We start from the raw sequence: 71166 nt of genomic DNA, 5'->3' as shown, positions 1-71166 counted from the left end.
ACAGTTGTTTCCACCGTTTGAAATGTTTAAGATGCCCCCTTTCAGACCCTTTGACCTGTCCCTGAATATAGTTATACTAAGAATGGCTGAGCCTACAATATATTTAGCACTAGGTGAGAGGAAGCAAGGTGGGGGTCAGGGATGGGCAGAGACCCTGCCAACTCAAAGATTAGTGAAACCCTTAGATCCTCAACGTTGAAGGCCAAGATCTTAATTTTGTCAGTTCACCTGCAACTGAGCAGGATCTGGCAGACTGATTCACATTAACCAGCCTACAATAGCCCAACACCTCAACCCTGCCAGGGGACATGGCTTTCCAAGATTGAAATGTTCTCAATCTCTTCCTGCTATCAAACTACCTGGAAATTGCTTTAGTAGGTAGAAGGTTTCTTGGTGTAGTGATTTTAAAATATATCCACAATTTATCTGACAATCCTCTACTAAAAAGGTAGCATTAATTCCACTCCTGTTGAGTGTGGGCTGGACTTAATAACTCACTTTTTTTTTTTTTAAGGAGGCTCCACACCCAGCATAGAGCCAAAGTGGGGCCTGAACTCGTCCCTGAGATCAAGACCTGAGCTGAGAGGCGCCTGGGTGCCTCAGTCGTTGGGCGTCTGCTTTTGGCTTGGGACGTGATCCCGGGGTCCTGGGATCGAACCCCACATCGGGCTCACTGCTCAGTGGGAAGCCTGCTTCTCCCTCTCCCACTCCCCCTGCTTGTGTTCCCTCTCTCGCTGTGTGTCTCTCTCTGTCAAATAAATAAAATCTTTAAAAAAAATAGGGGTTTCCTTTTCCACATAAAAAGGGAACAAGGGAAATTGGCATTTTATGTCTCACACTAGGAGGCACACACACACACACACACACACACACACACACACACACACACACACACACACAAAACAGAGATCATGGGTCCCCAGAGGAAGGGCTGGAGTGCTGTGGCTGGGAGAAAGTGAGTGGGAGATGGGGAGCGGATGACAGGAAGGTGGGTGGACCAGGGTGGTGGTCGGTAAAGGGACATGGACAGAGGGACACACACACACACACACACACACACACACACACACACACACACACACACACAGCTTTCCCCAGGCCTCACCCAGTTTTGCTGAAGGAGAATTTTGAGAAGAGGTTAGAGTTCATCTTTGTTGGGGAGTGATACTTATTCCCTTCTCCTCATGTTTTCCTGAAAATACAACTATTTTCTTTTTTTAATATTTTATTTATTTATTTATTTGAGAGAGACAGAGATAGCAAGAGAGAGCATGAGCAAGCGGGAAGGAGGGGATGAAGCAGACGCCCCCCCCCCCCGCGCTGATCATTGAGGTGGATTCGGGGCTCGATCCCAGGACACTGGGATCATGACCTCAGCCAAAGGCAGGCGCTCAATCAACTGAGCCACCGAGTCGCCCCACAACTTTTTTTTTCTTAGAGAGGGAGAGCGGGAGGGAGGGGCAGAGGGAGACTGGGAAAGAGAGAATCTTAAGGAGGCTCTGCACCCAGGGCGAAGCCCAAAGCAGGGCTTGATGTCACAACCCCGGGATCATGACCTGAGCTGAAATCAAGAGTCAGATGCTTGGGGTGCCTGGGTGGTTCAGTTGTTAAGCGTCTGCCTTCGGCTCGGGTCGTGATCCCAGGGTCCTGGGATCAAGCCCCATGTCGGGCTCCCTGCTCAGCGGGAAGCCTGCTTCTCCCTCTCCCACTCCCCCTGCTTGTGTTCCCTCTTTTGCTGTGTCTCTCTGTCAAATAAATAAATAAATAAAATCTTAAAAAAAAAGTCAGATGCTTGACTGACTGAGCCATCCAGGAGCCCCTGAAAATGCAACTATTAACAACACTACCAGCCTCTCTCCACCTGGGACACAGGACATTTGATTTACCTGATGGGTGGTCTTGTAAGAAAGAACTAGGCACATGTGGCTCTGTCCTCTCTCCTCTTTGGGAGCAAGCCCATCAATGGGACCTGGTGTTCCAGTCTGGCCCTATAGTGAGAAGGGCTGCCTTTTACCCCTGTGCCAATGATCTCTGGATTCGTGTGATTCAAGGGTAGAAAGGTAGCAAGTCCATTTTGTCTCCCAAATAAGCCATGTTCTCCAACAAGCTTTTTTTTTCTTCCAAATTTTTATTTAAATTCTAGTTAATTAACATATAGTGTAATATCAGTTTCAGGAGTAGAACTTAGTGATTCATCACTTACATATAACATCCACTGCTCATCACAACAAGTGCCCTCCTTAATACCCATTACCCATTTACCCCATCCCCCACCCACCTCCCTCCATCAATCCTCAGTTCATTCTCTATCATTAAGAGTCCCTTATGGGGATTCCTGGGTGGCTCAGCTGGTTAAGCGGCTGCCTTCCCCTCAGGTCATGATCCCAGGGTCCTGAGATCGAGTCCCACATCAGGCTCCCTGCTCAGCAGGGAGTCTGCTTCTACCTCTGCCACTCCCCCTGCTTGAGCTCTCTCTCTCTCTCTCTGATTAAAAAAAAAATACTAATAAGCTGAAATAAAATCTGGTTCTTTAAAAAAGAAAAAAGAGTCCCTTATGGTGGGACATCTAGCTGGCTCAGTTGGTTGAGCGTCTGCCTTCAATTCAGGTCATGATCCCAGAGTCCTGGGATCGAGTCCCGCATCAGGTTCCTTGCTCAGCCAGTAGCCTGCTTCTCCCTCTCCCTCTGCTGCTCCCCCTGCTTGTGCTCTCTCTCTGACAAATAAATAAAATCTTTTAAAAAAAAAAAGAGTCTCTTACGGTTTGCCTCCCCCTCTCTCCTCTTTCTTTTTCCCTTCCCACATGTTCATCGGTTTTGTTTCCTAAATTCCACATATGAGTGAAATCATATGGTATTTGTCTTTCTCTGACTGACTTATTTCGCTTAGCATAATACCCTCTAGCTCCATCCACGTCACTGCAAATGGTGAGATTTCACTCTTTTTGATGGCTGAGTAATATTCCATTTAAAAATAAATATATATATATATATATATACACACACATATATATGATACCTATACACACACACACACACACACATATGTATACCTCACATCTTCTTTATCCATTCATCCATCGGTGGACATTTGGGCTCTCCTCATAGTTTGGCTATTGTGGACATTGCTGCTATAAACATTGAGGTGCATGTACCCCTTCAAATCGGTATTTTTGTATCCTTTGGGTAAATACCTAGTAGTGCAATTGCCAGGTCATAGGGTAGCTCTATTTTTAACTTTTTGAGGAACCTCCATACTGTTTTCCAGAGTGGCTTGCAGGTTCCTCAAAAAGTGTCAATGTTTATTTTTTTTTAAGATTTTATTTATTTATTTGACAGAGAGAGACACAGCGAGAGAGGGAACACAAGCAGGGGGAATGGGAGAGGGAGAAGCAGGCTTCCCGCCAAGCAGGGAGCCCGATGTGGGGCTCGATCCCAGGACCCTGGGATCATGACCTGAGCCGAAGGCAGACGCTTAACAACTGAGCCACCCAGGCGCCCCAAAAAGTGTCAATGTTTAATGTAAAAAGGGTTCCCCTTTCTCCGCATTCTCACTAACACCTGTTGTTTCCTGTTACAACAAGTTTTTAACAGTAATAAATCTGATATTTATTCCATCTGTCCCATGTCTATTTTTCAACGGAGTCAGATTTAAGCAAGAAAGCAAGGAGCATTTATGGACTTATCCTTAGAGCCTCCGTCCCCACTGGCTCCAGACTAGCAACCCCTACTTGCCTTCCCAAACCCTAGCGATTAGCAGAATAACTGGCCCCCTGTGTGGTAGGGAGGCTGCAGCGGTCCCCGGCCAGCTCCTGGCCGCTCCAGACCTCTGAGGCAAAGAATGACATCTTTTGCACCACAGTTAGAGCTCTGACTTGAGACCCGGACAACAGGGACACAGGAAGTTGAGACAGTTCACGGCATGCTGTAAATTACTGATGCTATCTCCTATCTTGAAAGCAAGTTTTTCGAGTAGGAAAGAAGGTCAGTGCTACAGACACTAGACGACAATGACAGGAGCAAAGCAAAGGCTCGAAGAGGGACCCGCGGGCTTGAAGCTTCAGCACCTCACAGGGCTTCCTGCTCAGATTCACTCCTTCACGTTCTCTAGCCCACCAGTCTCCCCTGCTCAGAAAAAATCAGACAGCGGGTGTGGCAATGTCAATCGTGGGCTAAGGGTGGCAGGACCTTCAGTATGGCTGAGCCTCTGGAAGAAGAGGCACTTTCAAGGACTTGTCTGAGCTTCCCTGGTACTGTGCTGCAGCTGGGGGTGGGAGTCCTGGTCAGCAGCTGGTAACCCAGTCCCATTTGGATTATGTGACCCTAATTTGTAAGCAGGTAACATTGACAGAAAAACTTTAAACCTCCCGGGCTAAGGTACTGTGTCATTGGTCCCAGGCTAAGGTACTGTGTCACTGAGCCCACCTCCAGATCTTTGCCCTCCTGACCCCTGGTTGCAGGGGTGGAAGGGCGACTTTCTGACATCTTGTCCCAGCTGTAGAAGAAAATGAAGAACGCAGGGAGCCACTGATGAATTCTCCTCACAGCCCCGTGCTCCTGCTCAGACACTCCTTCTCCCCAGAACTGCCAATGTGTCATGCTTTCCTCTTGTTCCCTTCCTGGGTCCACCTCTCCCCCACTTCCTCACCACCTGCTCCAGGGAACTGCAGGCCACGTGTGAGGGTTTAGCTGTCCTGAATACCGAGCTGGGTCATGCTCCAAGACCAGGCAGTGAGGAGAGGGCTCCTCAAAGATGCAGGAAATGAGCTGGCAGCTCGGCCTGGCACACCCGGCCTGGTTCTCCCTGCCACACCTATGCTCTGTCCAACATGTCCATGCAAAACACAGGTGGATTTCTGAGTGCGGGGAAGGAGAAGGGCTGAATGAAAGAAAGGGGAAGCTGGAGAGGAAGAGAAAAGAGAAAAGAAACAGGCAATCAACTGATCAAGGAAATGCTGAAAACCCTACACAGAGACAAGTGAAGAAAAAGGAAGAAAACAACAACAGAGGCTCCTAAATATCTTGGAAGCATGTGATGTCCAAATGAAGCCCTGGGCTGGGTTCTGAGCAGGCTCAGGGGTCCACCTCTCCCTGCTCAAAGCCTGTGGCCCCTCCTCTGCCCTGACTCCCTGATACCTGCCCTTCCTGGGGTTTTTTTCCCCCCTTTTTCTTTTTGCTAGTCAGGTGAAGCAGTGGGAGTAGAGAAGGAACAAAGAAATCTGTAACTGGCTCTGATCAATTAATTATGAAACCACTGCACTCAGACCAGCCTCTCTTGAGCATTTTCAGCTCCTCAGACCTTCCCCGGACTGGGTACCCAGGCTGCACTGTACTTCTGGGTCAGGGCAGTGCCAGGATCCTCCAAATATAGCTCCTTGTCCGTTCCCTCTCTTGCAGAGCCCTAAGGGGAACGTTGATCAACTGCAGCCCAGCCCTCATACCCTCCTACCACTGAGTCCCAGGGAGCCTCTCAGGGGAACCAGTGGGGCCCCAGCCTTCCAGCTCCATCCAGGCTGCCTAGCACACAGGGATGGACCCTTGCTCCTGCGGGGGCCCCCCCGAGCCCTCACAAGGAGGGAAGGGGATTCAGGGGCGATGGGGTGGGGAGGAGTCTGACTGCCCTCCGGAGTCCAGCCTCTAGGGTAGGCTGAGCAAATGAAGGAGCTGCCCCCCACAAGCCATGACTCAGTGCGATCCCCATCTGATTGCTGCCCCCGCATCTCCAGCCCTGCACAGGTCATGGACTATCCAGACTGGTTGGTCCTCATTGGTAAAAGGTAGGAATGAAACAGTCCTATGGTAAGAATCACACCTAAATCATATTAAGACTCTAAGTCTGAGGTGCCTGGCTGGCTCAGTCAGTACTGCATGTGACTCTTGATCTTGGGGTCATGAGTTTGAGCTCCACATTGGGTGTAGAGATTACCTCAAAGAAAAAAAAAACTCTAATTCTAACTACCAATTTACAGGAAATATGCAGGCCAGAGGAACATGTTAAAGAATAGTCCTGGGCTCACTTCCTTCCATGGACATAACTAGATAACACCTGTAGCATCATAAATAACCCAGAAAGCAATACGAAGACTGGCAGAATATACTCCCCACAGCAGAGAAGGCACATCAAAGAGGTTTAGAAGGGTGGAGACATGGTCAGGAGCTAAATGGACCCAGGGACCATCTGCAGGAGGGAAGAACACAACAGGCACAGAAGGGAGAGGAGCAGATCCCCAAGGCAGGCATCCCAGGCACAGGGGACCTGCATGGGGAACATGAATCTACATAACATTGGGCTTTGAAAACCAGTGAAGCCCAAACACTCAGGGGAGCTTAACACCTGAACACTAAAACTCAGTGGGTTTGGCTCTGGAAGAGCCAGGAGGCTAGAACCCTTACCCTTAAGAGACAGTACAACAAACAGCTCCACTGAGAGGCAGCATAGAAGCAGCAGTTTGAAAAATGCCCGGCATTTATGGGAAGATATATTTACTAATCTCAGAGTGTGTGCTAGAGGAGCATGGAACATTGGGAGACCTCTCCAAGAACAAAGGAGCAGGCGGGCACCATTTCCTTCCACTGCCTCAGCCTAGACACAGGCACTCCTGTGGGAACCAGGGCAGGGCCAACATTCTCTACCTAACTTGCTAACCATGTGCCCTGCCCCTGTGCTCTTCTGCAGACCTGTCCCCTCAACCTAGCCTAGGCAGGAGTTTTCCTCAGCAGCTGCAGGTCCCCTCAGCAGCTGACTGGTTAGGACCTCATTGACATCCCTGCATTCTCCTGCAGAATTGTCCCCTCTAGTATACCCTTGGCAGGAGTCCATCCAAAGCTGCACCATAAGCATGGCAGTGTGCAAGCAGCCCCGACAGGGGCCAGCACCACCCCAAAATGTCCACTACCTGAGGGAGGGGGAAGAAAACCACACACATCAGTTTGCAGCCCCAGCAGGGGGCTAGGGGCAGACATCTGGTCTGACTGCAGGCCATGCTCACCAATGAAATCTTCTCAGAGGACAACACAGAGGGAATACCAGCAGCCCTGGCAAATGCCTGGTCTGACTCAACTCAAGCTCAAGGTGGCCCCAGACTGGCCCACTAACAACACAGGGACCAAACCCTGACCACAACAGGCAAACAGAGCCATTGCAGATGACTGGACTAAAGGCAAAAGTAGCTCAGCCACAACAGCAGGGTGCACACAACACATGTAGGAGACACCCCTGCAGTGCCAGGTTCTGAACAGGGGACACTGCACCACAGGGCACTATAGGACCTCTTCAAAGCCACTACTTCCTTTTTTTTTTTAAGACTTTATTTATTTATTTGTCAGAGAGAGAGAGAGCACAAGCAGGGAGAGTGGCAGGCAGGGAGAAGCAGGCTTCCTGCTGAGCATGGAGCCTGATGCAGGACTTGATCCCAGGACCCTGAGATCATGACCCGAGTGGAAGGCAGATGCTTAACTGACTGAGCCACCCAGGCGTCCCAAGGCCACTGCTTCCAAGAGCAGGAGACATAGCTGACTTTCCTAACACATACAAACAGACAAAGAGTTAGATAAAATGAGGAAACAGAGGAATATGTCCCAAAGGAAAGAACAAGACAAAAATCACAGCAAGAGAGCTAAATGAAACGTAGATAAGTAATATGCTTGATAGAGGATTTAGAGTAATGGTCATAAAGATATTCCCTAGACTTCTCAAAATATTCCAAAAAATAGAAGAGGATTTATTCTATGATGCCAGCATTATCCTGATACCAAAATCGGGTAGAGACACTACAAAAAAAGAAGAAAAAGAAAGAAAGAAAGAAAGAAAGAAAGAAAGAAAGAAAGAAAGAAAGAAAGAAAGAAAGAAAGAAAGAAAGAAAGAAAGAAAAAGAAAAGGAATGAACTACAGGCCAATATCCCTGATGAATATAGATGCAAAACTCCTCAACAAAATACTAGCAAATTGAATCCAACAATACATTAAAAAAGTTGTTTACCACAATTGAGTGGGATTTGTTCTTGAGATACAAAGGTGGTTTGATGTTTGCAAGTCCATCAGTGTGATACATCATGTCAATAAGAGAAAGGATAAAAAAATACGACATTTCAAGAGATGCAGAAAATGCATTTGACAAAGTACAACATCCATTCATGCTAAAAACCCTCAACAAAGTAGGCTTAGAGGGACCATATCTCAACATAATAAAAGCCATATATGAAAAGCCCACAGTGAACATCATTCTCAATGTGAAAACATGAGAGATTTTCCCCCAAGATCAGGAACAAGACAAGGATGTCCACTTACCACTTTCTTTTTTTTTTTTTTTTAAAGATTTTATTTATTTATTTGAGAGAGAGAGAATGAGAGATAGAGAGCACGAGAGGGAAGAGGGTCAGAGGGAGAAGCAGACTCCCCGCTGAGCAGGGAGCCCGATGCGGGACTCGATCCCGGGACTCCAGGATCATGACCTGAGCCGAAGGCAGTCGCTTAACCAACTGAGCCACCCAGGCGCCCCACTTACCACTTTCATTCAACATAGTACTAGAAGTCCTAGCTACAGCAATAAGACAACAAAAAGAAATAAAAAGCATCCAAATAGTTAAGAAAAAAATAAAACATTCACTATATGAGATGATATGATACTATAAAGACTCCACTAAGGGGCGCCTGGGTGGCTCAGTCAGTCGAACGTCTGCCTTCAGCTCAGGTCATGATCCCAGGGTCCTGGGATCGAGCCCCACATTAGCGGGGAGCCTGCTTCTTCCTCTTCGTATCCCTTTCCCTCTGCCTGCCACTCCACCTGCTTATGCTTTCTCTGTGTCAAATAAATAAACAAACAAAATCTTAAAAAAAAAAAGACTCCACCAAAAAATTACTAGAACTGAAATAAGAATTTTGTAAAGTTTCAGGATACAAAATCAACATACAGAAATCTATTGCATTTTTTTAAGATTTATTTATTTATTTTAGAGAAAGAGAGAGAGCACAGGGTTGGGGGGGTAGGGTAGAGGGAGAGGGAGAAAGAATCTTAAGCAGACTTGAAGCTGAGCACAGAGCCTGACACAAGGCCTGATCCATGACACTAAGATCAAACCCTAAGCTGAAACCAAGGGTCAGTCACTCAACTGACGGCGCCACCCAGGTGCCACCGAGGCACCCCAACATTGCATTTCTATACACTAATAATGAAGCAGCAGAAAGAGAAATTAACAAAACAATCCCATTTGCAATTGTACCAAAAATAATGAAATACCTAGGAATCAACTTAACCAAAGAGGTGAAAGGTCTATACCCTGAAAAGTATAAAACATTGATGAAAGAAATTCAAAACAACATAAACAGAAAGACACTCCATGCTCATTGACTGGAAGAACAAATATTGTTAAAATGTCCATACTACCTAAAGCAATCTACAGATTTAATGCAATCCCTATTAAAACACCAACATTGGGGGGCGCCTGGGTGGCTCAGTTGGTTAAGCAACTGCCTTCGGCTCGGGTCATGATCCTGGAGTCCCGGGATCGAGTCCCACATCGGGCTCCCTGCTCGGCAGAGAGTCTGCTTCTCCCTCTGACCCTCTCCCCTCTCATGCTCTCTCTCTATCTCATTCTCTCTCTCAAATAAATAAATAAAAAATCTTTAAAAAAAAAAAAAACACCAACATTGGGGCGCCTGGGTGGCTCAGTCGTTAAGCTTCTGCCTTCGGCTCAGGTCATGATCCTGGGGTCCTGGGATTGAGCCCCGCATCCAACTCCCTGCTCAGCAGAAAGCCTACTTCTCCCTCTTCCATTCCCCCTGCTTATGTTCCCTCTCTTGCTGTGTGTCTCTCTGTCAAATAAATAAATAAAATATTTAAAAAAAAACCAACATCATTCTTCATACAACTAGAACAAATAAACCTAAAATTTGTATGGAGCCACAAGAGACCGCAAATAGCTAAAGCAATCTTGAAAAAGAACAAAACTGGAAGTATCACAATCTCAGATTTCAAGATATACTACAAAGCTGTAGTAATCAAAGCAGTATGGTACTTGCACAAAATTAGACACATAGATCAATGGAACAGAATAGAGAGCCCAGACATAAGCCCACAATTATATGGTCAATTAATCTTCGATAAAGCAAGAAAGAATATCCAATGGGAAAAAGAAAATCTCTCCTACAAATGGTGTTGGGGAAACTGGACATCAAAAAGCAAAAGAATGAAACTGGACTATTTTCTTACACCATACACAAAAATCAACTCAAAGTGGATTAAAGACCTAAATGTGAGATCTGAAACCATAAAAATCCTAGAAGAAAGCATAGGCAGTCATTTCTTTGACATTAGCAGTAGCAACATTTTTCTAGATAGGTCTCCTGAGGCAAGAGAAACAAAAGCAAAAATAAACTATTTGGGGGCGCCTGGGTGACTCAGTCATTAAGCATCTGCCTTGGGCTCAGGTCATGATCCCAGGGTCCTGGGTTTGAGTCCCACATCAGGCTCTCCGCTAGGCGGGAAGCCTGCTTCTCCCTCTGCCTGCTGCTCCCCCTGCTTGTGCTCTCTCTCTCACTATCTCACTCTCTCTGTGTCAAACAAATAAATAAAATCTTAAAAAAAAAAAAACAGTTGGTCCCTTTAAGGATGCCTCCCACAAGTTACACACACTCCTACTCACAAGCCATTGACCAGAACTTAGTCATATGGCCACACACAGCCGCAAAGGAGGCTGGAAATGGTAAACTTCATTTCAGGCAGCCATGTACCCAGCTAAATATCAGAAATCTTTATTTCTACAGATAAAGGGGGTAACAGAGACCGTGGGATAACATCAGTCTCTGCCATATTACTCCTGAAGCAGAGCGTAAGAGAGGGAGTAGGCGTTCATCTAGGATCACCAGGCTGTATGGTCTCCCAACTTGCCCTCACCAGAAGGTTTCCTTCCAAGATTAACTCAGGGTTTGATTTTTTTAAAGGATGATGTCTCCTTCCCCTTTATCCATTGTTCTTATTGCCTTCCTATAGACCATGGTTTCTTCCTATAGTGTTAACTCTTCCTTAAGAGCATTGAAGAATAGAATGTCAGAGCCAGAAAGGTTCCTAAGAAAACACCCAGCCCAGCACCTCTAGTGACATAAATGAGGCCTTTGAGTTTAGAGGCAGGGAGCAGGCTCGACAAGGTTCAACACACACACACACACACACACACACACACACACACACACACACGCAACACACACACACAAACACATTAGGAGTAGCAGCAGAACTGGAGCTAGAGCTCAGACCCCAGCACTCTGTTCTTGGCCCGAGGTGAGTTATTCAAGGATAAAGAAGGGCAGGCCTTTTCTGAACGAGGTCTGGGAACTTAGATGAGCTCCAAGCATCAGGAGATGATTGAACCAAGTGAAGGAAGAGTTTCAGGAAAAGGCCATTACCAGAGCTCACAGTCTAGAAGGCATTGACTCCTCGGCCCTCCACCCCCTTTCCAGAGCAGACAGTGTTGAAAATGTCCCTTATGTACTACAGAAAATTGTGCCCGATAGAAAAGAAAATCGGGGGCACCTGGGTGGCACAGTCAGTTGAGCATGGGACTCTTGGTTTTAGCTCAGGTCATGATCGCGGGTCCTGAGCTTGAGCCCCATGCCAGGCTCCGTGCTCAGCGAGGAGGCTGCTTCAGATTCTCTCTCCCTCTCCCTTTGCTCCTCCCCTCGCCCACATTCTCTCTCTCTCAAATAAACAAGTAAATCTTAAAAAAAAAAAGAAAAGAAAAGAAAACTGATTCCCTATCTTTCCTCAAAAATCTCATTGGTGCCTTTTTCTTTTTTCCATCTCTATTTCTAATCTGCCTGGACCAGGCCTGTGACCTCTAAAGCAAGACCCTGCTTCCCATTAGCCAATGCACTGGTGATGACTTAGCACCTTCTCTGGGCCTCGCCTGAACTGTTGTCATGAAAGAATCAGGGGAAAGACACAAGTCTATAAACCTAGGGAAGTGTCTACGAGGCTCTTGTTACTTGGCCTCTTCTTCATTCATCAAATAAAGCAGGTACTTATTCTATTGTTTATAATAAAGGATATTTGAAAACAATCCAGATGCCAACTTGTTGGGGCTTTGTTAATTGAACTACGGCATGTTCCCACAACGAAACACTGAGTTAGAAAAAGGAAGTACTCCCTATGACCCAAAATGGAAAGATCCCCAGGGCATATTGTTAAATAAAAAGAGCAAAGCCCATACCAGTGTGCATAATATTCTGCCTTTTGTATCAGAAAAAGGGAAAACAGAATATTCATATTTGCATTTGTTTATTTTGCACAAAGAAACACAAGAAACTACTAAGTATGGTAGGAAAAAATAGGTGGGGTGGGAAAGAGAACGGGGTGAAGTTGGGATGGGCATAAGACTTTCCAATCTATCCCTCTCACATTTTTTTTTGGATTTTTAAAAATGTGATTGCATACCTATTCAAAATTTTTATTTTAAATATATTAAAATTTAGCAGAAGACATGACAGACATTTCTGCAAAGAAGACATCCAAATGGCTATCAGACACATGAAAAAGTGCTCAACATCACTTGGCATCAGGGAAATATAAATCAAAACTTCAGTGAGATACCACCTCACACCAGTCAGAATGGCTAAAATTAACAAGTCAGGAAACGACAGATGTTGGTGGGGATGCGGAGAAAGGGGAACCCTCCTCCACTGTTGATGGGAATGCAAGCTGGTGCAGCCACTCTGGAAAACAGTATGGAGGTTCCTCAAACAGTTGAAAATAGAGCTACCATACAATCCAGCAATTGCACTACTGGGTATTTACCCCAAAGATACAAATGTAGAGATCCAAAGGGGCACATGCACCCCAATGTTTACAGCAGTAATGTCCACAATAGCCAAACTATGGAAAGAGCTAAGATGTCCACCAACAGATGAATGGATAAAGAAGATGTGGTATACATACACAATGGAATATTATTCAGCCATCAAAAAATTGAAATCTTGCCATTTGCAACGATGTGGATGGAACTAGAGGGTATTTTTTTTAAAGGTTTTATTTATTTATTTGACAGAGAGGGACACAGCGAGAGAAGCAACACAAGCAGAGGGAGTAGGAGAGGGAGAAGCAGGCTTCCCCCTTGGATCAGGGAGCCCAATGTGGGGCTTGATTCCAGGACTCTGGGATCATGACCTGAGCCGAAGGCAGACACCTAACCGACTGAACCACCCAGGCGCCCCGAAACTAGAGGGTATTATGCTAAGCAAAATAAGGCAACCAGAGAAGGACAATTATCATATGATCCCACTGATATGAGGAATTTGAGAAACAAGACAGAGGATCATAGGGGAAGGGAGGGAAAAAATGAAACAACACGAAACCAAAGAGGGAGACAAACCATAAGAGACTCTTAATCTCAGGAAACAAACTGAGGGTTACTGGAGTGGTGGGGGGTGGGAGGGATGGGGTGGCTGGGTGACGGACACTGGGGAGGGTATGTGCTATGGTGAGCGCTGTGAATTGTAAGACTGACGAATCACAGACCTGTACCCCTGAAACAAATACATTATATGTTAATTTAAAAATTAAAAAACATATATATTAAAATTTAAAAATTATTATGGCACTACCCCCCTCATCCTATACTATGTGCTCTAAATTTGTACATATGAAGGAGGTAGTGGCAAGTGATAAGGCAGAAGCAGGGGGCTGGAAAGAGACCCTGAGGACTATTATACTGTGGGTAGGAAATGGACCAAAACAATAACAGTAATGTAAGTACAGGTGAATTTTTTTTAAGTTTTATTTATTTAAGTAAACTCTACACCCCACTTGGGGCTCAAACTCAGAACCCAGAAATCAAGAGTCACACGCTCCTCTGACTGAGCCAACCAGGCACCCCAATATGGGTGATTTTTGTTTCATCTATACTTTCTGGAGTTCACAAATTTGCTACCCACAAGCAAGTTTTACAATCATAAATTATTATTATTAAATGTTACTTATTACATTAAGTGTTACTCCCAGCAGTGACAGGAGGCGACAGCAGAGGATAAGGGAACCAAAAGGAGCGCTGAGACGCTGGGGGCATTTCTGTGGTCCCATGAGTGGCCACCAGGGGTCAGCAGCACGCCGCAGTCCGCTCGCCCCCGGCCATAGGTGAAGAGGACGACGCTCCCGCGGGGAAAGGTCCTTCCTGCCATCCTGTTTCACGCTAATCGCCATTTGCTTTCCACATGCTTCTGTCTCGGGTCATTTCCCACTAAATGGCAGTCACGGGGTTCTCGGAGGGCCACAGCTGTCTGCAAGCTGGGGGGCGGTGGGGGTGGGGGCTGGCGGAGATTCTCGGGACCTGCGCTCCGCCTGCCCAGGGACCCTGGACAAAGAGAAGGCTGAGGCCCTTGGCTCCAAGGATCCATTCCTCCTGGTGGGGGACAGGAAACAGAGCCGGTTTCCGGGACTGGAACTCGGCCAAAGGAGAGCCAGGGGTCACAGGAGGGGTCAGCTTGTCCCAGAAGGAAGATCACTGCTCCCAGTAGGACTAATAGTTCTGTCTTCATCAAGCAAGGGGACTGGTGGAGAGGTTGTCTGAGGGTGAGTTAAGGGCCGCGGTTGCCCAAACTCCACCCTCTGAGCGGGAGAACTGATCTAGGCCCACCAGGAGTTTATGGAAACCTGTTAGAGGTGCTTCAGACAGGAAGAGAAAACAGCCCCGGGTTGTAGTGTGAGGACCGACCTAAGACTCTGGACACCTGCTGTTACCTACTGTGTGACCTCCAGAGTTGTTTACACTCTCTGGGCCTTGAGTCCTCTGCAACACAGAGTTAGATAAGATGATCTTTAGACCTCTCCCAGCTCCAATATTCTATGAATCTAAAAATTCCAGTCTTCCTACCCTTCCCTGCCCCAGGAGGGGCTTAGCCCCTGGAAGGTCTGGATGGACCAGGGCAGACCTCATCCCCCTTATGTATGGTCTCTGGCCAGTCCCCAGGCAAAGGCCCTTTGGAAGATTGGATCCAGGTCACCCTGAAGGTAGAAAATGAAACTCAGCAGCTCTGCCCTGGTGGCACCATAACATGTAAGCACTGAGTGATATGGATGTTGCTCCGGCAAAGTCAGTTGGAAATTGCTCCCTGTCCCCACCATGCTCCCGGACACCCCAACAGCTCTGCCAGCCCCCACACCTTCTATTTACGCCCTTCCCAGACAGAGAAGAAGGACCAAGAAGGTTATTTTTAGGGTAAATGCTATATAAAGAACATATTATGTATGTGAAAATAATATTTATAATCCAGCATGCTAACTTAATGTTGGTCTGTGGATACAGTTATATATATCCAATCCTCCAGTGATCAATTCTTGTGAAAGGCAAGGATCCCACCACTCAAAATCCTGATCTTGGACGCCTGGGTGGCTCAGTCAGTTAAGCATCTGCCTTCAGCTCAGGTCATGATCCCAGGGTCCTGATGTTGAGCCCCACATCGGGCTCCTTGCTCAGCGGGGAGTCTGCTTCTCCCGCTCCCACTCCCCCTGCTTGTGTTCTCTCTCTCTCTCTCTCTCTCTCTCTCTCTCTCTCTCTCGCTGACAAATAAATAAATAAATAAATAAATAAATAAATAAATAAATAAATAAATAAATAAAATCTTTTTTAAAAAAGTCCTGATCTTGAGAAAAGGGACATTCTGGGATTCTGGACTGGGTGGCTGAGGCAGGTTACAAAATTCTATTCTGGTGAGCTTTAAAAATTAAGCAGGCACAGCTTCCTGATTATTTGGGCTGCTCTTCCAGAAGCGGCGATGATTTACATAGCTTTCAGGATCCCTTCCAGGCTAAGACCCTATAATGGTTATCTCCATTTTGCTAGTCTTTTCAGCGAACATACCTTCCCCTTGTTTTCCTCATTCCAAATGAAGAGTGGAGCTAGAGAAAGACCCAGATCCAGATTTTGTGGGACCCTGAGGCTTATACATATTTGAAGGACCCTCTCAAAGAAAAAGAATTTTATTTTTTTTTAATTTTATTTATTTGACAGAGACACAGTGAGAGGGAGCTTCAGTAACACCAGTGAATCTGTTCCCTTTTAGAGATCTCTTCAAACTCTAAAAAGCCCACCTGTTTCTCTCCTTCTTCCAAATCTTTTTCCCTTCCCTTCCCTGCCCTTCCCTTCCCTTTTGTTTATTGGTTCCCCTCCTTTCCCGTGAGGCATCTGGGACCAGAGGGACCTGCAGGGCCACCTGAGGAGGTGGTAGTGGGGGGTGAAGAGGGACCACATACACAGGGAATCAGGAACTATGAAGATACATTGAGGGTAGTGGGAGCCGGGTTTCTCACTGTTGGGGAACAGAGTTAGATATGGGAAGGGCTGAGGCCAGAATAAACCCATGGTATGGAATGGAATGAGAGATATGGGTGCAAACTCATGTTTGTTTGCTTTTTTTAAGTAAGGTCTAGGCCCAAGGTGGGGCTTGAATTCATGACCCCAAGATCAAGAGTCACAGGCTCCACCAACTGAGGCAACTGACCAGGCACCCTGCAAACTCATGGTTTTTTAATATACATAGATAAATTTGGAAATAGATATAAATGCATATGTATAAACATATGTGTGTATTTTAATACATACTGTTAATAAGCAAAAATTCAACTGAGTAAATATGAAGATCTAATTGGCTTTATTAAGTGATTCACAGAATCAGGCAGCATCCCATCTAGCAAGTAGAGGGGAACTCTGAGAAGCTGTATAAAATGGAAGGTTTTTATAGGAAAGACAGTGGGGCAAGAAGTTATTAGCAAAAGAAAAGATCGGTCCAGGCAAGGTCATCTCCCCTTATGGTGAAGGGTATGGGCTCTTATTAGGTGGATTACCTCATCTTTGGGGGATGGAGAGGGCCCATGTGGTAGATCATCTCATTGGTACTGATTGGAAAATTCCTGACTGACCAGTTAAGACTTACATTTCTGAGGGAAGTTGAAACTGCAGTTAGGTTAGGTATTAAGCGCTGGTTTGGTAACTTGGCCTAAGTGACACCATTTTGGGAGAGTGGATTTCTTTTTAACAATATAAATTATAGTTACATATGCACATATATAAATTATATTTATATTTATATACAGATATACAGAGAGAAGGTTATAGCAAATGTACAGACTCCCAGAATTTCCCCTTTCCCAAGATCAGCACATCTAATCAGCACATTTAATGCTCAGGTCAAGGTTTCTAAATATTCTCTACTAAAAGGAACCAAAGTTCTTTGGGAGAAGAGCTCATGTCCAGTATGAGACAAAGAAAGTACAAAATGAAGCTAGAATATTTAATTGTGTCAAAAAATAAGGAAGTTCTCAGGGGCGCCTGGGTGGCTCAGTCATTAAGCCTCTGCCTTCAGCTCAGGTCATGATCCCAGGGTCCTGGGATCGAGCCCCGCATTGGGCTCCCTGCTTGGCGGGAAGCCTGCTTCTTCCTCTCCCGCTCCCCCTGTTTGTGTTCCCTCTCACGCCGTCTCTCTCTCTCTGTCAAATAAATAAATATATAAAATACTTTGGGCGCCTGGGTGGCTCAGTTGGTTAAGCGACTGCCTTCAGCTCAGGTCATGAGCCTGGAGTCCCAGGATCGAGTCCTGCATCAGGCTCCCTGCTCAGCAGGGAGTCTGCTTCTCCCTCTGAGCCTCTCCTCTCTCAGGCTCTATCTCTCATTCTCTCTCTCAAATAAATAAATAAAATCTTTTAAAAAAAAGTAAGTTCTCAAAAAATTATAAGAATTTATCAGAGTCGGGGCACTTGGGTGGCCCAGTCGTTGGGCGTCTGCCTTCGGCTCAGGTCATGATCCCGGGGTCCTGGGAACAAGCCCCGCATCGAGCTCCTGGCTCAGCAGGAAGCCTCCTTCTCCCTCTCCCACTCCCCCTGCTTGTGTTCCCTCTCTCGCTGTGTCTCTCTCTGTCAAATAAATAAATAAAATCTTTAAAAAAAAGAATTTATCAGAGTCACAGGAGCCAGTTTAACAAAGTTCCCATGGCCAAATCTGGAACAGTGGGAGCATCTTAAAAGAAATAACCATAGCGTTCAAGTATAGTCCATTGAATAGAATCAGAATCCATGAACCCTAGTAATAGACAGAGCTTACGTTAAAAAAAAAGTTATAAAAAAAACTCGCACAAAGATCAATTGCAGACCACCTCCAGCAGGCCCTGATGCATGTGCCCCCAGATGTGATGCACTGAGAAGGACAAAGTGTCACTTCTGAGGCCTTCCTCCTGAAAATGTATAAATTGGAGTCTCTTCACAAGGAATCATTACACAGACCTGAAATAAAACATACTCTACCAAATAATTTTTTGTACTTTTCAAAAAGGTCAAGGTCACAAAAGACAAGGAAAGACTGAAGAACTGTTCCACAGTGAGAGACACAAGAGAGAGTATAACTAACTGCAATATGTGATCCTGGGTTGGGTTCTGGGACAGAAAAGAAATATGCCTGGAAGCGCCAGGGCCAGATGGTAGTATCTTATCAATGTTAATTTCCTGCTTTGGGTGGTTATACTGTGATTACACAGGAGAATGACACCGTCTTTTGTAAATGTGCACTGCGGTGTTTACGAGTAATGGGTCATAATGGTATCTTAAGTCTCAATTGGTTAGAAAAAATAGGATCTATTATGCAGACACTGAAAGAGATACAGATACATATATATATACAGAGAGAAGGGTATAGCAAATGTTGTAAAATGTCAATAATTGGGGAACCTAGACAAGGAGTATGTTAGAGTTCTTTGTACTATTCTTGCGACTTTTCTGAAGGTTTCACATTATTTCGAGATAAAAAGAAATATGTTCCATGGTTTTCCCTAAGGCTGGATCCCAAATTCTCACCTGCTGGGAAACAGGATGATTTGCATCTCCAACAACATTCCCTCAGTTTGAATTTTGAGAAGTCTCCCTGCTCTTCCCTGGGAGCTGTGCCAACTGATGAAAAGCTCCAGGACCCAGGAGGAGGGGGCTGGACCAGGGCATTCATCATGGGCCAGATAATGGGGACTTGTACAATAAGCCTGGCAATTCAGGGACTCTTCGTGTCCCTGGCCATTAGGATTTTCCAGACCAGACAATTCACCTGACAAAGAAGGAAAAAGCATTTAACCTTATTCCAATAAATAAATATAGACTACATAATTCAAATTACAAAATATGTTTTAACAGAAGGCTTTGCTTCAGATTTCCTTTAAATAAATAGCAAGGCCCCAGGTGCAGCATGATTTCATTTACAAAAATTCAATTAACACACAAGTTTTCCCAAAAAAACATATGCCAGGGTACCTTCTGGGAAGTCCTACAGGAGGAATAAGTGAAATCAGATTTAACGACTCAACTCCTGGCAGAAATATTACTTAGTTCCAAGGGGGCTACAACCTGTTTCCCAGATCTTCTTAACATCTGGTTCTGTTGATGTTTCTAGTTCTCTGCTAGGTCTCAGCCTATTGAACCAGGCATGAAGACAAGACTAGTAGCTGGTTTAGTTTGCCAAATCAGAGATCACACCAAGTCCGGGTCAGAGACCTTACACTCCTGGGAGACCCCTGTAGTCATGACAACTTGCTACAGAAGTCCATTCTGCTAAGTTCCATTTTCACCATTTATTAAATATAAGTCAGCTGAGTTGGGACCTATGTACCATCTCCTGGGATTGGCTAAGGCAATAAATCAAAGACTGTTCCATCTGGGTACCAGCCTGTGGTTGAGGACACGTAATCAGCAAGACTTTTTCCAGTGTCATGACCCAAACAGTGATAAACTACTAACGGAGAAGAGTGTTGGCTTCTGCCTTTGAGCTCAGGTGCAGGTGATGGGTGATGGATGAGAAGACACTTGAATCCACCTACAACTTCTAAGGAATTCTTTGATCCTCCTTCTCTTCCTTTAGTCAAGTAAAGACAGGGCTAGTTTCTTGCCTTCCTTTTCCTGAAGACCAGGCTAGGAGCCAGAATTGGATCATATGAGGTCTTTTCTTTGGGGAGACTCTGCTGTGTTCCCTCCTGCTTCAGCAACCAGCTCAATATTATATCCATTCATTTAACATATCTTTTATTGAGTACTGACTAGGTTTGGGGCATGGAGTTAGGCTCTGGGTTCACAGTGTACAGGAAACAATCATTAGTACCTGCCCACATGGATCTTACACTCTGGTGGAGGGAAACCATAAACAGAGAAATAAATATATAATTACAAATTATGATAAGAGTCATGAAGGAAAAAAGCAAGGTGCCATGAGAGATATTAACAGGTTAGGGGTCTAGGAAACTTCTGAGACAGTGACATTAAAGGTGAAACCTGAAGGGTAAACAGGAGTCAGTTAGACAAAAGTGGAAAGAAAGACTATCCCAGGCAGAGAGAATGAGAAAAAGACTCTGATGCAGCATAGAGTTTGGGATATTTGAGAAACAAAGGACCAGTGTGGCCAGAATCTGGTACACTAGAGGAGACCGGGGTAGAATGATGCTGGAAGGGATCCAGGTTAAAGAGGATGCTATATGCCCTGTTGAAACATTTGGGTTTTTCTAAGTGCACTGAGTCGTAAGCCATTAGTAACCTGATTTAATTTCTGAAAAGTCATTGCTCTGTGAAAAATGAAATGAAGAAGGCAAAGAGAAGAAAGGAGAGATCAGTTAGGAGGCTATTGTAACTCAGACAAGAAGTGATAGTGGCTTGAACTCAGCCAACAGCAATACAGATAGAGAGGCATGGAGGAGTCAAGATACATTTTGATGTAGGGAACAGGAGAGAGAGCAGTATCAAGAATTTCACTGAAAAATTCTACGTAGAGCAACTGGGTGGAATGGATGGAGATGCCATTTACCAAGATGAGAAAGATCAGGAAAAGGTTGAAAGGGAAGAGATTGAGAGTTCAGAATTGCACATAGTAGGTTTTGAGATTCCTGTGAACCTTCCAAATGAATAAATAAATTGGTAATCATCAGCAAATAAATGGTATTTAAAAGCAAAGGAGTGGATGAGACTACCTAGGAAAAGACTATAGAGTGAGAGAGAAAAGAAGAGGAGAGAAGCAGAGACATGAACAGAGGAAAGGCAAAACTAAGCCCTGAGGAAATGCAACACAGAGATCTGATAGAGAAGAGCATCTGGAAAAGGCACCCTGGAAGCAATGGCCAGAGAGAAAGGAGGAAACCAAAAGAGTTGATGTCACTGAGGTTGAGAGAAAAGGATATTTCAAAAAGATGACTTTGGTAGACTGTTTAAGTGTTTCTGAGAGGTCAAGCAATGTGGAGGCCATTGATGACCTCCATGAGGTTAGTTCTGATGAAGAAATGGAGGTAGCAACTACACTGAAGTGGGTTCAAGCATTACTGATGGAAGGTGAGAACAGCTTGCAGAGGAGAGCAGAGGACTAGGGTAATAAACGGCTAGCTTCTCCCTTTGGCCTCCTTGCCAGGTCGGCTACAAACATATTCCATCTCTCCTCCCAGGTTTTCATGGCAGCCTTTTTATCAATATCCAACAAGGTGCTGAACCTGCAGGAGAAAAGGCAACCAGGTCAGGAGAAAGGGTTGGGGAACAGGTGAGGGGATCTCAGATGCTTGCAGGGCACATTACTCCCCAGTCCAAGAGCAATAATGAAACTGAGGCGAGGTGGAGAAAACACACAGAAACCTTCCGGGCTTCTGCCCCAAAACTCTAAGAGAGATAAACACAAGTTGTGGGGTGGAAGAAGGAGTTGGGGATCTGGGAAGTACACAGGATACTCACTTGATAGAGTTCATGGCCAGCTGTTTGAGTGTCCTCAGATCGGCCGCCATTCCCCCAATGCCCATGAAGGCCTCATAGAAATCATAGGATAAGCCTCTGGCACCAAAGACAGCTGGGTCATCAGAGCTGATCACCATGGGGTACCCAGTGGCCATCAGAACAGCGGCAGGATGGTTTCTCAAGTCAGACACCAGTTTCAGAACCTGCCAATAAGAGGCAAAGGAGAAAGACAAACTTTGACCCATAAAAAGAGTTGTCATAAGAGAGGCAAGACCATGAGCATAACCAGCTCCTTAAAAAAAAAAAAAAAAAAAGATTTCATTTATTTATTTGACAGACAGAGACACAGCGAGAGAGGGAACACAAGCAGGGGGAGTGGGAGAGGGAGAAACAGGCTTCCTGTGGAGCAGGGAGCCCGATATGGGACTCGATCCCAGGACCCTGAGATCATGATCTGAGCTGAAGGCAGACACTTAACGACGGAGCCACACAGGTGCCCAACCAGCTCCTTTCTTATCCTCATCACCACTGAACATTAGGATGACTTCTGGGTACAACAGAGGAATAGAGCCAGTCCTGTGCTCTTCCTAATTTTCTCCAAGTTTCTTCACGACCACAAACATTTGGTCTCTCTCTTGGTCCAGCTCAGAGCAGCTCTCCTGAACACAGCAAGACAGGCAGGTGCACAAAGAACCCCAAGCATCTGTGGGAACAGCAGTATCCAATGGCCCCTCCCACTCCACTGGTCTTCCTCACTGTCCCTTTAGCTTTGTCTATTGCTTTGCCCCAAACTCTACCCCACTGGGGACCCTCACTGCTGCCTCATTGTTATGAATGGGTTAGGCAAGGGACCATTCCTGAATAATTACTAACGGGAACTCGACAGTGGAGGAATATAGAAAACAAGTGAACTAAAGAGCAAGAAATTATACAGGAGGGTGCCTGGGTGGCTCAGTAGTTAAGCATCTGCCTTCGGCTCAGGTCATGGTCCCAGGGTCCTGGGATCCAGCCCCGCATCGGGCTCCCTGCTGGGCGGGAAGCCTGCTTCTCCCCCTCCCACTCTCCTTGCTTGTGTTCCCTCTCTCGCTGTGTCTCTCTCTGTCAAATAAATAAAAAATCTTAAAAAAAAAAAAAAGAAATTATACAGGAAAAAAGTTTGGGAAATCAGAACAGAGGTTGAGGGCGCCTGGGTGGCTCAGTTGGTTAAGCAACTGCCTTCGGCTCAGGTCATGATCCTGGAGTCCCGGGATCGAGTCCCGCATCGGGCTCCCTGCTCGGCGAGGAGCCTGCTTCTCCTTCTAACCCTCTCCCCTCTCATGTACTCTCTCTCTCTCTCTTTCATTCTCACTCTCTCAAAATTAATAAATAAATAAATCTTAAAAAAAAAGAACAGAGGTTGAGATTGGAGGGTTGGTTGCATGGATCACACATACCTGGTTGGAGATGGGACAGACTTCTATGGGGATGTTCTTCTTCCAGGAGTCAGCCCAGACTGCTGGGTGTTTGGTCAAAGCAAATCCATGGCCAATCCTGGTAGAGTTCAGTAGTAGAGCATCCAGAAGGTTTCTGTCTATGGAAGTACCCTGCCAGTCTGGGGAAAAAGGGATAGTCTTCAATCAGATGGATCTGGCCCATAGACCATCCTCAGATAAAGGCTCCAGATCAAAGAACATTCACACACAAACATTCACACACATACACATTTTCCTTGTAACAATGCTAACGAAAGGTATGGCAAGACTTTATTTTATGTATGTATGTATGTAACAGATGAAGAAGTTGAAACTTATACAGGCTTTATAAATTGAAGGAACATTTTCAGTTAAGTAGTAAGACTGGGTTTCAAATCTTGGTCTATCTGACTCCACAGTCTATATTCTTTCTTTCCATTTTTTGTTTGTTTCCAGAGCTATTTTCTGGGAATTTTGTTTATTATTTTTACAATAGTGTGTTGCAAACTCTCTCAATATAATTACTTGTGTGTACTTACTCAGTTTATATCTTCAACAATATCAATTGTAACATCAATTGCAAGATCACAATGACCAGCACGAAGTGGTGGCAGATACTGTTGTTGCCTATTTACCAGCCACCCCCACTCTATCTTCCTTGCTGGCAGGATGTTCTTTGGAGGGTGAAAATAACAGGTCCTGACTCTCCCAGCTTCCTTTGCAGCTAGGATGGTCCTAATGCTGGCCTGGAAGGTTATTTGTGGGGAGCTCTTTGGCTTCCTTCCTGATAAAAGGAGATGCCCTGGAGGAAATATCTTGTCTTTTGCTTCACTGGATTGGTTATACCTGAATGTAATTTGACTACCTGACAACCAAATAAGGTGAAACCCTCGACTTGATGAGGACAGCAGAGGTCACTTACTATGTAAAATAATAGATGATCTTGGGGCACCTGGGTGGCTCAGTCACTTAAGTGTCTGCCTTCTGCTCAGGTTATGATCTAGGAGTCCTGGGACCAAGCCCCACATCGGGCTCCCTGCTCCGCAGGAAGCCTGCTTCTCCCTCTCCCATTCCCCCTGCTTGTATTCCCTCTCTCACTGTCTTTCTCTCTGTCAAATAAATAAATAAAATCTTAAAAAAAAAAAAAACTATTAAATGTGCGTATTCCATTCCTGGCAGCCAAAAGCATCCTAACTGATCTACATGTAAAGCATGAAAATTCCCTTTTCTGCTAGGAATAAAACCCCAGAATTCCCACTGCTGGTTAGGGTATGTGTTTCAGGTGGATTTTCACTGGTTTCCAATCTAGAACTTTCTTTTCAAAGATCTCTTCCTATTTATTTAAGATTTTATTTATTTATTTGAGAGGGAGAGTGAGCATGAGCAGGGGGAGGAACAGAGGGAGAGAGAGAAGCGGACTCCCTGCCCACTGAGCAGGGAGCCCGAGGCAGGACTCGATCCTGGGACTCCAGGATCATGACCTGAGCCAAAGGCAGACACTTAACTGACTGAGCCATCCAGGCACCCCAGATCTCTTCCTTTTTATTTTATTTAAAGATTTTATTTATTAGAGAGAGAGAGAGAACACACGAGCAGGGGAAGTGGCAGAGGGAGAGCGAGAAGCAGGCTCCTGCTGAGCGGGGAGCCCAAAATGAGGCTTGATCCCAGGACCCTGGGATCATGACCTGAGCTGAAGGCAGACGCTTAACCGATTGAGCCACCCAGGCACCCCTCTTCCTTTTTAAAAATAAGAACATGACTGTTGGGTATTAAATACCCAGCTCCTGGCAAAATCCTCTCCTAGGGCCATACATCTGAGAATGTGGTTAGATCCTGTTACAGTGTTTCATACTGTTGAAATGATTTCACACAGGTAAGTATGATTTTCCCCACTAGACCACAAGGTCTTCAAGGTTAACAACCCCTACCCCCTTAATCCCATCCCCCAAAAACAATTCTTCAAATCTCCTAGAACAACTTTGATCTAAACTGGACCCAAAATGACTTGAAATGTCAGGAAAAAAGAGATTAATGTACACAGACCCTTCCTCTGAGAGATGGTTTGAACCTGGTTGTGAAATTCAAGCCCCCACTGCTCTTCACTGATCTCCTTGGTCTTCTAAGGATGACAGGTGCCTAAGGTACTCAGACACCTGGTGGGATGCAGCAGCAAGCTTTCTTCCTGGTATCTTCATTTTGACCTGAAATTGCAGCCATGATCTGGGACTCCTTTTGCTTAAGGTTTACACATTTTAAGGACTGTAATATGAGAAGGTCTGAGAGATGACCCATGAGCCTGTGGAGTGAGCTTTGGGGAACAAAGATGTGGCTAGGCTAATGGCATTTCAGAAACAATAGCTGCGGGTCTGCTTGAGCTGGGTGGGGTCTCCTCTTCAGCACCTGGTGAGTGTGGACAGAGCCTCCTAGCTGTTAGAGCAGTCCTGGTTCTAGCCCCTCTTCTGCCACTTAACCCGTGTATGACTTTGGACAGGTGAATTAATCTCTTAAGTACAATTTGCTCATTATAAAATGGAGATCATCAGAAAGGGCTCAAATTCAAGCTCCACTAATGACTAGCTCCTTGCCCTTGGACTAACCACTCTATGTTTGGAGACTCGGGCTCTTCAACTATAAGATGGGAAGAAGGGCACCTGGGTGGCTCAGTTGGGTAAGCATCCAACTCTTGATTTCAGCCCAGGTCATGATCTCAGGGTCTTGAGATTGAGCCTGGTGTCCAGCTCCACATTCAGCGGGGAGTCAACTTGAGATTCTCTCTCCCTCTGCCCCTCCCGCCAAATAAATAAATAAATCTTTTAAATAAAATAAAGTAGGGATAAAAACACCTTCCTAGCAGGACTAGGGTGAGAATTAGAAATAACATATGTGGGGTGCCTGGATGGCTCAGCAGGTTAAGCGTCTGCCTTTGGCTCAGGTCATGATCCCAGGGTCCTGGGATGGAGCCCCACGTCAGGCTCCCTGCTCTGCAGGGGGTTTGCTTCTCCCTCTCCCTCTCCCTCTGCCTGCTGTTCTCCCTGCTTGTGCTCTCTCTCTGTCAAACAGATAAATGAAATCTTTAAAAAGAAAAAGAAAAGAAAGAAATATGTAAAGTGCCAGATACTGTTATTATCATTGTTATTCCTTCTCCAAGGGTTGCCATCAGGATTAAGTGAAATAATGCCATAAAAGGACTATCAACAGTTTCAATACTGCCCCAGGATCCTATCAGCTCTCTTGAATGATGAGGAGGAGCCCTCCTATCGATCACCTCCTCTGTCCTGCTTGTCTCCATATGGCTCACCTGTCTCTCCAGCATGGAAAAAGTAAGGCAGTTTAACGCCATGCAAGGTGGGAATCATCAAAGCCTCCCTGTAGTCATACAAGGAGTGACCAGTGTCCTCACGCCCCACCTGCAGGACACAGAAGAGAGGATATGGAGCCATCTGCTTTGTCCATGCCTCAGCTGTCACTACAACAAAATTATGCTTTTCAAACTAAACCACACATACCCCCAGGGCTTTGTAGCTGTGTGCCAAGAGTAAGAGTGCCTTAGGATAAAAAGGTACCTCCTTCAGAATGCCTATTTTAATTTGTTGGGGGTGGGGGGCAGACAATGACACATTTTTATTATAAGCCAAATATGGATATTCAATGTAGTAGAATGGAGTGCAGGCTTGAAAGAGAGTTGGAGCTGTGAGTAGATCCCTTTGAACAACTGCCTATCCCCCTTCCAACCCCAATTTCCCTCGGGACTTGTCCATTACAGTCCTTGTAGGGACTGTTCTGGAAGCTCTATACTAGAGGCGCTCCTTCTCAGCCCCCTTTGTCAGTGCTGCACACAGACAGAAAAGGTGGGATGAGGGGGCCTTCTGCCCCTTTCAGGAGAGGCCAGACCCTTTGAGCAACCCCCAGGGATCCTAGGAGGGCATCCCAGGTGCAAACCAAATGAGTCTTTGAAATCTACTCCTTTGAGCTCTGGATGGTCTGAAAATAAGAGCTTAAGCACAGACTCAGGTAAAATGTACAGATTCTATAAAAGGAAGTCAGGAGTGCCTTTCAGCCAGTTAGTTCAAATTAATTTAGCTTCCTTAATGCGATTGATGAGCTGTCATCTGGGAAGTGTGCCCTGGCTGGCTTTGATTTGGTGGAGGGGGCAGGGGACAGTTTTGCCCAGGATTAGCCCCATCTCTGCTTCCAGGACACACAACCCCCACCCCCACCCCCACCCCCCGCCGCCGTGTGCTACAGTTTTAAGAGCCAGCTGTGGGTGGGCATCGTGGGCTAGAAAGAGGGCGGAGGGCAGGGGAATGGGAGTAAGCCCACCATTACTGCCCAACCTCCTTGAATTCTCCTTATTCTGAACTCCCCCTTTCAGCCTTCTGGCCCTTTCTGCGCCCCTTTCTCTTATGACTGCTATCCTCCTGCAGGCCCCCAGAGAAGGCCACTGCTAAACCCTGGCCAGGCCAGCGCCTCTGCAGAGGGTTTCCGTGGGAGCCGCCAAGGCCTTCAGGAGGAGCTGCCTGGGGGACCCCGCTCTCAGACAGCTTCGTCGTGCACAATCATTACCAGGTCAAACCCCGCCACCATCCTGGGGAACATGGCTCGAAGCATCATGGCTGTTTGGACGGATTTCACGATGAAGGACACATTTTTTATTCTGCGAGAGAGACAGAGAGAAGCAGGGATGACAGCGTGACTTGGTGTCGGTGGTGCTGTGTACCCTGGAGTGGCTCCACCAGCACCTGGGGCCAGGCCAGGGTCCTCAGCAGCCCCTCCCCACTGCCCACGTGACCCTAGCCTGCCCAGGCTCTTTTGATCCCTACCAGTGGCTACATCTGTGAGCTGTTTCGCCCAAATCCAACCCTATTGAGGACTCTGGCTGGCTCCAGAAGGACCCACAGCGTCTGAAAACAAGTGAGGAAGGGAGACCCATGGGATACGCATCATTTATCTACATGTGGATGAAGCAAAGAGGCCTCGTCCAAAACTTGCCCTGCATCCCTGAGAAGGTGGCTCCCGGAAGTGGGTGCAGGACAGAGCCCGGCTCTCTGGTCACTGGGCACCTAGGGAATGCAGCAGATCACCCAGGTCGCTGTCAGGTCAGCTGGGCCTGGCAACGCTATGTCCTCTGCCCCCCATTCAATCAACAAGGCTCTGGGCACTCCAGAAACCATACAAGCGAGCTGTCTTCTCTCCGCACCCTCTCTGTTCAAGTCCAGGATAGGGATGAGGAAACAGCATGACAACAGAAGCACCAAAGGGAAAAGTCTGCTACAACTCTGTGACAGGACAAAGGTCTTTGCACAGCAGCTGGCTCACTGTTCCTCAGTTCTGGGGGCCTAAATTTCTCCTGCCCCCTTCCCCCATACCACTCCCTCTCCTGCAGAGCTCCAAGGGAACACAGAGCACTGACCAACTGCAGCCCAGCCTACACACCCTCCTGCCACTGACTCCCAGGGAGCCTCTCAGGGGAACCAGTGGGGCCCCAGCCTTCCAGCTCCATCCTGGCTGTGTAGAACATAGGGATGGACCCCTGCTCCTGTGGGGGCCCCCCCAAGCCCTCACAAGGAGGGAAGGGGATTCAGGGGTGATGGGGCGGGGAGGAGTCTGACTGCCCTCCGGAGTCCAGCCTCTAGGGTAGGCTGAGCAAATGAAGGAGCTGCCCGAGCCCTTCCCTCCGCCCTCCCCGCCGCCAAGCCCCGACTCAGTGTGATCCCCATCTGACTGCTGCCCCCGCATCTCCAGCCCTGTGGACGGGTCACAGGCCTTAGACTAGCTGCCCTTTGACAGGAGGAGAGAGCTGTCCTTTCATACAATCAGAAGGAAAATTAAGCCATAAAGTTTTCTGTGCTTGTTTGAGGGAAGAGTGGATCCTTGTTCACACTACCAGGTCCCACATACATGATCCTGTGGGGTGTCCACACACGGACTCTGAGATAGCTGTCACTCGGCCGGGTCACCAGTCAAGGCCTTGCACACAGCCATCCACAGCAGACATTAGGCAGAACCCCAGGGGCAAATTCAAACAAGGAAATGAGCCAGTTATCTGAACATACAGGCAAAAACATATCCATAACTGAGTCACCCAGGCCAACATGGGTCAGGGCCTAGAATTATCTGGAAATTTGCTACAGTTCTTCATTTTAGCTTAGTTGCAAAGATTGGAACTAGAAGTGACTTTAGAGGTAGATTTTGCACCCATGCGCGAATGTACCCGCTGAGCCCAGGGCTCTTTGGCCCTGGGGGTAGGTCTCTGATGCCAGCCTCTCAGCCTCCCTCTTTCTCCCTCTCTCTTCACCTCCTTTCCTAGTGGCTCTGCCTGCATCCCACCCATTCTCCTAAGTCCTGCAGCTTCAGCCATATTCTCTCTCACCTGTGATCCGAATAAATGAGTTTGATTCCAATAAACCCGGGATGCTCTTTTGCAAACAAAGAAGCCACTTCTCTGTAAGTCCTCACTGACCACTCTTGACTATGGATGGTCCCATTCAGTTCATACACCTGAGAAGGAAGCATGGTCATGATCAGATATCAGAGTTGAGTGAAACTTCATTCCCATTGCCAATAATCTCTAAAACCATGTTGGACTTTGCAATTTCTTTGCCCAATGACTTCAGCAGCCTCTGACACTTATCAGAAGTTCTAGTCCTATCTCGTATAATGCTCTTGAACACCACAAAGCTGGCTGTCTGCCTGTCTCATTCATTGCTGGGTCCCTGCACCTAGAACAGTGCCTGGCACATGGTAGACGCTCAATAGGTATTTGTGTAATGAGTGAAGAACAGTCAGCAGGGGAGAGGACCCACTTAAACGCCCCACTTTCCCACCCCTAGGTGGGATGTCCCCTGAGGTGGACATGGTTAGGGGCAGTGACAAGAGCCAGCAACGGACAGTGGCTAAGGCAAAGGAGAAGGAACGGGTATAAAGAAGTCCCCTCTTTGCAGGTTGGGTCACAACAAGCCCACCATGAGAGGCCAGAGGGTTGGAGTGGGCACGTCCTCTGCAGTTCCCTCTGCCCTCTCCTGTCACTGGGTCACCTCTCAGCCCTGCACAAAGTGGCAGTTCAGGCTCAGGACAGGATGTAGGAGTTTCCAAAGAGATTGTGGGGCAAGGGAGGATGGGAAGAAATGATATGCATAAGTTATTTCCATGAACATCATTTAAAAACCTGCCGTGTGCAAGGAACCAGGCTAGGCCCTGGAAGGGGTAGACAAATGCTAGTAAGACAAGATGCCTGCCCTTAAGGAGTTCCTGATTTAGCGGAGACAGGCTCTATTCATGTTTACGATATAAAGCAGGAAGAATTAAGTGCTAAACAGAGGTTTACAGGACCTCCAAGGAAAAGAGGGTTCCTTTTAACTGGATAGGGTCAGAGAAGCTTTCGGGGGGGGGAGGGAATGGCACTGAACCTGGGCCCGAGGAGGCTGCTCTGCGCCGGCCCCCCTGGCTAAAGCATTGCTAGTCCTGTGTAGGGAGCAGCGGCCCCACACAGAGCCAGAGCTGCAGGGTCAGGGAGCGGAGGCTGAAGGGCAGAGAGGCAGAATGGGAGCTGTGAGCTCTGTCACCACCTGAAGGAGAGAAATCCTTTTCCCTCCCTCGGGTCAGCTCTTATATCCTGGAGCTGGTTGGGTGCAGGAAGCTTCTCATTTCCCCGCCAGTCACTTGCGCGCTCTCACTGGCCCAGGGGGCCTCCCCTGTCCCTCCTAGCTGCACCCCGGAGGTGTTGCCTTGGGTCCCAGGGCAGCCTCCCCATCACCCTCTTCTCCTCAGGCCCACAGAGCACCCTCGTGGCTCTTTCACCTCTTGGGGTCCTGTTCTGCAGCCTGGGTTGGGGGAAGTGGGATGAATGGGCAGCTCTTTCCAGCCCCTTCTCTTGGGCCCATTGGCCTTGGCTCTTCAGTTTCCTTTGCTGCTGCCCTATTGAAGTCTAGCCTCTCATGCGATCCCCCATAAGGCTGCCTCAACCAACGGGGCTCAGTACTGGCAGGTGAGTCTTCCCTGATTGCTTGGCCCAGGAGTGGACATGCTCAGGCTTACTGAACGTTAAAGCTGCCAGAACTTTCCAGAGGAGAGAATCTTAGAAACTGCTAAGCTCAGTATCTAGTATAGTCAGTTATTATTATTATTATTTTTAGTGAAGGGGATTAGAACATGCCACCCTAAAATATGCTACTTTTGCATAAGGATTATTTTGAGTGGAAGGCAATTAAGCAGCAAACACCAGACAGAGCTCTTTGCCCTCCTCCTATCTGCCTACAAGCAGGACATAAACTGTCCGTGAAGGTGCTCCCCGTTCCATCTTCCACACCAGGAGAACAAGGCTTATCACTGGAGACAGAAGGTCAGCAATGACACGGGTCTGCACAAGCAGACCTTAGTAACGTAACCCTTATCTTCTATGAGTTTCCCCCATATATTTCCCTCCCCACAATTTACTGCCCCAGAAACCTAAACCCCTTTTCCTTTGTATCATCATTTCTCCATAATTTATCACCACTGGTTAAAATAGTGTATAAGCACCTGGCCTACCCACTTCTCTGGGTCTTCACTTTTTTCTACAAAGGCCTCCATGCACCCAAAAATTAAATATTAACATCAAATACAATGTGTATGCCTTTTCTCCTGGTTTTTTTTTTTTTTTTTTAGATTTTTACTTATTTATTTAACACAGAGAGAGAGCGTGCACAAGTAAGCAGAGGGAGAGGGAGAAGCAGGCTTCCCACTGAGCAGGGAGCCCGATGCGGGGCTCGATCCCAGGACCCCGGGATCGTGACCTGAGCGAAGGCAGTTGCTTAACCGACTGAGCCACCCAGGCACCCCTGCCTTTTCTCCTGTTAATGTGGCTTTTGTCAGTTTAATTTGCAGGCCCCCAAAACAGAACCTTAAGAGGGTAAATAAAGGAAAGTTACTTTCATCCTCTCCTACTTTACCACGGATTTTTTAAAGGAGAATTCCTGTCACTGATCAAGGGTTCAACAGACTTCCAGGCGCTCTGTTAGAATCTTCAGATCTTTGATGCCAAAAGAACCAATATCCTGTACCCCAGGAGTACTCAACATGTGGTAAGGAACCCCTATGGGTCCCCTAGACTTTTCCAGGCAGTCTGCAAAATCATAAACTCTCCTCATAAAAGTTTTAAGATGTTATTTGTCTTTTTCATTCTCATTCTCTCATGAGTATACAGAATTTTCCAGAAGTTGCATCATGTGTGACAAACACTGCTCTAACAAATAATGGATTGTGTGCTTGTGTAGTCTTGTGTTTTGAAATTTTCTCAGTTTTAATTTCTAATACAGGCTGGATTATACAGGATATAGTAGATATAATCCATATAAACAAAAGTCCTTTGGGATCCTCCAAAATTTTTGAGTGTCCAAGTTTGAGAACAATGCATTAAACCAACCTAGAATTGATACTTGAAGTTGTCTTGGCATTCCGCAGCTGATTTGCAGAAGGGAAGAACAGAATTCTTCCCCAGGCCTTGACTGCTGTGTCATTACTGAGTCCCCTGCCCAGACACACTGACTGGATTCTAAACAACCGACGGTAGGGTCGAGCTCCCTTGGATCTTCCCACCTTCCCTCCTATAGCAGCAGGGTAGGAGCTCCACAAATAAGCGTTAACTTAAAAGAAAAAAAAAGCGTTAACTTAAGAAGAGCACTGTCCACTAGCAGTTTCAAAAGTACTAAGCCCCAGGCAGCATGTTTTAGAGAAGGGACGAATAGATGGACATTGGGAGGGGTGGCCAGCACAGTAGTGCTAGCGGAACAGAAGGGAAACAAAAGAACCTTTAAAAAAAAACAACAACAGCAAATGACAATTCTGCTTAAAGGAAGATCCTTGGCATATTAAGCAAGTATGTACAGATATGCAAATGACACAGAGGCGAAATGGGGGCTTGCATATGGCTGGAGTACCATCAATTCTGTCACTCCAGTACTTACTGTGGGAGAATCTGGGACTCCTGCTTGCAGGGTTCCAATCCCACTGCCAGTTCCCATAGCATGGAGAGCCCCAAAGATGGAATCTGGTCCCTGGGGCTGCAGATGCCAGGGCCCTGTCTCTTGGTGCCTTAGTAAATCACTACCGGGGCTGCCCCTGTCTTGTGCTCCTGGGCCTCCGGCCCCTGGCCTAGAAACTGCAGGCTTTGTGGAAGCACCTAGGATAGGATCTGAACGCTCAAGAGCACCCCCATTTCAAGGAGCAAGAGACCCTTTTCACGGGGAGACCTGCAACTCCTCACAGCCTCACAGCCACTCCACTACTGGTTAGAACACTGCTGTGAAGCCAGGCATTTAAGGAAAGTTCTCAGCTAGTTAGGGGGTTCCTGGCAGCCTTCTGGGTTCTGGCTCCCAGTGGAGGTATGTTCTGCCCCAGTCAATCATACCTCCCAGGGTCACTGCAAGGATCAAATGAGTTAATATTTGTAAAGCACTCAGAAATGATAACTATTGGGGCGCCTGGCTGGTGCAGCTGGAAGAGCCTGTGACTCTTGACCTCGGGGTCATGAGTTTGAGCCCCCCGTTGGGTGTAGAGATTACTTAAAAAGATAAATGAAAACATATAAAAAAGAAATGATAAATATTAATAATAATGTTATTATTACCAATCTTATTATTACCAGATGTAGAAAAACAACACAAAGTCTGCAGTTATCCTAGGAAGATGAGTTAATATCTAAGAATTTAACAATTAGTAAGTACAAGTAGGTGGTGTCAGTCATTTATCGAAGACTATGTGATACAAAAGCTGCTATATCCATGTAATAAACCCCCTTGAGTTGAAAACATTGGATTCAATGTAGACTACCTCCATTTTCATTATAGTTTTTAATTGTGAAACTATAAAGTTGGCTATTTATACAAGATCACAAAGTTTTATTGTCTATATCATGGAATTATAGAATTTTGAAGCTGGAAGGAACCGAAGGGAAATGTGAAAGCAGACAGTTGCTCAAGGTCACACAATTAGTTTGTATCAGACCAGAAGCCAGGACTCACAATTTCTAACTCGCAATGCCACTCGAGCACCATGCATTTAATGTGCATTAACTGAGCTTCTATTATGTGTCAGGTAGTGCCAAGAGCCTTATGTCATAATCTCCTTTAATCTTCAAAACCACACTATCAGGTAAGTTCTCTTTTTTTTTTTTAAGATTTTATTTATTTGACAGAGAGAGACACAGCGAGAGAGGGAACACGTGCAGGGGGAGTGGGAGAGGGAGAAGCGGGCTTCCTGCAGAGCAGGGAGCCCAATGTGGGGCTTGGTCCCAGGACCCTGGGATCATGACCTGGGCCGAAGGCAGACGCTTAACGACTGAGCCACCCAGGTGCCCCAGGTAAGTTCTCATTTTACAAATGAGGATTTTGAGCTGAGAAAGATCAAGAAACTCAGTCCTATTGCACAGTGGGAGTGAGGGCTGAGGGGTCTGCTGAGTTACAGAATCTTGCTGACCCTGAGTGTCTCCGGTCAGCAGCCCTGTTCTTTTACCTTTATACTCCAGTGGCAGGTGGGGGTCTCAGCGTCTCAGCTCTGGCTGCACATTAGAATCACCTAGGGAGAGGGAGATGCCTGGGCCTCATCCCAGACTAATTAAATCAGAATCTCTGGGGTAGAAGCTGGTTGTTTTTATTTAACCTCCCCAGATGATTCTAATGTACAATGTACAGCTAGGGCTAAGAGCTACCATTTTTGTGGACTTGACAGACAAGTAAACAGCTTGATTACAGCATAGTAGGATAAGGGGAGCAGTTAAAAGGGTCCCCCAACCTCGCTTGTCAGCATTCTCGCAGAGTTACACCAGTAACAACAGACAATGGTCACTTCAGCAACGAGCCAGGTGGAATTTACAATGGAGGATCTGCCAAGAATCCAGGAAAAACCCTGGTGTTGGGAGTGGGCAGGCAAAGCCCGGGGAGCGTTGGTTATACAAGTGACAGCATCCAAGAAAACGTCTGGGAACGACCATCGTGGGTTCTCTGCCACTGACGTGTCTCTCTCCTAAGATCTCCTGTCAGGAAGTGCCAGCAGGGCAATCCCCTGTTGATAATCCTCTGGGGTCTTAGAAGATTGGCCAGACCCAGCCTGGGCCTCCGATTCTGGCCGTGGGGGAAGGGACTGGAGCCCGGGAGATAAGACCCGCCTAGCAACTGTTGCTAAAGGCAAGTAGCCTTTGTTATCAAGCATTAGTAACACAATAGGAGGCTGAGCAACCAGGATAGTCCATCAACATCATCCCAGGCCCTGAATTAGCCCCACAAGCAAGAAGGGGGAGGTTGTGCGGCTCAGCAAAAGAATTCCCGTGCAGTCGGTTTTTAGTTGTTAATGTGCTGATGGCTCCCCCACTCTGGCTAATGGGGGGCATTAAGGCACAGACTCTCTATTGCAAGAGGCCTTTGTTCCAGGGTCAGAGCAGAACAAATGGTCAAATCCCATCCCCCTCAGCCTCTCCAGAATCCCAAATCCCAGCAGCCCTCCACCTTCGTGGGGGGTGGGGAGCTGGCCGAGCGGGACAAGAGGTAAGCAGCAAGGCGGGGTCCCCAAGTGGAATGCCCCGGAGCCCACTCCTCGGCGGGGTAAGAAGGAAAGAGCCCCGCCGGAAAAGGGGAGGGTTGGAACCAGAGACTACCGCGTTCCCTCCAGCTTCTCAGCATCTTCCCTAAATGCTTCCCCTCTGGGCTCGAGATGAAAGTCATAGCCCTCAAAGCGACCAAGACCGAAAGCCTCTGTGATTTCCCCCTGCCTCCTCTCCCCTCCGCCCCCTAAGGCGCCCAGGGCTCTGCCAGGATGGATGGGCTACCTCCCCCAGGCTCCACACCGAGAAAGCCGCCAGGATTGTGCAACAGGAAGTGGCCCCCAGCAGGGGCCGGCACCACTCTGGGTGAAGCATCAGCTCAGCCAGTCCTAGGGGCTGTCTTTCCCCTCCGGAAGGACGAGACTCGAAGCCGGATGCCCTGCTCCAGCAGCTCCTTTTGAGATTGATCAAGCATGGCTGCCTCAATGCTCATAAAATCCAGCACCCTGGTCTCTATCCAGTCCTTACCACCAATGTGATCTTGGTCGAGCTCTCTGACCTTCCCAAGCCTCAGTTTCCACGTTGGTAAAACGCAAGCTTGCTATGCAGCTCAAGTGCTTTGGAAAGGTCAAGGTGCAGAAGGCCCTCGCTCCAAGTGTGGTCTGGGTCAGACCATCTGCATTAGAATCACTGGGAGGAGGGGAAGAGGCTAGTTAATTTTGCAGCTTCCTGACCCTACCCAAGAGCACAGAATTAGAATCCTGGAAGGTGGGGCCCAAACACGAATTTTAAAGAGCACCTCCAGATTATTCATATGAATAGCCAAGTTTGAGGACCACCATCAACAAGCACGATTATCACTACTGGTGCCTCTCAGCAGTGTAGACGTGGTGGCAGTCTGAAATACCTCACAATCTGACATAAATAAAGAGGCAACAAATACCAGGTGCTGGAAATCCACATTACCAGGAGACAAAGGCAGAGATGTGGACTGTCACAGTCCCGGGTCGGGGGTGAAGGAGGGGTTGGCGGACCTACAAACCAGTTTCAGTGGAACCCAGAGAGGAAGACTGGCTTAGATGGGATGGAGCCCATGCTTGGCGAGAAAAGGATTTTCCAGGCCAAATCATGGGAATAGATTGTTCTGGGACGTGCAATTTCTTCCACCTCACATAGGCCAGGCCCAATGCCAGCTCATCTCTTTTAGAAATTCTTCTCTCTCTCTCTCTCTTTTTTTTTTTTTTACGATTTTATTTGACAGAGAGAGAGCACAAGCAGAGGGAGAGGGAGAAGCAGGCCTCCCGCCGAGCAGGGAGCCTGATGTGGGGCTCGATCCCAGGACCCTGGGATCATGACCCGGGCCGAAGGCAGATGCTTAAGCAACTGAGCCACCCAGGCGCCCCTAGGAATTCTTCTCTTAATAGGTGGATGGACCCTCGCTTCCTGTAAAAGGATCATTTGTGTCCAGTCTTATCTACTCTGCTCACAAAACTGCTGAAAGCTCTACTGGGGGACAAAGGTCAGCCCCACTGCCCAAGAACTATACTCAGAGCTTTAACTACTAAACAAGCAGGCAGATCCTGAGGGAGATAGGCACCCTTAGCTGAGAGCCAACTCTTCAGGACGCTTCGGGACCCTCCAGGGCTGGCCTTGAGCTAACCTCAAGGAGGGTATTAACATATCTAAGGGGAAAGGTGGGTCGGTCCAGAGAGTTGAGCCTTGAGTAAGTTTGGTCTCAGATGGAGGGAAAGGGAGCCCTGACCCACAAACTGGAATTACTGGTTCTTGGGACAGGTGTATCCTTCATCAGAGGGTGGGTCATTGAACACTTGAGATCAAACTGGGGGCAGCAAAATCAGTTTAGGAATCCCAACAAGAACTGAAAAATTTTTTAGAATGCAAAAATATCACAATCTCTGTACATTGTGTTGTTTCATAAAATGTTTCATAGATACATATGGATACATGTGGAAACATTGTCTTCAATAAAGGCAATTTATTGTAGCATTCCCCTCCCCACCCCCGCCCCGGGAAAGGGGATAATTTTCATCAGATTTTCCAAAGATTAAGTACGCTGTTACGGACTCTCTTAAATTCTCAGAGCCCAATGACAGGGCTTTTTAGGGCTCTGGCTCACCAACATCCTTCTAGCTATAACTTGGCTTCAGAAAAGGCTAAGATTTGCCTTCAAGGAGAGAGAACTTCCCAGTCAAGAAACGTAAGTGTCTGGTCTAATAGTTTTCTCCAAAAACCAGCATTCTGACTTTTTATATATATATATATATTTTTTTTTAAGATTTTATTTATTTATTCATGAGAGACAGAGGGAGAGAGAGAGAAGCAGAGGGAGAAGCAGGCTCCCAAGGAGCAGGGAGCCCAATGCGGAACTCGATCCCAGGACCCCGGGATCATGACCTGAGCCAAAGGCAGATGCTTAACCATCTGAGCCACCCAGGCGCCCACATTCTGACTTTCTTATTTATACTTCTGTCTCTTATGAATTTGGTCAATATGTTTCGGTCCTCTGGAGTTCTATCACTTCTGAGTGTACAAAGAATAACATTTCTGAGCCTATAAAGACCATGGAATATGGTAACAAAGCCAAAATGATGCCACCCTGTGGGCCTTGCCACAAACTTGAAGGTCACTCACCAAGGCATTTGTATGCTCAACAAATATTTCAATGAATAAGCAGACTAGTTAGGATACAATATAGGGGAGGGCTCTACACAAAGGTCATGTTCTCCAAGCCACTTAAAATCTTTAACCAGCTCAAACTCTTTGTCAGCCCACCAAATGGAACATTCAGAAATCCTGCCCACTCCCACAACACCCAAATCCCTCCCACAAAACTTCAGGGAACTTCTGTCCAACAGACATCCCAAAGGAATGGTCCAGGAGTATCTGATCACCTGGGGCTCTCTCCTCAATAAGGCGTCCCCTAACTGGGAGACCATCCTCACTTTCTCCTTCTATAATGGCTCCTCCTCAGCCCATTTTGTGAATTTTCTATCCTGTTTCTGTTTGCAGGGCCCCTTTCTTGGCCCGCTCCTCTTTTCAACTCACAGCTTCTGTGGGAACCTCATCCCTCTGACAGTTTTAAGGATTCGACATTCTGCAGACAGATGTCAAACATCTGTTCCCAGGCTAGAACTGTCCTCTGGGGCCTCCAAAGCCACGTATTCAACCACTTCCTAGACATCTTTGTAGGGCTGTCTCATAGACACCTCCAACTCTACAGGTTCAAAACCAAAATTTCTATTCTCCCTCCCCATCCTGCTCCTCCTCTTACTTCCCCATCTCCGTCAATGTCACCACCAGTCAACTCAACTCAAGTCCAATGCCAGCCAGTCACTGTAGAGTCCTCAACCCCACATGGTCAGTCAGGAAGACCTCTAGAGTCCTCCTTCAGCACACTGCCCATCTCCTCCTCCTCGTTGCTCTTGTCCCCCTGGCCTTGTCATCTCACACCTGCTTTTCCCTGCTCTACCAGCCTCCGTCCCCACCTCACTCACTGGGCAACCCTCACACTGCGGTCCATTCTCCCCAGTGCTACCAGGGCGATCCATTCGCCAGAACCATCAGCTGTCCCAGGATTAAGAGCACAGTCTTGAGAGATTCTGGGAAGCTAAATTTTGATATGAAAGGAGACAGGTCAAGAAAGGTCCAGGCATGAGGCACTGCTCAGAGTCCAAGGCCAGGGAACCCTGAGCATCCAGGAGGCACAGTATATCCAGGAGGTGAGAAGTGGGGGTCATGAGAGAAGGGGGTACAAGGTGGATGTTCAGTTTTGCGGGGACCAGCCAAGTGTAGTGCAGGTTCCCTTGCTCATGGGGGCTCCTGGAAAGACACATGTCCCATTTGGGATAAAACCAGCATCCAGTCCTATACCAGTACAAGGGTGGGAAGCCTGTGAGGACCTACAGGGTGAGATCTGAAAGTCAAGTCAAAGCAGAGGAAAGAGGTGGGCTCACCGGGAACAGCATGGCTCTGAGCTCCAGGTAGAGCACATTGTCCTGGTAGAACTCCTCCAGGGCCTGGAAGACATAGTCTCTGAACACTGGTGCATAGTGGACAAGGCCAGAGATTGTGAAGAAGATCGTTTGAAACTTGGACCAGACGATATTTTGGTTTGCATAATCCACGTCGGGGTTCTCAGTCATCAGAGTGAAATTCTTTAGCAGTCTGTCCAGGACACAAAGGGGGTAAATTGAGGAGGTGTGTCTCAAGCCATCACCTTCAGGTGCCTGCAGGATTCCTGCCCACCTTGCTTCTCCTGCCAGAAGCAAACCCAGATGCATCATAGTGAACAATGATGAGAAGCCAGGGGAAGCACACTGGGTTCTCTGGTGGAGGCCCCTCCATGAGACCCACTTTGTGCTCCTCAGGACCCAGCTCAGGTGGGATGTTCCCACCAGCCAGGCTCTCCTGCTCCCCTCCATATGCTTAGCCAGTCTGGCCCCATTGTACTTACATCCTAGACCAAGCTCTCTTCGGGGGCGTTATGCACCGAACCGTATCCCCCTAAAATCCGTATGTTGAAGTCCTCACCCTCAATATGACTATATTTGGAGATAGGGCCTTTCTGGTGGTAATTAAGGTTAAATGAGGTCATAAGGGTGGGGCCCACATAGAATAGGACTGGTGTCAGGGACACCAGGAGCGCACACACACAGAGGAAAGGCCATGTGAGGACAGACAGCAGTCTGTAAGCCAAGGACAGAGGCCTCAGGAGAGACCAAACTTGCCAGGATCTTGATCTTGAACGTCTAGCTTCCAAACCAGTGAGAAAATAAATTTCTATTGTTTAAGCCACCTGGTCTGTAGTATTCTGTTATGGCAGCCCCAGCAAGCTAATACAGGAGGTATGATGGAAATACGGGGACTACATGACCCAGGCTTCGCCCCTGAGTAGCCACATACTAGCTGTGTGGCCTTGGTCAGCTTCCTTAACCATGCTGAGCTTCACGTTTCTTATTCGTAAAGGGCAGTAAGCTCACAAAAGCACTCTATAGATGGTTCTATGATGAAAACAGTTATTACTTATAATATCACTTTACAAGTGTGTTAGGAAGTTGCTCTATCACATTTTCAAGGTGTTCCCTCACAAATGCACTGTCATTATTCCAGGAGCTGGGCTTTTCATCTTTCTGATATTAAGCATTTAGACAAATTTCATCTGATGCAACAACAGTGTTACTGTTAATACCTCTTACAGATCAAATTGGATTTTAAATGAACCAGGAACTTGCTATTTGAATGCTTCTGTGAAGCAAAGTATCTTGTAAAGTTAAAAGAAAAAGCCTCCTGATTTTTTTTAAGGCCAGATTTGCATATACAGGTTTGCACCAAGGAAGACACACCCGCACACCACCCGCTACTTATGATGAGCGAGACACATTCTTTCCCAATCACACTCACCCGTTGTCAAACTCAGTGACGTTCTGAATCTCCTTTCGATACTTCTCCAGCAAAACCCACTCTGAACACTCTGCTGGCATTGGGGTGGGGGGTGTTGGATAAGCAAATTTGAACTTCAGGGCCCCCTTCGGGGTGATACAGAAGTGGCAGTGGGGCCTATAGGTGACATTCTTCACCAGCCAGTTCATGCTCAGGATGCCGAAGTCATGGACGTGTAAGGCAGCCCCTGGAAAGGGAAGAAGGACGGGGGTGAGCGTAAGGCAAAAGAGGTGAAGTCCACATTCCAAGGGCACAGGGGCCACGAGGACAGTAGCTGGACAAGAAGTGAGAAGCACAAGGATGTCTATCTGGTGGAGTTCCTTGGAAATGCCCATGACACACCATCCCCACTCTGGCGCAAAGACCTTCCAGGCCTCTGTGTGCCTTTGTCTTCCCGGGCTGGCCCAAGCCTTCCCTGCTCTGGTGTAGGAAGGGAGCTTCACTCGCTAGTCAGAAGCATGGTGACCTCATTCAAGAGAGGAAGCCTGATGGGGCGGGGGAGCCTCAAGCTTGGATTCAGAAGACTGGGGTTCAAGTTGGGCTCCATCTCACCACCCAACACTGTGTGAAGGGTTGTAATAGGAAGGAGCCTCAGCCCCTGCCCCCAACCTGGTCCTGATCGTCTCAGCCTGCTCCCCTACGCCCGACACGCCGCGTTTGCATTCCCTGCTTCTGGCCCGCATCTAGGCAGCTTCTGGCCCGCAGGTGCCTTCCATGCCCCATGCTTCTTTCAGACCTGACACCAATTTCAACTCCGAGCTCCTCAAGGCACAGTATACACTGTCACTCTGCTCTTCTTGCTCCATCTTAGCTCCTGGCCTTGACACTGGTTGCTTAGGGGTCCCAGCTGTGTGAGCTTTGGCAGGTCACCCTGTCTAAACCTTATGTTCTCCATCAAGTGGAGAGGTTACTTTACCAACCTGACAGTTTTTTTGTTTAGTCTGTTTATTTCTAACATTAAAATAAAAGAGGTATAGAAAAGTCCTTGGGGTGCCCGGATGGCTCAGCTGGTTAAGCGTCCAACTCTTGGTTTCAGCTCAGGTCATGATATCATGGGGTGGTGAGATGGAGCCCCACATTGGGCTCTGTGCTCAGCAGGGAGTCTGCTTGGGATTCTCTCCCTCTGCCCCTTCCCCACTCATACACATGTGTGTGTGCTCTCCCTTTCAAATAAACAAATAAAGATTCATTTATTTATTTGAGACAGAGAGAGCAAGCATGCACGCACAAGTGAGCGGGGGGTAGGCAGAGGGAGAGGGACAGGCAGACTCCCTGCTGAGCAGGGAGTCCGATGTAGGGCTCGATCCCAGGACCCTGGGATCATGACCTGTGCTGAAGGCAGATGCTTAACGACTGAGCCACCCAGGCATAGCTAAACAAATCTTTAAAAAAAGAAAAGTCCTTGTAAGCTGCAAACTGCTATTTGCATGTGCAGGATTGTAATTATTTTATTATTCATAGAAATGTAAATATACTGGGGCGCCTGGGTGGCTCAGTGGATTAAGCGTCTGCCTTCGGCTCAGGTCATGATCCCAGGGTCCTGGGATCGAGCCCCACATCACGTTCCCTGCTTGATGGGCAGCCTGCTTCTTCCTCTCCACTGCTTGTGCTCTCTCATGTGCACAAATAAATAAAATCTTATTTTTCTCAAATAAATAAAATCTTAAAACAAACAGAAATGTAAATATACTATAGACATACCATACTAGAAATGCCCGTTCATACCATACCCTGTTGGGTACCTTAGCCACTGAGAAAGGGCAGAAGAGGCAGATGCGAGAAAAGATGTGAAGGGAGCAGTAGGTCCTATTGGGCCCACATACTCCCGTATGTGCGGATGCATCCACTTCATCAGGGAAGACGGTAATGCCCAGCCCCCACTCCCTCCTGTCTCTGAGGCAGAGTCCCCTCCCAAGCAGGGTTTTTGGTTTCCAGGGTAAACCAGCAGCCACTTTGGACCACGCCCTTCCCAGTTTGCCAAGGAAGAACAAAGGTGGGCGCCTGGGTGGCTCAGTTGGTTGGGCGACTGCCTTAGGCTCGGGTCATGATCCTGGAGCCCCGGGATCGAGTCCCACGTCGGGGGTCCCTGCTCAGCGGGGAATCTGCTTCTCCCTCTGACCTTCCCCCCTCTCATGTACATTCTCTCTCTCAAATAAATAAATAAAAAATCTTAAAAAAAAAAAAAAAGGAAGAACAAAGGTGCAGAGTGGGGTTCTCGCCGCTCCATTTATTTATTTTTATTTTAAAGTAGGCTCCACACGCAGTGTGGGGCTTGAACTCACAACCCTGAGATCAAGAGTCACACGCTCTACGGGCTGAGGCAGCCCGTGCTCCTCACAGCTCCCTTTAGAACAACAGCTCCAGTAACAATGCTAGCTCTAACTTTTGTTCCCCCTACCTACCCAGCACCCCCAAACCACCCTCTCCAAGCTTCTACCTTTTGGCATCTTCTTCAGGAGATTAAACACCTCACTTTTCTCGATGAGATCCTTGGCCTGGAAGAAGTGCATGCTGGGAGGGAAATTCTGGCTCTTCATGGCCTGTGCCACCTCGGCCTTTTTGAGGGCCATGAGCCTCCCGTTAGCCAGCTCCTCCTGCTCGGTCAGCACCAGCTGCCCCCCCAGCTGCATCATCTTCTCTCTCATCAACAGCTGCACTCGTGCTTCATCTGTGGATACGGCTGAGCAGGAGAAAGGCATCGCTGCCACCAAAAGCAGGGAGAGCAGGGCTGGCCGCCCTGGCGGGCCACCCATGGACATTGGGATGCCTGGAAGAGGAAATTGCTCACATAGAAACCCAACAGGGCTAAAGAAGGGAGTAGGTTAGTGAAAATCTACAGATTTAAATGTTAAACTCTGATTTTCCTTCTCCCACTCTGTTCTCAGAATACCAGGAGGCAGCATACTGAAGGATTCTCCAAGCCCGCAGAGAAAAGACCTCCAGGTACAGACCGGAAGGGGTTTCCCAAAGAATAAGTCACCATGAGCCATCCTTGAAAAAAGTGGAGTTTTTCAGTTAGGGAGCCCTGTTCACACATAGAGGAGGACACTGCAATCAGATTTTCAGTGTTTCACTTTTAAATATCGTCAGAGAGCAACAGATCACAAGGCATATAAAGAAAGCCTCCAACATGGTAAAGAAACTTAAGAAAAAAAACACAGAGAGAAGGAAACAAAGGGAAAGAGAGACAATGCAGGAAATAAAAGAAAACTTCAAAAAAGCCATACTTAATATCCTAAGAAGGATACGAAAAGATACTGTGTCCATAAAACAACTATGGGGAATTATAAAAATATATATAATTTTTTATATTTTGGCCGGCTGGCTCAGTCTGTAGAGCATGCAACTCTTGGTCTTGGGGCTGTGAGTTCAAGCCCCACATTGGGTGTAGAGATGACCTAAAAATTAAAAAAAAAATAGGGGCACCTGAGTGGCTCAGTCAGTTACTAAGCATCTGCCTTCAGCACAGGTCATGAGCCCAGGGTCCTGGGCTCATGCTCAGCGGGGCTCCCTGCTCAGCGGAGAGCCTGCTTCTCCCTCTCCCTCTGCTGCTCTGCCTGCTTGTGCTCTCACTCTCTCTCTCAAAAAATAAAAAAAATAAATTAAATAAATTAAAAAATAGAATGAGAAAACGCTTTTAGAAATTAAAAATACATGGTGATAGGTATTAAAGAGGGCACGTTCTGCGTGGAGCACTGGGTGTCATACACAAACAATGAATCATGGAACACTACATCAAAAACTAATGATGTAGGGCGCCTGGGTGGCTCAGTTGGTTGAGCGACTGCCTTCGGCTCGGGTCATGATCCTGGAGTCCCGGGATCGAGTCCCACATCGGGCTCCCTGCTCAGTGGGGAGTCTGCTTCTCCCTCTGACCCTCTTCCGTCTTCTGCTCTCTATCTCTCATTCTCTCTCTCTCTCAAATAAATAAATAAAAAATCTTTAAAAAAAACTAATGATGTAATGTATGGTGATTAACATAACAATAAAAATTTAAAGAAAAAAAATACAAAAGCTGAGAGGCACCTGGGTGGCACAGTTGGTTGAGTGTCCGGCTCTTGGTTTTGGCTCAGTCGTGGTCTCAGGGTTGTGAGAATGAGCCCTACATCGGGCTCCACGCTCAGTAAGGAATCTACTTAAGATTCTCTCTCCTAGGACACCTGGGTGGCTCAGTCAGTTAAGTGTCTGCCTTCAGCTGAGGTCATGATCCCAGGGTCTGGGACTGAGTCCCACATCGGGCTCCCTGCTCAGTGGGCAGCCTTCTTCTCCCTCTGCCTGTCGCTCCCCCTGCTTGTGTTCTCTTGTGCTCTCTCTCCAACAAATAAATTTTAAAAACCATTTAAAGGGCGCCTGGGTGGCTCAGTTGGTTAAGCGACTGCCTTCGGCTCAGGTCATGATCCTGGAGTCCCGGGATCGAGTCCCGCATCGGGCTCCCTGCTTGGCAGGGAGTCTGCTTCTCCCTCTGACCCTCTTCCCTCTCGTGCTGCTCTCTATCTCTCTCATTCTCTCTCTCCCAAATAAATAAATCTTTTAAAAAAATAAAAATAAAAAAATAAAAATAAAAATCATTTAAAAAAAAAGATACTCTATCCCTCGCCCTCTGCTCCCCCCATTCTCTTTCTCTCAAATAAATAATCTTTTTAAAAATACAAAAGCTGAAATTTTAAAAATTTATTAGCAATATTACAAGATGGAATTTCTTTTGGAAATTAGGACAAAATAAGAGAGAAACAAATGATAGGATTATTGGCTCAGGAAACCCAACCCCAAATAACAGACATATTAGAAGGAAAAAGAAAAAAGAAGAGAAAAAAAGTAAATAAATAATAGAAGAAATTGGGCCACAAAAGAAGACCTGAATCCCTGGTTTAATGAGGCTTGTTGAGTTCCTAGCATAGCACAACAACTGCTCAATGGCCACACCAAGATATATCATCTTGATATTTCAGAACATTAGCACTAAAAGATGCTAAAATCTTCTAGAGAGCAGCTAGTCCAGGTTAGCAGTGAACAAGGATTTAAGGGCAGAAAGAAAGAAACTTGCCTCTATCGGGTCTCCTCATGCCAGGCACTATGTTAGGACTTTGTTAGGTCATTTATTTGAATCACACTTAAGAATTACAGGGCGCCTGGCTGGCTCAGTGAGAGGAGTGTGTGACTTTTTTTTTTTTTTAAGATTTTTATTTATTTATTTGACAGAGAGAGAGAGAGCGAGGGAGGGAACACAAGCAGGGGGGAGTGGGAAAGGGAGAAGCAGGCTCCCCACCAAGCAGGGAGCCCGATGCGGGGCTCGATCCCAGGACTCTGAGATCATGACCTGAGCCGAAGGCAGTCGCTTAACCAACTGAGCCACCCAGGCGCCCCGTGGAGCGTGTGACTCTTGATCTCAGGGTTGTGAGTTTGAGCCCCATGTTGGGTATAGAGAGTACTTAAATATATATATATATATATATATACTTATATATATATATACTTATATATATATATACTTATATATATATATACTTATATATATATAAAATATATAAAAGAATTGTTTCTGCATACTTGAAAGTATGATACGGTATCCTGGAAAGAATTAAGGCTATAAATTGGAAGACCTCAAGATCAGTCCCAAATTAGTATGTCTTTAACCATGAGACCTTGGGCAAACTGCTTAATATTGATGAGTCTCAATTTTCTCACCTGTGAAAAAGATGAATTACACTAGATCAGTGGCCCTCAAAGTGTGATACAGGTATCATCAGTGATACAAGATACCAATGTTTAGGTTGAATAAAGAAATTTAAAAATAAGTTAATTGAAAGAAAGATATTGAGTAGGGGTGCCTAGGTGGCTCAGTCAGTTAAGCGTCTGCTTTTGGCTCAGGTCATGATCTCACGATCCTGGGATGGAGCCCCATGTCAGCTTCCCTGCTCAGTGGGGAGTCTGCTTCTCCCTCTCCCTCTCCCCCTGTTTGTGCTCTCTCTCTCTCTTTCTCTCTGGCTCACTCCTTCTCTCAAATAAATAAATAAATTTTTTTTTAAAGAAAGATATTAAGTAAATAGAGATGCAGGGATATGACAAAGGTGAAAAGCTTGCTAATCATTGGAACACAATATATCCCAGGTTCTTTCCAGGGCTAACATTCAATTATTCTAAGCTACATCAGATACCAAGACGGAATTTTCAGAAGGAACTGGATACTATTTACTCTAATACCACAGCTATGGTAGGGGCTGTACCTTCCTAATCAGAGAGTTGGACTTTTGAAAAACCCCTGCAACTTCATCAAGGCTTCGAACCTCTCTTCAGACTACAGTGTTTGCCAACAGCTAAAAGAGGAGAGTGACATTTATGTCACCTTCCCACCCATCCCATGCTGCATCCTCCAATCAATGGCCCCAGCCCCTTTTCCCTCTCTCCTTACTCACACATAGCAGAAGCCACTAAGTTCCACAATCTCCACCCTCTCCTCTCCGCAGACCCCAGAAGTAGTTGTGTGGCCCAGCATCTAGGGACTTTCCCTGGTCTGACAGACAAAAGTTTATCTAACACCCGTCCTGGCCAAAGCTGGCTGAGCATCAGGAAAAATAATCCCTGTAACACTTGTCGCTAAACTTACTTCATCTCTTTCCTCATGAAAAGTGTCTTTTACTTTTATTTTTTTTAAGATTATTTATTTATTTGACAGAGAGCGACACAGCGAGAGAGGGAACACAAGCAGGGGGAGTGGGAGAGGGAGGAGCAGGCTTCCCGCGGAGCACGGAGCCCGATGCGGGGCTCGATGCGGGGCTCGATGCGGGGCTCGATGCGGGGCTCGATGCGGGGCTCGATGCGGGGCTCGATGACGGGGCTCGATCCCAGGACCCTGGGATCACGACCCGAGCCGAAAGCAGACGCTTAACGACTGCGCCACCCAGGTGCCCCTGTCTTTTACTTTTAAAAGAGGGTGCATGAAGACTCTCTAGTTTGGTCCCAGAGTAAGAACAAAGAAGCAGGCCATGTGCACCTGTAACTCTGAGCCAATGTCCTTGGGTCCACGACCATTTTCAAAAGCCTGTTGTGGAGCAAGGCTATGCATTCCTCCCCACTGGAAGGCACAAACCTGCTTCAGGTTGGGGGCAGGGAGGGCTGCCAGCAGGTAAACAGAGCCCAAGTGCCTGCGTCCCAGCTACCTACCGGAGCCTCACGAGCTAGACTCCCAGCCCAGCGGATCCCAGGTACCTCAGAGCAGCTCCAGAAACTGCAGACTGTTCGCCGAGTCCCCTGACAGCTGGGTCAGAAGCACCAGAAAACCTCACCATCCCGTTTTCACTTCCTGTCAGGGCAGGTTTCACTTCCTCCCAGCCTCATGTTGCTCAGGGCCTCCAAAGGGAGGCAAGGAAGACAGGGTCTGGCAGAGCCGAGGCAGCAAGTGGGCCTGAGAGTATGGGTTCACATGTGTGTGTGCCTGTGTGCACGCCTGTGTGCTCGTGCGGTGATTTGTGTGTGTGTTTGTATGTGGTCATGTGCATGTGTGTGGGGGTTATGTACATCTTTACGTGCATGTGCATGTGTGTGGGGGGGTTATGTATGTGTCTGTGAGGAAGTTACATGCATGTTTGTGTGTGTCTACGTGTTTGTGTGAGTTTACGCACATGTGTGGGCTTCTGTATGTTTGGGGGGAGGATATGTGTGTGTGTGTGTTTGTTTTTGAGGTGTCTTTGTAGGGTCCAGAGCCTAGTTTTAGACAACAAGCACCACGTGGAGGCACTCCAACATCTGCTGATGCACTTTGGGAATCATAGCTTTCCTCCAAATGTGATTGTGAATTGTGGGGCAACCTTCTGAACAGAGGGTGAAAAGGTAGATATAAAAGAAGGTAAATGATTTAAGGGGAAAATACACAGATCTGGGGGCAGGACAGTTGAGGAAGTAGGGAGGTGTGAGGCAAGAGCAAGGGGGCAGGGAGGACGGGCAAGAAGGCAAGAGGCAGAAGGCTCCAGAGGAAGAGCAGAGTGGGACCAGGCCCTGATACCTAGACGCTGGAGTCAGGCCTATGGCCTTTTGCAGCTGTGTGGCCTTAGCTGTGTTATTTAAACTCTCTATACTTTGGAGTCCTCATCTGAAAATGGAGGTCTAAAAGCAATGACGACACAGGGTCCACTGTGAGAATGTATGCAAAGTCTTCAGTGCATAGTAAGTTCTCAAGAAATAGCAGCCATTACTACTATCAGAAATAACTATTGTGACATATCGTCCAAGTCGTGTGAGACCGTACCAGTGACTTCTGCGATACACGCCCGCCTGCTCCACAGACTTGTCGAGTACCCCTCCTTCCCAGGCCCCTCTCAAGGCCTTCTGCACCAGAGCCACCCACAAACACCCCAGCACTTCCACTTCTGCTGTTCCTAAACGTCTGGAACCTTGGGGCCCTGTGTCATCATCTTCTCCAAAAAGTAAAAAGGTCACCCGTTTCATAAACAAGAAGAAATCCAAAAGTGAAAATACAGAGGAACTAGCAATTCCCTCATCACAAGTTCAAGATTAATTTTTTTACAAGTCTGTGCAATCGGAAGAAACAAACAAGCCGCAAAGACAGACTAAACTGACCTACAGAAGGGTAGGAAGGGAAAAATCACCAATTTTGAACATAAATCATTAGGAGATTTTTTAAGATACTAGAGCTAAAGGTAGAGCTTTTCTTTCCAAAAGCTTTGGTTAAAAGTAAGAGCTAATGTTCACATCGCAAAGGATTGGCTCTGGAGACTCTGGCTCATGACTTGGCCGGGAAGTGCAGAGCCAGGGGAGGGCTGTGGGTCTTGAGGCTGGAGTTATTGCCTCAGGCCGAAGCTACTTGGGCCAGGGGAGTGGAGGACCCAGATGTTGAGACAGAAGCAGAGGGGGAATGGCTGGGGGCGCACACCAGGATCAGAAACATTGAAGCGAAGCAGGGTCAGACCAGGAGACTCAGCAGGACCTGCAAACCTCTTGGTCTTCGGAGCCATCAGCCTCCTCAGGGGTGTGGCAGTAAGCACGTCTAGCAGAAGAGGTATGCCGTCTGACAACAGCAAGCCACGGTGCAAAACGGTGAGGCCGTTCTGGAAGGATATTCTGCCAACTGCAGAGACTGTAAAATATGGAACAGGGCTCTGCTTTTTATGCTTTATTGAAGACAACCATCAGAAGCAGAACTGGCCCTGTTTCAGAATCTAAAAAATCTACAGGGTAGAAAAATGGAACCAATGTGTCTTTTAGTAATTTCAAAGCTTAACCTAAATGGAATGAAGTCTGATAGGACAGGCGGGTTATGCCCCCAAAACTGGAGACAAGGAGAGGTTTTCAGAATTAAAGATGGTGTATGGCTACAAAAATATTTGAGAGGTATTTTCATTAGAACAGTGCTTTCTCCCATCAATGCCATGAATTATATGCCGTTGCTGTGTGTAACCTACAGCAAACTATAGGAGAGCTACCTATGGTGGAAGGTTTTGAAGTGCTGGAAATACCACTTCAAAAGAAGATAAATAAGGATCTCTGACCCCAGAGTTTAAAAAAATGAAATAATAATAGCTAAAATTTATTGAGAATTATATATATTTACTAATTTAATCCTTGCAGTGATCTTATAAGGTAGGGACTATTGCTAGCTCTCCTTGACCAGTGAGTGCACCGAAGCACCTGGATGGAGGTTGGTGACTTGCCCAAGGTCACACAGCTGGACCTGCACTTTCCACCTACAGCCTTCCCTGGTAGCAAGGAAACAGAGGTCTTCAAGGTGGTGGCGAGCCACTGGTGTGGGAGAGCACCCCTCAAGACAGAAGGGCAGATCCCTGGAGGAGAGCCCAATTCGCAAAGATGGGACACAGGAACAGATATTACCGGGTATAAGATGATTTTTCTAGATCCTGGGAGCTTGTGCTTTTAATAGCCAAAGTTTTTCAGGAAGCAAAAAATTAGCTCTTTCAAGAAATTGCTGCGTGATTTTGAAAAAAAAACTCAACATCTATGAGCTTAATGCCTTTATCTGCAATAAGGGAAGAATAACATGTACTTCCTACTAAGTTTTTTAACCAAGTAAGTTTGTGTGCGTTAAATAATACCCATGAAAATATTTCTTTCTCTCTCTCTCTCTCTCTTTTTTTTTTTTTTTTTTAGGGAGAGAGAGAGCACAAGAGGTGGAAGAGGAGGTAGAGGGAGAGAGAGAGAATCTTAAACCGGCTCCACGATCAGCATGGAGCCCCATGTAGGGCTTGATCTCACAGCCCTGAGATCATGACCTGAGCTGAAGTCAAGAGTCGGATGCTTAACCGACTGCACCACCCAGGTGCCCCTTAAGATTTTATTTTTTTAAGTAATCTCTACACCCAACATGGGGCTTGGACCCTCAATCCCTAGATCAAGACTCACATGTCCTACCGACTGAGCCAGTCAGGCGCTTCCAAACTAGACCTATTTAAACAAAAAAAACAAAACCTCTAGAGCTACAGACATTCTTTCCGAACTCTCTTTAGCAGAGCACTGCAGATTTCTTTGGGGGAAGAGAAACAGTTTCTAGCTTAGTTAAGGATGGCGTACCCTACTAAAAATGAAGATAATACTGAAATTTTGCACACTTAACAATACTTTTCCCCTACTAGTCTCTCAGACATCAGCAACCAGTTTCATACCACAGTGAAGAAAAGGGAAAAGCCTCCCCTGGGGCTTTCACCAGCCACTAATAATAGCCCTAAAGATACTGACAGAGACTTACCAGATCACTTTATAGCACAAGGGATGGCCAACAACCACCCCTCCCCCACATACACAGGGCTTATAGCATTCTCTTATTATCCCACTCTTTTTTTTTTTTAAGATTTTATTTAGGGGCACCTGGGTGGCTTAGATGGTTAAGCATCTGCCTTCGGCTCAGGTCATGATCCCAGGGTCCTGGGATCGAGTCCCGCATCGGGCTTCCTGCTCCTTGGGAGCCTGCCTCTCTCTCTGCTTCTCTCTCTCTCTCTCTCTCCCCCTCAACGTCTCTCATGAATAAATAAATAAAATCTTAAAAAAAAATATTTTATTTATTTATTTGACAGACACAGCAAGAGCAGGAACACAAGCAGGGGGAGTGGGAGAGGGGGAAGCAGGCTTCCTGCAGCGCAGGGAGCCCAATGCGGGGCTCAATCCCAGGACCCCAGGATCATGACCTGAGCCGAAGGCAGACGCTTAACAACTGAGCCACCCAGGCGCCCCTCTTTTTTTTTTTTAATATTTTATTTACTTATTTGAGAGAGAAAGAGACAGAAACAGCAACAGAGATCAGAGTGGGAGGAGGAGAAGCAGGCTCCCAGCTCAGCAGGGATCCCGACCCTGAGATCATGACCTGAGTTGAAGGCAGAGGCTTAACCGACTGAGCCACCCAGCCGCCCCTACCTCACTCTTAAATATAGGTAGACATCCAGGAGCCGCTACATTTGAGGTATGCTATTTTCTGACAGAGCAAAAAGTATCTTGGAAGAAAGAGAATGGGAGAGAGACGAAAACTCCATTTAATATATTAGTATCAGAGACGTAAGAGAAGATATCATACCCATGAAACAAGGACAGGTTGTTATAAAGAATAGTCAAAGAGTGAAAACTAACTCGGCACAAATGATGGATAGGAAAAATGAAAAACTACAGAAAAATTGAACAATGAAGTTAATATCTTCCAGAAGGTAGAACAAAAAGAGGAAGAAAAGAAAAAGTGGAGGAAAAATATTTTTTAATTTTTTATTATTATTATTTTTAATTTATTTATTTGAGAAAGTGCGAGCATGAGTGGAGGGGCAGAGGGAGAGGGAGAAGCAGGGAGCCTGACACAGAGCTCGATCCCAGGACCCTGGGATCATGACCTGAGCTGAAGGCAGACGCTTAACTGACTGAGCCACTCAGGTGCCCCGGGAAAAGATTTTTTTTAAAGGATGAACAGCCAAAAAAAAAAAAAAAATCAAAGGTGTAAAAACGTTATGTTCCAGAAAGAGAAAACAGAGTGGAGAAAAACCAAAGCAATAGCTCAAGAAAATATCTTAGAGGGGCACCTGGGTGGCTCAGTCGTTAAGCGTCTGCCTTCAGCTCAGGTCATGATCCCAGGGTCCTGGGATTGAGCCCCGCGTCGGGCTCCCTGCTCAGCGGGGAGCCTGCTTCTCCCTCTCCCACTCCCCCTGCTTGTGTTCTCTCGCTGTCTCTCTCTGTCAAATAAATAAATAAAATCTTTAAAAAAAATAAAAAGTAAATTAAAAAAATAAAATATCTTAGAATGGAAAGACATGTGAGTCTAGATCGAAAGGGTCCTTGGGAGGCCCAACAGATGGCTGACAATGAACCACGGCCAGGCCATTACAGTGAGAGTGCAGAAGGCTGGGGACAAAGTAAAGAACTCTAAGTCATCTAAAACAAGAGAGTGAACCAGAAAAAGGGAATTCAGGGGATCCAGGAGACAGAGGACCCAACACAAGAAAGGGACAGAGGAAGTTTCCACCTTCGTGAAGGAAGATCCCAAGGCCGGATCAGTGCTGCACACTGAGGGCCAGCCAGTCCTGGAGCAGCTGGAGCTGGTGAAAAAGCCTCTGGGAAAGCATTTTGTCAAGATGAAATTAGTAGAATGCCTAATATGTTTGGTTGTATTATGAGTTTCGGAGAAGAGAATCTGAGGATGAATAAGGGGGAAAGACAGAAAACCAAATAAAACAAATAAACAAAAAACAATGACTAATTCCACGAAATACAAACTGTGGTGACAAGGGAAAGTTATCACAGCAAACTACGTAGCTCAGCCGTGTCTACACAGTATCATTTGGACAGCACCGAATATAGAGCTAACAAAATCATAAATACATTGGGACGATGGAGGGATAGAAAAATGTGGGTGTGGTGGTAGAAGTAGGGGGGAGAGCTGAGAGAGATCTAAATCTTCTATAACAGGAAGCATGCAGCTCACACCTAAAACAGAATAAATCAAGAAGAGCAGTATAAAGAGTTATTAGGCATATGGAGGAAGATGCTAAAAGGCCTGAAGACCACAGCCTCTGGAGAGCACAGAATGGCTGGTGTGGGGGCTGCTAGGGGTGAGCCCTGGGGAACATTCTGACTCCTGAACCAGAGGCAGGAATGCCTGGCCCCAGTCAGACTGCCTTCTTCCTGTTTTTCCGGCTGCTGAGCCTGCCAGTCGAGGGAACTGGTGGTGTGGAGAAATGGGTGGTGTCACACACAAACCACAGACGTTACACCCCAGCAGAGCTCAACAGATTGTCACTCACCAAGGACTGGAGAATTCCTGGGGAGGAGCCATTTCACGATTTTTTTTTTCTTTTTAAGATTTTATTTATTTGACAGAGAGAGACACAGCGAGAGAGGGAACACAAGCAGGGGGAGTGGAAGAGGGAGAAGCAGACTTCCCGCGGAGCGGGGAGCCCGATGCGGGGCTCGATCCCAGGACACTGGGATCATGACCTGAGCCAAAGGCAGACGCTTAACGACTGAGCCACCCAGGCGCCCCCCATTTCACGATTCTAAGAGGTAAACTCTGAAAAGTAAGACGGAGGGATCCAACAATTCATCACTTCAAATTATTTGCTCAGTGTCTAGCTTCTCCATTCATTAGATTGCAACACTTAGTAAATATATGTTCAAAAATCGTTAACATTTCTTTAGCATTACTGTGTGCCAGACACTATGCTCAAATGCGTTAGCAGCATTGTCTGGTGTGGTCCTCGGGACAACTCTGTGAGGTGAGTCATCTGCCCATTTACAGGTTCAGAAGCACAGCCCCCGCTCAGTGAAATATTTGATGCCAGGCAGACAGACCCCAAGGACCATCATCTCCACCACTCTGTTCTACTGCTTTCCATGTTAGCTGTTTCTAAATATACTTACTTTTTCCAGCTTTACTAACATGTAACCGACAAATAACATTTGTAAGTTTAATTTGTACGTGATGATTTGATATATGTACATATTGTGAAATAATTGCTATAATAAGGTTAACACATTCATCATCTACATAGTTACCATTGTGTGTGTGTGTGTGTGTGTGTGTGTGTGTGTGTGTGTGTGTGTGGTGAGAACACCTGAGATTTACCTCTGAACAACTTTAAGGAGACAGTGTTGTTAACTATAGTCACCATGCTGTACGTCGCATCCCCAGGACTTACTCCTCGTCCTTCCATGTCTCCTTGTTCCTTGCTGACTTCCCAGTACTTTACAGAATGTTGGCACAGAGTAGATGCTCAATAAATATTTGTTTTTACCGTCCTTCTTGTTGGGATGCAAACACTGAAACGGATACCCTGGAGAGAAGGCCATAAGCTCATGTCTCTCTCTCTCTCTTTTTTTTTAAGATTGTATTTATTTATTTGACAGAGAGGTAGAGCGCACAAGTAGGCAAAGCAGCAGGCAGAGGGAGAGGGGGAAGGAGACTCCCCGCCGAGCAGGGAGCCCGATGTGGGGCTCGGTCCCAGGACCCCGGGATCATGACCTGAGCCGAAGGCAGATGCTTAACCAACTGAGCCACCCAGGCGCCCCTCATGTCTCTCTTGATGTTGTGAAGAGTAACTGAGCAAACTCTGATCTCTCAAACCCAACTTCACTCATTCTGACTTTTTTACCTCCTCTCCCCAAAACCTGATCCTCTTCCAGTTTTCTCCTCCTCATTACATGGCACCTCCATCCACTTAATTGCTTCTGTCAGAAACCCGACTCCCCCTGTAGATCACCCACGTCTTCTGGCGCCACCATTGCAACACGAGGCCCCAGCATCTCTCATCTGCTCTACTTCCAGAGCTCTCACTTTCGTCCCCTTTCTATTTATTTTCCAGATCTAAAAGCACAAAATCTCAGCATGGCCCTCATGTCCCTTCCTGCTGAAAACCTTTCAAAATCTACCCAAGTCCTTTTCTCGGTCTACTAGGGCCATGTTCTATCTGGTCCTGGGACTATCTCTCCACCCTCTCCCCACGGGCTTCCTTTTGCCCACTGACCAACCTTCTTGTAGCATTTCACACGTGGTGAACCCTTGCTCTTCAAAGAGTTTTCAATGTGATGCCCTTTTCCTGGAATGGCCTCTCCCCTCCTCTACCAGGCCAACACCTGTTCATCCTTCAGACCCCAGTGTAAATGCTTCTGCTCAGGGAAGCTTTCAGTGAACACTCTGCCATCTAAATAGAGTGCCTCTGGTACACTCTTCATAATATCCTTTTCTTTTCTTTTGCAGTATGTACCTCAATTTATAATTTCGTATCTATATATTTCCGTGATTGTTTAATTTACATCTTCGTATTAGATTGAAAGCTGCTTGAGGGCTTTCTGAAGGGATGTTACTGCTGTGTCCTTTAGGTATATCGCTGCCCAGCTCAGAGTAGATGCCCCAAAAACATCTGCTGCAGGCAAGCAAGTGGGCAGGGAGGAATGAACACATGAATGAATGAATGAATGAATGAATGAAAGTAGAGAGGAAAAGAAAATTCTGAGTGTTTGTTGCAGGTAGTAGGCACTTGGGTTTTCTCAACCTGGTGTAATGGAGAAGAGGTAAATGAAGTTAGAGTGTCTAGTAAAGGATGGCCTGTCAGCACAGCCATCCTCAGCCGTTCACCGGCACGGCCTATTTCTATGCCATCTGTGGAACAATTATTGTAATAAATAGATAAGTCTATGTCAGTGATGTAAATGGTGCCCCCTAGAATTGTGCAGTGCTCATCCTGCACAATCTCACATGGCAGCCTAGGAGGGAATGATAAATGCCAATGGCCTATCGATAAGCCTGGGCTGGCTGTTCTTGTTTGTTTGTATTTCATTTTATCCAACCTCGGGGAAACACTGAAGTATCTCTAGGAATCAAGCCTTGTCTTGGAGTCACCTATTCTTCCATTGTTTTGTTTCTAGTCTCCAACACACTCTTTGCACGCACTAACATTTACCTTTGCCCTCTCTGCAGTTTTCTTTGTTTTATTCTTATTTTTCTTTTCCTACTTTTTGGGGGGTGGAGTGGTGGTTCTTTCTTTATTACACCTGTCATATCATCTGGGCCCGTACTCTGGTCCTTTGCTCTGGCTAGTTCAGAGACTCAATCATGCCAATACCCGTGTCTTGCTACCTTCAAAGTGGGTTCTGAGTCCAAAGACAAGAAAGGCCTCCAGTGTGACTGTGTGATTTGAGCCAGCATTTTCTATACTATAGACATGAGGACCTTAGCCTTCTTGGGGTGAAGGACTTTTATTACCATGTGTTGACTGGGCAAGAGTAGGACTTCCTGTACTTCCTGGGCTGACGGTGGCTGTGTTATTCTTGAACACAGAAGGGAAAGAGTCAACTGCCTTGGAAACCCAGACAACCACCTGAGTATTTTTTTTTTAAGTAAGCTCTAGGCCCAACGTGGGGCTCGAACCTGCGACCTGAGATTAAGAGTTGCACGCTCCACTGACTGAGCCAGCCAGGCGTCCTCACCTGTCTGAGTATTGCCTCCTCCAAGGATTCCATTCTGTTTGTCTACCTGTAAAGCACAAGCTCTTCCACGATTTTCTCCTCTCAGAAGGAGAGATGTCAGTAAAGCAAATCAGATCATTTCACTCTTCTAAAAACCCTCCGAAAGGGTCCCAGAACACCTCACTAGTTTTATTGCTCATCCCCACAATCTCCTGTTAATCACACCGAATTCTTCGCCACTCCGGGAACAAGCCAGGCTCCTGTTGCCTCCAGGCCTTGGCACATGTTCACGTGGAAAGGTTTTCCTTCCCCTTTGCCTGGCCAATTCCTATGTTCCAATCTCAGCTTGCATTGCCTTTACTCTCAGAAGTCTTGGTCCCCTCCCCAAGGGCAAAAACCAAGGCAGGAGCTGGTCAGGTGCCCCTCCCATGCTCAGTCCCCTATCCTAGCACTCACACCACATTGAAATCTTCCAGGTACCTGTGTGTTTCTACCACGAGGATGCACCTTTTTTGATGGCAGAGGCTCTTGCTCACCAAGCACTGTGCTTGGCACATCACAATGACGCCATCAGTGTTTGCTCGGTGGATGAGTAAGTGGATGAAAGAAGCCAAACAGTTTCCCTTACCTCTTTCAGGCTTCAGTTCTTGTCACTTAGGGAGCATCAGTAACAGAGGCTCAGAGCTGTTCCTTGACGGTCTCTGTTACTCTGATTTAAGCAGGTCTTTTATCCTCAAAGTGCACTTCCTTATCCCTGTTCTATATCTCTCCACCTCCTCTTTAGCCCTAAAGCTCCATCCAGAGCCTCCCAATCTATGACTATTCAGGGGGATCACAGGAGGCACCTGCACAAGGAGACAGAGAGACAGAGGCACGGGGAGAAGGGCAACAATCCGTGCTTCCCGACTGCCCCTTTGTGCTCTGCCCTTTACCTCCTGACGCCTTCCAAATCTGTGAAGGATCTATTATTGTCCCTATTGTAGAAGGTGTGGACACTGAGGCCCCAAGGCTTCAATAGCCAATCCATCTAGTCAGTTCTGTAGCCACCAAGAGGTGGGACCAGGTAAAAACAGCGATGGCACTATCCCCTGAGCCTGAAGTGTGGGCTCAACTCAGGACAGGGATGGCTTCTTGTGATGCTCATGGTAGCCTCGGGAGGCGGGCAAGCCGTTCATCACCATTTGGCAGGTGAGGAACCTGAAGTCCGGGTTGGTTAATAAACTCCATCCAGGTCACATAGTCAGTGACTGAGGTAGGACCACTATAGTACACCTGCCCTTTATTTAAAGCCCTCCAGGGGAAGAAAACAGAAAGTGTGAAAAATAAATAAGGCACACAAAGGATCCTCAGGAAGGCAGAGGGGTTCTGGAACAAGGACTACACATGGACCTCAGTCTCCTTGACCAAGATGTATACATCACACATTGGGAGAATGAGCTGACAACCACCACCACACGTGCCTTCACCACCTTCCTACTGGACACTTCTATTTGCCCTTCTCCCCATGACTACCCAGGGGCCAGTACTGGCTCTCTGGCCACTTGCTTTCCAAAGTCCTTTTTAGGTCAATGTTTCCATATTCATGCAGACATAAGAAAGCCCTAGAGAAGGCTGGGTCCAGCTCTCCAATTCTCAACCTTGACTGCACATTGGCGTTACCTGGAAAACTTTTACAGGCCTCATAGATCTAAGCCCCACCCCAGACCAATTAAACTATAATCCCTGGGCTGGGGACTTGGGTACTGGTATATTTTTTAAAAGCTTCCCTAGTGAGTCTCCTGTGCAGCCAGAGCTAAAAACCACTGCATTTGAGGAGACAGGTCCACGTGGAACAGTTAAATTGCAACCTATGGCACTATCTACACACATAAAAGACCCAAATTCTTTGGGAGTCAGGAGGGGAGTAGGTGACAGCTTCATAACGGAGGTGAGCTTTGACATGACCCCGAGCAACATCCAGCGGAAGGAGGGAGACATCAGAGGACGAAATGACATGAACTTGTCCTTTCCTCATCCCACACGGGGCCCATCCAGACTCTTCTGCTCCCCAGTGCTGGTTTACCAGGGATGGAAGTCAACAAAGGCAAACGCAGCAGAGTTCCAAATATAAAGGTTTATTTCAAGGCATTTTAAATGGTGCCTGATGGTTGTTGAACTGAAGAGAAAGGGAAAGTAGAGAGAAGAGGAGAAAAGCACTCCCTCTCCTCTGCCCCCATCACTCTATCATCCTCCCTCAAACATAATCACGTTTCCTCCACCCATCTCCAAGAGCCCCTGTGCTTACCACTGACCTCGGGGACTCTCTGGGGACTACGCTTCCGACGTGGCACTGAAGTTCAGAGGACAATGCTGGGTTCCTCTGCTCCCAGAGCATGGAGTGAAAGGAATGCCTCCATGCCTGTAGCTTCCCCTACGGAGAGACACTGCAGGCACAGGCTGAGCCCAGGGAACCAGCTGAGGTGTGGGCATCTGGCCTCTGAGGCCCACACCCTCTCCTTCCTGCCCTCTCCAGATGCAGGTGAAAAGATGCTTGCAGCTTCGATTTATGGAGAGAAACTGAAGTCCCCTGGAGGAAAACAATCTGTGGACGGTGATACACCAGAAGTTCCAAGCTGAGGGTATATTACCCCAGAGACCATTTCAAATGGAGGAGGTGGGTCAAGATGGAGAAAAGGGCCATGTCGGTCCTCAAAACATTCCTGAAATAGAGCTTACAATACCTCCACAGGGGCACCTGGGTGGCTCAGTTCGTTACGTGTCTGCCTTCATCTTGGGTCATGATCCTGGAGTCCTAGGATGGAGCCCTGAGGGGGGCTCCTTGCTCAGCGGGGAGCCTGCTTCTCCCTCTCCTCTGCTGCTCCCCCTGTTTGAGCTTTCTCCCATGCTCTCTCTCTCAAATAAATAAAATCTTAAAAAGAAAAAAAAAGAATACCTCCACAATTAGGACTTACTTTTCAAGACTGACCAAAGACCCCCCCAGTACTTCCCCACAGACTCTCAGTCATGCTGGTGATTAGGGAAGGGTCAGTCCCTCTGGGCTTAAGATCCAGGCTTGGGGGTTGTGTGTGCCAACCCCTCACCACCCCCAACTAACCAAGAACATCAATTTGCATCTGGAATTGTTCTATGTCAGAGCAACCTCTGAGGCAACATTTCCTTACCTCCAAACGCAAATGGAGAGATTTGGGGTGACTCCACCTCCAAACATGGAACCTGCAGAGTCTGTGTTAAAATGCAAATACAGGGGGCTTAAATATTTTTAAAGATAGAATACAAGAAACAAATTGCCCGAGGGCAGAAAGGATTACCTTTTATATGCAAATAAAATAATGAAACTTTAAATGCAGTTTTTGTCAGGGTGATGAGCTGACTCAGGCTGGAGGGAAGGGGCCACCTGGGTGGGCCCCAGTGCATGATAAAAAACCCACCAGGGCCGCGAAGAGAAAGGATGTAAGAACCCGGGCAAGTTGGTAAGAAAGTCTAGGAGCAAGCCAGGGTGCGGAAAGAGGACCAGATTCTTGGGGTCAGTAACTAAGGGTGACAAAGAAGACTTTTACTTTCTCCAGAAATCCAAGTGGTCATCTTGGGGCAAAAACTGGCCAGGCAGGTCCGATCCCACAATGTGAAGGCAGGAACTCAAAGCAAATGGAAAGTGCTCTGCCTTAGTGGCCTGGACTTCTCTCCTCCATCACTTCTCCTGCTCCTGCTCGAATCTCCAGACTCTGCTTCCCAGAACGCGCTCAACTGTGGATTTCCTGACTGTGGGGGGCTATGTTGAATTTTGTTTTGATACTTCCAGTGCCTGACATTTATTAAGCGATCACTGATGAAGGAATGATTAATTATTTGCTTCTATTTTCTTTCTCATTCATTCATTCACCAAGTATTTACTGAGGTCAGTGTATGCCAGACAATGTAATGGGTATGGTCCCCACACTCATGAAGTTTGCAGTCTATAGGGAGACAGAACATGAAGAAATGATCAGTTAGTTCTGAAAAGAATTACATTTAGGGTATGGAAGGATAAGAATAGCAGAGAAGGGAGACCCAACCCAGAGCAGGGGGGGTACAAGACTGTTTCCCACAGGAAAGGTTATTTCAAATAAATCTGAAGGATGGCCAGAAGTTAGCCAGAGGAAGAAGCATTGCAGGCCAAGGGTAGAGCAAAGGTCCTGAGGTGGAAAGTTTAAGGAACTGAAAGGATGGAGGCTGAGTGGCAGCAAAGGAAAGTTAAGTAAAGTCTATTACGTGATGCAGAGAGGTAATAGTGCATATTACCTTCCCTCTAGAAGCCCTGCCCCATCTGGGGCATTGAGGGATTACAAGGAAATCCATTCCAATGGATAAAATAGATTTGCATCCATCTCACTGCTTGTCCTTTTCAGATCTTTGTTTCTTGGTCTGCTTTTCCACAGCCCATGAACCTGGCTTTGGGAGCAACCCTCAGATGACTGTCTGAATCTGAAAGTGCAGTGACTTCCCCCGGGAGCCATCTGCAGTGGCGATAGCCGAGTTTTGGGGGACTCATCATTGGTGAGTCACCAGAGTCTGAAGGGATGAGCAGAGCAGCCCCTGAGGAGCCCTTTGGGATACTTTCTGAGTGGAAACTGCTCATGGAGATGGGGGCATTGAGATGGTAGGAAACTGGCTTAAAACAAGAGGCAGACAGTATGTGCCTTGAGTGCCCAAGTCCTGCTGTAAGCTGAGGTTGCTATTTTAGGTGAAGATGGATCAGCTTATGAAGCTTCTCCAGACACCTGAAGACAACTCAGATAACAGATGAAAGAAGGAGATGTTGCCGACAAAGCCAGAGGCCTCCCAAAGGCTCAAAAGAAGGGACTGTTTTGGGCGCCTGGGTGGCTCAGATGGTTAAGCGTCTGCCTTCAGCTCAGGTCATGGTCCTGGAGTCCCGGGATCGAGTCCCGCATCGGGCTCCCTGCTCAGCAGGGAGTCTGCTGCTCCCTCTGACCCTCTTCCCTCTTGTGCTCTCTCTTATTCTCTCTCTCTCAAATAAATAAATAAATAAAAATCTTAAAAATAAATAAATAAAATTAAAAAAAAGGGGGACTGTTTTGAGTCAGAGCTTGAACACCATCCATGACAGAAGGGACTACTAACTTAGGACCTGAAAGGCAATTTCCTCCTTTTTAAAGATTTACTTATTTATTTTTGAGAGAGAGAGAGAGAGCACAAGCGGGAGGCACAGAGGGAGAAGGAGAGAGAATCTCAGGCAGACTCTCTGCTGAGCATGGAGCCTGACACGAGGCTCGATCTCACGAACCTGAGATCATGACCTGAATCAAAACTAGGAGTCGGATGCTTAAACAACTGCGCCCCCCAGGCGCCCCCCTTCTTTTTTTTTTTTTTTACAGACTTTATTTTTAAGTAATCTCTGCACCCAGCGTGGTGCTTGAACTCATAACCCCGAGATCCAGAGTCACATGCTCCACCGACTGAGCCAGCCAGGCGCCCCAATGTGAACAAGTTTAGAAGCCCACTATTCCCCTGAGCCTCCAGTGAGGAACACAGACATGCCAAGATCTTGATTTTGGGCTTGGGAGACTTTATTTATTTTATTTTTTTTTTAAAGATTTTATTTATTTATTTGAGAGAGAGAGAATGAGAGACAGAGAGCACGAGAGGGAAGAGGGTCAGAGGGAGAAGCAGACTCCCTGCTGAGCAGGGAGCCCGATGCGGGACTCGATCCCGGGACTCCAGGATCATGACCTGAGCCGAAGGCAGTCGCTCAACCAACTGAGCCACCCAGGCGCCCGAGACTTTATTTATTTGAGAGAGAACAAGAACAGAGGGAGAGGGAGAGGGAGAGGGAGAAGCAGATTCCCTGCCGAGCAGAGAGCCCAACATGGGACTCTATCCCAGGGGCCTGAGATCATGACCTGAGCCGAGGGCAGACGCTTAACCGACTGAGCCCCCCAGGTGCCCTTGGACTTAGGAGACTAAACAGAGGACTTGGAACCTACCAGAAAACACTATTCCAGAATACAAATAAGGTACGCCTAAGTAAACCAAGAAGTGCCTGCAATTATTAACTGCAAAATGTTTTTCAAAACCTGAAAGGAGTTCTCTTGTACTTGGCTCACATCCTATGTGGATGGGCAAAAGTTGGCAAAGGATGACCCAAGCAGACTTGGGAAGCAGGAACTCAGGTGAGAAAGCAGTTTTTCTAGGCACCTGCAGGAAAAAAAGGGACAAAGAGTCTGACAGGCACGCAAGAAAGAACTCTGGGGGCTGAGCTGTGGAGGGAGTCTGCCTACCCACGGCCCCTGGGGCCCCGGCCTCCTTTTGGATCTTTTCAATAAACAGGCAGTTGTCCAAACGGCCGGACCAGGACTCCGCTCATTAGTTGCCTTTTGGTCTTCTGCCCATTTATGTCTCGCCTGTCTTTCCCCATGAATTGTTCAGACTCACATTTCCATATGCCCACCCCAACATGCAGCTTCTTGGCAGGTGTCTAGGAGCTCGCCTCTGCCGCCCCCACCCCTACCCTGACGGACACAATAGCTTAAAACAGCCCATGGATGGACTGCCTAGTTCGGTCCACCTGTGCAAAGAGAGCCGAGCCCTGAGAGAATGTTCTCGGGGGTCACCTCAACCATGTGCAGCTTGTGCCCTGTTCTTCCTTACAATGTGAGGCGACACCTGTCACAGGGGTGCTTACATGATGTGGGGCAGAGTGGGAGAGAGTGGGAAAGAGCTTGGACAGGCCTGGGTCAGGGAAAGAATTTTTTATTTATTTATTTTTTTTAGGGAAAGAATTCTTGATAGAGACGGGGACCGTCTTTTTTTGTGTGTAGGGAGCATCAGAAAGAGTAAGCCCAAGCCACAGCTGGACTGTAGTACCCCTTTGGGAACTCCCACACATGTGATACAGAACAGTGGGGGATTTCCAGAAAGCTTGGGCACTTAATCTGTGACAGAAGATACTTCCCTTCCGGGGGGGTCTCAACTTCTCTATTTGTATTGCTTTGCTCTGACTGCCAAAACAAAACAACAGAGTACCACAGACTGGGGGCTTGGACAGCAGAAATTTATTTCCTCACAATTCTGGAGGCCACACGTCCAAGATCAAAGTGTCAACCAATCTGGTCTCTCCTGAGGCTCTCTGCTTGGCTTGCAGGTGGCTGCCTCTCTTTGTGTCATCAAGTGGCCTTTCCTCTGTGTGTGTGTGCTGCTGGTGTCTCACTGTGTGTCCAAATTTCCTCTTCTTAGAAGGACACCAGGGGCATCCGGGTGGCGCAAGCGTCTGACTCTTGGTTTCGGCTCAGGTCGAGATCTCGGGATTGTGGGGTCGAGCCTCATGTTGGGCTGCATGCTCAGCACAGTCTGCTTGAGGTTTTCTCTCCCTCTCCCTCTGCCCCTCCTGCTCATGCTCTCTCTCTCTCTCTCTCTCTCTCTCTCCTGTCAAATAAATAAATAAATCTTAAAAAAAAAAAAGGACCCCAGTCAGACTGGTTTAGGGCCCACTCTAATAACCTCATTTTAACTTCTTTAAAGGCCCGGTCTCCATCACCATATGAATTTCGGAAGGACGCAATTCATCCCAGAGCACTACTGAATAAGAAATCCTAACACCAAGGCATCTTCGTAGGTGAAGAGAAGGCAGAGCTGTGATACCAATGGAGCAAGTTTAGGTCTAAGCACCCCCTGCAAAATTTCATAAAGGTCGTTCTTGTCCTTTGTTAATGAAAAAAATATCACTCCTTCATCTAGGAACCATGAATTGAGCGCCTCCCTGTGCCAAGCATTGTGAGGGTAAAGCCCTAAGAGCGGAGAGACAAGGCCCCCACTGCAAGCAGCTGTTGGGTGACGGAATCAAGAGGTATTCTCGGAGTGTGGAGGTTAAAGTAGCATCGGCTGCTCCGCCCCAGTCCTGCAGGAGCTTGTAACTCTTGCTGGGGAGGCCGGACCAACTCCAGAGGCACACCAGGACCACCACGGGGCAGTGATAGCCAGGTTCTCCGTTGCAGGGCACAGACCTCAACTGCTGTTGACCTTCAGAACAAGGAAGGTCGGGGCGGCGGTGGGCCCGAACCGCTCAGGCCCTCACACCGAAGTGTTCCTTAGCCCGAGCATTGTTCCTGCTGCAGGCTTTTCTGCTCCAGGGCATAAAAGCCGGTTAGAAAGCCTCCGTCACACAGAAGCCTCAAGATCTGCAGTTTCACTTCAAGTTTCTAAAAATCACACGACAAGCGTGGGTCTTGCTCTGCTCACCATCGTGCCACCCAGCCCCTAACACCTAATGTGAACTGAAAGCTTTCTCGGCGTGGCTTTCCTCCGCCCCGTGAGGGTAGATGAGAAGAGGGGCTCCCCACCTCTGCACGCATACCTGATGGCGCAGTTTTGACAGAACAGGGCACAGAAGCTCACCCCTGCGCCCTGTTCCCACCCCAGCCCAAGCCCCCCAGCCCTCAGGGAGGGGCTGGTGGCCGGTAATAATGGCCTCGTTCATGTAAGAGGCCCGAGCTGCTTGCTGACTGCACAGGGTGTCAGTTGACGGGATGTGGGCAGGAGGAGAAGCCTATAGGATTAGAGAGAGACAACCAGAATCAGAGCAAGGCAGAGAGAGGGCACAGAACCCGGGGAACTGAGCACCAGCACAAGGTGTCTAGCTTGACACGGGTTTCTCTTTCCCCGACATTTTCAGGGCCTGGGGTCCACACTGGCTTGGGAGTACAGGCAGGGTCTCCTCACTTCCCCTGAAGCCCGGATGTGTTCAGCCCCTGTGCTGTGCCTGTGCATAGCTTGTGGAAGGACCCCTCCTAGGTTTCTCAGGGGTGCTGGGGGCTCTGCTGGTGGGGCCTCCTGTCCTCTCCGCTCAGGAGTCCATGGGGGGCAGTGACCGGGCCCCAGTGAGGGCCAAAGTGCCTTCCCTTCAGGTCATATGTGGGGAATATCTCTAAAAACGGTCTGAACCAAGTAGGTGAGAATTCACTCTCATGGAGAAAGGGAGTGTCCTATGGCCCTTGCAGGAGCAGCATTTGTTGGGGTGGAGTCGGGTCAGCGGGGTGAAGGCAAACACATGGAGATGGCGAGTGCGGGCTTCCACGTGGCCCGGGACTCCCAGAATTCCAGCCCGACACACAGCCCACTGCGGGACACAGAAAAACTGACTGCGGGTGGAGGGGGGGTGGGTCACAGCATCCTCCTGCAAGCCTCACCTCTGTCTCTGCTGTGTGACTGACAAAAGACACCAGCAGTTCATGGCGATTAAGCCAGCGGGAGTCTGGCTTGAACTACAGGAACAGAAAGATGCGAATCCACCCTCTTTGAATTCGTAAGAAAAAGGAGCCTAAACCTGAACTTCTCTGGGGACACTACTCTCTCCTGCAGATGTGCACACAGCTCCTAGAAGCCCTGGGAAGTCCCGAATCTCATCTCTTTATGGTGAAAATGTGGGTTGAAAATCTGTGAGCACTGTAAACCTCTGAGGCTTGGCGGGGAGTCCTCCTGACAGGTGCTAGGGAGCATTAGCAACAGTATTTTCGGTCCACCCCACGAAAGAGCAGTAGACTTAAGTATAACCCATCTCCCAGGAAGGACAAGGAGAGACCCACAATCCAGGCTCAAAATGCGTAGGCTGAGCTTTGTGGCAAGAACTCCTAAAAACAAATATACTATTACTTGAAAACTTATATTGTGCCAGATGTTTTACATGTATTATATCATTCCATTTAATCTTCTAGGTATTATTATTACCATTCCATTGTAGAGATGAGAAAACTGAGTCTCAAGAAGGTAACTAGCTTAGAGAATTAACTTGCCTACGGTCACATGACTAGTAATTGGGGAAGGTAGAATTGAACTCAGGTGACCCCATGGCCCACATAGTAACACTAGGCTTTACTCCCTCCCTTGTAAACTGATGTGGTCAATCCTCAGCTATTGGGCGGGTTGGTGCCTTTAGAAAACCAAAAGCAAAGCTTAAGAATAAATATTCTAGTCCATAGGCAGCAGGCCTACTGTCTGAAGATAGATTTTTTTTTAATTCTTTCTTGAGGCATATTTTACATAATTCATCTATTTTAACTGTACAGTTGAATGATTTTTAGTAAACTGACCAAGTTAAACTGTACAAGCATTATCTTCAATGCATTTTAGAACATTTCCATTACCCCAATCATATCCTTTATGCCCATTTACCTGCAGGTCAAAATAGGACCCACAGATGTTGTGTTTGGTCCACCAGATTTAAAATATTAAAAAAAAATGTTTTTGTTAGTTTTCTAAAATGAGACAATTTCAGATAAAAATGTTAAATTTAAGGGCGCCTGGGTGGCTCAGTCGTTGAAGCGTCTGCCTTCGGCTCAGGTCATGATCTCAGGGTCCTGGGATCGAGCCCCGCATCGGGCTTCCTGCTCAGCGGGAAGCCTGCTTCTCCCTCTCCCACTCCCTCTGCTTGTGTTCCCTCTCTTGCTATGTCTCTCTCTGTCAAATAAATAAATAAAATCTTTAAAAAAATGTTAAATTTTAACGACTTGGAAAATCAGGAGATTGGGCAGAATTGGACCCTCCTTTATACAAGGCAAAACTAGTAGCTACTCCTTTCAGACAAACATGTACTTGCCAGTTCCTCATGAAATCAGTGAGGGGGCCCAGGAGAAGGCCCCAGAACCATGGCCCCAAGTGTTTGCCCTCCAGCCCCAGGCACCTGTCTGCACAGCTCTTGGCAGATGGCAGAGCCGTTGTGGCTGTTTTGTTGTGACAAAGATAATTTTTGGTTCTTACCAAAAAGGAGCTGCTCTTTTTACTTGAGCAATCTTCTCTGAAAACAAAGCCACGTCTTATTTCGAAACTTCATAATTAAGGTTTGTACCTGATGTGGCCAAAGAAAGCTCAGAGTTTGCTTCTTTTCTTGCTATCTCCTTGGAATCTACCTCTCCCTGCACATAAAGATGGCATTTCTTGAGTCTTGTTTTTTGGCTTAAATTTGCTAGACTCAATGCAGACACACTTCTCAGGAAGCTCGGGACAGAGCCGATCTGAGGATGACTTTCTTTAGTTACTCAGGTAGACATTGCTGGTTGTCTACCCAATTCCTTCTTTGTTCCTTACCATTTTGTTCAGAGTGGCAATATTTTCAGGGAAGGTGGACCCAGCCCTAGGGACTGAAATATGACTAGCCTGACCCATGCTGGGGACTCAGGTTTCTTTGACAGTGATTTGGCTTAGGAGTAGGCATATGACCCACTCCAGTCAGAGACATAAGGGGATATTGACATTGGCTGGGGGATTTTTGGAGCAGATTCCCCTCTTTTGCCATCTTTGTTTATTGTCACAACAGTATATAATACTTGGTGCTATAGCAGCCACCTTGTGATCATGAGGGCGAAGCCACGAGAATCACAGAGAAGCTGAAACAGAGCCCTGATGTTGTGCAGTTGCCAAATCATCCAGACATTTCCTTCTGGACTTCCGGTTATGTGAGATATGTCCTTATTGTTAAGGCCACTTCTACTTATTTGAAACCAAAAGCATCCTGACCAAAGTGTAACATTCGAATCATAAGTCCTATTGCCAATTGGGAGACTTCCCTACTCTCCATCATTTGCTCAATTCATTAACCATATTTTGGGGTGGGTTTCTCATGTAGAAAGCTACTCTCAACCAGTTTATGTTGGTATTGGTTTTTTGTTTTTAAAGGTTTATTTATTGGGGGGCGCCTGGGTGGCTCAGTTGGTTAAGCGTCTGCCTCCGGCTCAGGTCATGATCCGGGATCCTGGGACCGAGCCCGTGTGGGGCTCCCTGCTCAGCAGGAAGTCTGCTTCTCCCTCTCCCTCTGCCCCTCCCCCTGTTTGTGCTCTCTCGCTGTCTGTGTCAAATAAATAAATAAAATCTTAAAAAAAAAGTTTATTTATTTACACGAGAGAGTGAGAGCATGCTCCCGCGCCCCAGGAGGGGCAGAGGGAGAGAAACTCAAGCAGACTCTGTGCTGAGCGTGGAGCTGATGTGGGGTTCGATTCCATGACCCCGAGATCATGACCTGAACCAAAATCCAGAGTGGGATGCTCAACTGACTGAGCCACCCAGGTGCCCCTATGTTGGTTTTAAATCTCAAGAGGTTGAGTTTTTCCTCATCTTAACTCCAGAGTTTATGAGCAAATGATATGACCTAAAAACTGTATTACAGAAGACTCTGAGGGGGGCGCCTGGGTGGCTCAGTGGGTTAAACATCTGCCTTCAGCTCAGGTCATGATCCCAGGGTCCTGGGATCGAGCCCCACATCGGGCTCCCTCCTCCGTTGGAAGCCTGCTTCTCCCTCTCCCACTCCCCCTGCTTGTGTTCCCTCTCTCGCTGTCTCTCTCTGTCAAATAAATAATCTTTAAAAAAATATATTTAAACAAAAAAAAAAAAGGACTCTGAGGTTAACCAAGGAAACAAAGGACAAATGCACAGACTTGCCACAGCAGATGCACTTCCAGCAGCCATCCTGGATTAAATTAATAAGCAGGCAAAGAGGGTCACCCGGTAAACCACATACTGGTGGCCAGCTCTGAAGACCCATGAAATGGCTTTGTTTGCTGCCAGCCTCCACTCACTGGCTTGTTTTAATTAGAGAATTAATAGCCCCTTATGTCAGAAAGGGCTACAGCTGCTTCAAGCCTCACCCCACCCCAACACCTGGGGGAATAGTACTCAGTCATCCTATTGTGGGATGGTAAAGAGGCAGCCTCAAGTACTGGCCCCAGGCCCGTGGCTGAACCCAAAGCTCTATTCCCTGACAGTGACTTCCGTCTACCGAGCACCCACCATGTGCCAGGTATCCCTTGTCATAGTGCTAATCCCTAAAACTACTCTGTTAAGCAGGATAATTACAGGGCCCATTTCACAGACAAGGAAGCCAAGGCTCCAGGAGTTCAAGTGACCTGCCTGAAACCAAAAAGCTGAAAAATTGCAGTTCTCGCTCTGCCTCCAAAGTTTGTTCTTCTTCCTTATAGCATGCTGCATCACTGCCACTCAAATCCAGAAGAAGGGGCCAGAGTTGTCACCAAGCTCCTGGGAAAGGCCTTGAGCCGCCGCTCACGACTTCTGGCAGTGGGGCCTGTGCACCAGGGTCCTGAGCCTGAGCCTGCCTCCCAAGCTCCCAGCTGGTCAAGGAAGGTCCTGCCCTGACCCACATTCTGAGATTTGGTGCAGTAACCAGTTGAGGAAGGCCCGGGCTCCTTCCAGCCCACACTCTGCCTCTTTCTCACCTGTCCTCCACCCTGGAAATAACCTCCTGACGACAGCTTCCACTGTTAAGATAGAACCAGAGGCAATACCTAAGATGTGTTCTTGCCAAGAAGTTTTAACCAGAATCTAACCAAACCTTCTAGATCTAACTTTCAGTTTACAGGAAATATACAGACAAAGGAACAAATTAAATGACACTATGGGGAAATAATTAGACAAATTCATGGTCTGGAATAGTATATGAGATATACAGGTTAGTACCTGTCTCTTCAAGAATCAACACTATAAAAGGCAAAGTGATTGTTTTGGATTAAAATAGATTTGAGAGAAATAACAATAAAATGCAATGCATGATCCTTGATTGTGTCCTGGTTTCAAAAAACCAACTTCAAAAGATATTTGGGAGCAAATGGGGAAAATTGAATATGGCCTCATTATTA

At 47.1% G+C, this 71166-nt stretch overlaps 1 protein-coding gene across 2 annotated transcripts; it reads right to left on the bottom strand.

Annotated features, from left to right (window-relative positions):
- Positions 1 to 20015: 20015 nt before the first annotated feature.
- On the bottom strand, positions 20016 to 48438 carry ADA2 (adenosine deaminase 2). Of its 2 annotated transcripts, none has more exons than XM_028121079.2 (10): positions 48341 to 48438; positions 43572 to 43901; positions 41096 to 41321; positions 39649 to 39859; positions 29534 to 29661; positions 27727 to 27817; positions 26462 to 26570; positions 23146 to 23303; positions 21713 to 21915; positions 20016 to 21477 (listed from the first exon to the last, which is right to left on the bottom strand). In XM_028121079.2, the coding sequence occupies exons 2-10, from the start codon at positions 43891 to 43893 to the stop codon at positions 21354 to 21356; spliced, it is 1572 nt and encodes a 523-aa protein (XP_027976880.1). In that variant the 5' UTR covers positions 43894 to 43901; positions 48341 to 48438; the 3' UTR covers positions 20016 to 21353. The 2 variants fall into 2 exon arrangements, with proteins under 2 accessions (XP_027976880.1, XP_027976879.1); XM_028121078.2 differs by having other exon boundaries at positions 48296 to 48403.
- Between the last annotated feature and the right edge of the window lie 22728 nt (positions 48439 to 71166).

This window comes from Eumetopias jubatus, unplaced genomic scaffold (assembly GCF_037043125.1).
Source record: "Eumetopias jubatus isolate StellerSeaLion01/CBP00866 unplaced genomic scaffold, mEumJub1_p1.0 scaffold_8, whole genome shotgun sequence".
NCBI classification, from domain to species: Eukaryota; Metazoa; Chordata; class Mammalia; order Carnivora; family Otariidae; genus Eumetopias; species Eumetopias jubatus.
This window is presented reverse-complemented; position numbering and strand designations above follow the sequence as displayed.

Bases quoted from the DNA above. Each gene is read 5' to 3' on its own strand.
- ADA2 (XM_028121079.2), bottom strand. From the start codon at position 43,893: ATGTCCATGGGTGGCCCGCCAGGGCGGCCAGCCCTGCTCTCCCTGCTT. The intron at 41,322-43,571 runs GTAGAAGCTTGG...TTCCCTTTCCAG, and splicing joins CCTGAAGAAGATGCCAAAAG to GGGCTGCCTTACACGTCCAT. The intron at 27,818-29,533 runs GTGAGAGAGAAT...TCTCTCTCGCAG, and splicing joins CTCATTTATTCGGATCACAG to AATAAAAAATGTGTCCTTCA.